Source organism: Lotus japonicus, chromosome 2 (assembly GCF_012489685.1).
Source record: "Lotus japonicus ecotype B-129 chromosome 2, LjGifu_v1.2".
Lineage (NCBI taxonomy): Eukaryota > Viridiplantae > Streptophyta > Magnoliopsida > Fabales > Fabaceae > Lotus > Lotus japonicus.
The window spans coordinates 89,769,890-89,830,837 of record NC_080042.1 but is presented as its reverse complement, the minus strand read 5'-3'; the positions used below and the strand labels follow the sequence as shown (position 1 = coordinate 89,830,837).

Genomic DNA, 60,948 nt, shown 5'->3' with positions numbered 1-60,948 from the left:
AAAAAAACTTGAGATAATTTTTATTTGTGGGATTTTCTGGGTTTTGAATGAAGATGATGAAGATTGTTGAAGATGATGAAAACTCTATGAATTTTTTGGGTTTTTAATTTTTTTTACCCAGAAAACGTTAGTTTCTCACGGAAGTGTAACGGAAAACCAATTTTGCAACCGGGTGTAAACTTTAGGGATAGTTTTTGCTAATTTTGATGTTTGGGGACGATTTTCGCAAGAAGGCTAAAGTTGGGGGACCAAAAGTGCAATTAAGCCTAGAACAAATGAATCATGAATTCCTTTTAAGATGGAAGAAACCGTTGGTATGAAAAATATCCAATCTAGTAGGTGTGTTATGTGTGTGAATTTTTTTAACTTGTTTTTTCTATTACTTAAATATTTATTTTATTGTTCTTCATTTTCCTCCTTATGTTTATCATTAGTTAGTCTTGATTATAATTTCATACTACTATTTGTCTGTTCCATAAGAAAATGAGAGTTTAGAATATGAGATGATTGCCTATCAAACTATCTCCAAACATTCACGAAATATATATCTGGATGTATATTGTTTGTGTAGATATATAGACATTATTCTGGTTGCTAATGCACACGGTTGCTTAAACACGGAAATGCTTAAATTAGTAGTTAAATTGTGATAAAGTTCAAAACAAATCATGTGAATACGTTTGCAGCTTACATACATACTAAATATAGAGTCAGTCTTATGCTTGCTTTGTCCGCATATTATTTTTTAATAATAATTGCTGGGCGGTCAGAAGAGCCAGAAATGTCAAAAGCTAAGAAAATGAAGAAACCAAATGAGGTGACCAACCGACGAAAGACGACAAATCACATAACTTAGAATAATAAAAAGAGTTTAATTTTGATGCACCGACGGTACACCGTCAACCAATCAGATTTCAAAAATGTGACAAGTCAATTAATGAAATTAAATGAAAAGAGATATTTTCTCACATCCTTGAAATCTGATTGGTTGACCGTGTAAAAAAATTTTACACCGTCGGTGCATCAAACTTTTTCTCTAATATTAAAAATTCCTCCGATAACCATGAACAGAAGCAAGTGAGAGAAAATGGAAAGAGTTAGGTGAAACCAAAGAAAAAGCCCTCGCACCCACTTCTTCCTCCTGCTTCTCACACTCCCCGTTCCCATTCCTTATCCAATCCAATTCTATGATATCATAATCTCCTCAGCCTTATCATTTTTGTTATTTTAATAATACAAACGTCTAGCCAAATCTAATTATTATTATTATTCTTTTGTTTCTTTGCCATTTTCTCAGAAAAGGTACAAATACACACACGCGTCCATCCGTTAGAAAAGGGAAGAAAAAGTAAAGGCTTAATTGCAGTTTTCGTCCCTGATGTATAGCGCTTGTGCAATTTTGGTCCCTTTTGTTTAAAACGTGCAATTTTGATCCACCTAAGTTCTGGACGTGACAATTAGGTCCTTCTGTCAAATTGGTAACAGAAGTTGCCTATGTGGACTTAACTAATGACCTGGAACTGATAATGTGTGACACTGAAATGCCATGTCGTATTTCCTTTTAAAAAAATAATTAATTTTCTTTTCATTTTAATTTACTTCTAAATTGTATTTTTAATAACCCTCCTTCATCTCTAGAGATACAGCACCACCGCCCCACCGGTCACCACCGCCAGTCGCTTCTTCTCCTTTCTCCATCGCCCCACCACCACTCAAGCATCTCCTCCTCCTCCTCCTCCTCTTCTCAACACCAAAAACACTCACCCCATCGATCCCTCTTTCCTTCACCTTCTTCTTTTAACACACAGGAACCCACAGAGGAGGAGCGAAAATAGGAGCCAAGCTTTCATTGTCACGACCAGAGAATCGAATTCCACTCGATTTGAATTTTCAAACTCTACCCAAATCCAAAAAAGTTCAGAAAAACAACAAATTGGTTGTTGAGGACGGTGTGGGGATCGTCGATGAAGCGAACCATCTCGTAAAGCACCCTCTCGACGGCGGGATGAGGTCGATACTGTTGACCTTGTCAGTGTTGATGAGGTCGCAGAGGTGGAGATTGGTGGCCCAATCGAGTTCGTCGAGGGCTTCGGAGGTAGCGTCCTCGACGAGCTTGTCGACCTGGGTGATTGAGGAGGAGGGTTTATGGGTGAAGGGGTGAGGGTTTGGGTTGATGAGCGTAGGAGGGAGAAGGTGAAGGGGTTTGGGTTTGGGTATGATGAGCTGAGTGTGGGAGGGAGAAGGGGAGGGGTTTGAGGTTGATGTTGCTGGGTTTTGGGTGGGGGTGTTTTGATTATGGGTTTCTTCAGATTGAAAGATGAAGGTGAGATGATGAAGAACTGAAGATGATGAAAGGGAAGATGAAGAAGGGGCGGTGGTTTTTTCTTTCTTTATGAGTTTTTATAAATTAATTTAATTAATATTATTTTTATTTATTTAATTAGGTGGCATCCCAGTGGCGCACAAAGTCACATCCATGTCATTAATGAGCTCCACATAGGCAAACGGCGTTAACGATTTGACGGAAAACTAACGGAAGGACCTAATTGTCACGTCTAGAACTTAGGTGGATCAAAATTGCACGTTTTAAACAAAAGGGACCAAAATTGCACAAGCGCTATACATCAGGGACGAAAACTGCAATTAAGCCAAAAGTAAAACGCACTTAGAATAAAAGGAAAATGTACAAGGAAAAGATGAAGCTTCCCTCTAGAAAATTTTCACATGAAACAACATTATTATTATTTTTCCATGAGGAAAGAAAAAGCCAACGATGACCCATACAAAAAGCGTGTTTGTGTGCAACATTTTCCAAATTCTGGCCTTAAAAAATCAAAGTGAAGAAGTGGCATGAATGGGTACGTGTGGATGCGGTTATCGTTCGGTCCAAAGTAACTTTAGAATTCTTTAGTGCTTCTCAAAATTTCTAGAACCCACACGTCACTTTGGACTAAGTTCCCTTCCGCAGTTATATAAAGAAGAATCCAGAACCAGAATTTTGTGTTAACTCTCAAGTCACAACACTTGTATGGAGAATTATGGTATTTGTCAGTGTCATCACCCAAATTGATTTCCAAAATCGCGTTACTACTACTCATGGATTCTGATCGTCCTAGAAAGCACTTAGTTCACTCTCGCTTCTTCCTCTCTGGCTTCTATTGCTGGGATTGGGAATTCTTAACCGCTCTTCTCCTCTTTAGTTGTTCTTCCTAAATCGCTCAATCCTTTTCAATTTCTTTTTTCATCTTACATCAAATTAGGTAGTTAGAACACACAAAAAAATCAAGAAAAACAGATTTGTCATTTGTGAGGTAGGTGAAGGGTAATTTGGGAAGAAAAAATGTCACAGCGATCGGTGCCGGCGCCGTTCTTGACGAAAACGTATGAGATGGTGGACGATCCGGCGACGGAGGATGTGATTTCATGGAGCGAGAGCGGCAACACCTTCGTCGTGTGGAAGCATGCGGATTTTGCTAAGGATTTGCTTCCCAGTTACTTCAAGCATAACAATTTCTCCAGCTTTGTGCGTCAGCTCAATACCTATGTATGTTCATTCTTGCCTTTGATTTGTTAATCGAGATTGAGTTCTACGTTTTCCGATTTGCTAATTGAATTGGGCGTTTTTTTGTTTGTTTGAATATTTAGGGTTTCAGGAAGATCGTACCAGACAAATGGGAATTCGCGAATGAGAATTTCAAGCGAGGGAAGAGAGAGCTACTCTCCGAGATCAAACGGCGCAAGACGGTGGTGGCGCAACCGTCAGCGCAGGCTCCGGAGGTTGGTAAATCCGGAAACTCGACTTCGAATTCCGGCGGTGATGAAGTGGGGTCCAGCTCGACGTCGACGTCTTCGCCGGGTTCAAAGAACCCGGGATCGGTGGAGACAACGACCGCTCCTCCTAATACTCTTCCTCCGGCAACCCTTCAGTGCGCGAATTTATCGAGTGAGAACGAGAAATTGAAGAAGGAGAATGAAACTTTGGGGTGGGAGCTGGCACGTGCGAAGAAGCAGTGTGAAGAGTTGGTGGGTTTTCTGAGGGAGCGTTTGAAGGTGGGACCCGATCAGATCGAGCGTATAATGCGGAAAGGGAGTTATGGATCTGATGAAAATAACGCGGTAGGTGAGGGAAAATGTGAAGGTGAAGGAGAGTGTTTGAAACTGTTTGGGGTTTGGTTGAAAGAAAAGAGTTTTTGTGAAAAAAGAAACAATAAGAGAGAGCGTGAAGACCAAATGGGCTTTGGTGGGCCTCCAATACCTGCTAAGGTTTCAAAGACTACTACTGTTGTTGATTTTGGTGCTGTGAATGTGAAAGCAGTGATGAATAGTAGTAGCAAGGTTTGCAGCTGAACAAAACAAAACACCTTGGATCGCCACACATACTCAATCCATAATCAGAAAATAGTTTTTTCTGGTTTATTTTGTTTAGGAAAAAAAGAAGCAAATAAAGAAATAAGAGGAGAAGCCCAAAGCTGCTCCAAACATGTTGAGTTGTATATTTGTGCTGTAACATGATATAGGTTTATGATAGTGCAAAGATTAATCATGGTTGATAATAGGGTTTATTACTATAGTTTAATTAAAAAATGTCTTTTTCCCTTTTTAATATGCTTGTTATTTCTTACAAAATTAAATAATTGGTGGAGAGATACAAGATCCCTAAGGGGTTCTGAATTTATACTTTACCTTTGTGTTTGGTTTGCTTTGAGAGGAAACTTCAGAAAAGAAAATTGTGTGTGTAAAAATAGTGATATAATTTTTCCTTCATTTGGATGATCAATGATTTATACATGTGGAAATGTGTAGATGAGCAAAAATTGTGGGCACCATATGGTTGAGCTTTCATGCCTCCAAATCTCCAATGATGTGAGCAAGGTGTCAAAATTGTGTGGTCCACTTCAACAAATATCTATTTTTTAGACAAAACGAATATCCGTTTTTTCAGTCCATAAACAAATATACTTTTTAGCCCCCTCTTGATTTTGGCACATGAAACAAAGTAGGGGTTGTACCCTTTCAATGAATCTGTATTGACCCATGTTAGTAAAACTTACACTTTATCAAGTTTGTTCGGGTCTAACTTTCAAAAAAAAAAAAAAGTTTGTTCGGGTCTATGTATAAATTTGGGTTTAAAAAATTGGCCCAACTAATATCTAAGGTTGGGAACAAGTCAAGCACGACTTGTCCAACTAGTCACCGACTAATCCTAATATCAATTGATATTTTTTGCTTTATGTAATATTTTTTTTGGTACATTGCCTTAAGAAAACAAAAACTACGGTCTCACAAAAGAGACACCACACGCATCAGCTAACAAGAGCACTGCTTTATGTAATATGCATAAAGATGTGCAATATTTCTCTCTTCCATAATTTTTTTAATTTAATTTTTCTTTTTTTTTCTTTTTCTTTTTTTTTGGTATATTGATGATAAGATCATGAGTTCTTAAATTAACTTTTTTATTTTTGAACTCCAGTTCTTAAATTAACTCTAAACCTAATAACATTTTAGGCTACAATATTTTTTCACATTTTTTTTTTGAAAAGAGGATACAATATGTTTTCACAAATTTATTTTCGCTCAATGAAGCATTAGTATTTAGTAGTATAAAATAGACATTTAGTTATTATAATCTAATAATAGATTATTTCAAATATCAAATATAATTTTTTCTTTAAGATTTTCAACACCTTTCGTGTCAATTTGGTCTTATCTTATATTGGTCCGATCCTAACATTATTGGGTTGGTTCGAGTTTAGGGACGGGTTATGATCTATAGATTGACCCACCAATACTCGGGTATGGAACAACTGAAACTGGTCTTATCTTGTTCCTTGTACACCCCTAAAACAAAGCTCAACATGGAGGCCTAATGTATGATTTTTTGGTTACATAAGGAAAGCGACAAATAAGTAGTGAAAAAAACATCAACAAAAACCACTGAAAATATATAAAAGAAGAAAATAATTAATATTTCTCTATCTCTTGAAATCACGAGTAGTGATGAGTTTTTTTTCCAGCAATCCACCTTCCTTTTGGGGACTTCTTTTAAAAACTTGATAAAATTGTAATGATTCTTTCTCTCATAGAAAGATTCATTCTTCTTCGCATTAGATTTTCTTTTTACAGTAGATGGATTTCCTACTATAATAGTTGATTTTATTGCTTAAACAAATAAGCTAACTTTTTTAAGCTTCTTATGCCATCTTTCCAGCAATCGCCACAATCCCAATCATGTGATCACTTCTATTATCGTTTTTGGAGCTTCTACATTCACCATTTCTCATCACCATATCCCTCTTTGGTTTTCTTCAACCGTTTTATGGGCTGTACACAAGTTGTCCTCTTGTTTTTATGTGTTCTCACTATTATCTTTTTGACCTTTTTGTAGCACCCTTTAAGCCGCAATATTGGTTTTTCGGTGTATGTACATATTGCAATTCTTGCAGAGCCGGATGAGGTCTAAAATTTGGAGCATTGATTCAAAATTTGGAGTCTTATTTTAATTAGTTAACAGTGTAAAATGTCTTTTTTTTTTACATCGAAAAAATATATTGCACATTTTAGGAATTAATGTCTGGACCTAGGGATGACAACATAATCCAAACTCGTAGGGGCCGCTCGAAACCAATCCGATGTTACGGGCAAAACCCGACATGATCGGGTTTGAGTTTGATATTAGTTTTTTTATAGGTAAATGTTAGTTGTTAGTAAATTAGTCTTCCTCAGGATTCGAACCCTTCACCCTTCATCTCACAACAATGATATATCCACACCTCATCTTTTATACACTTTATTTTTACCTATTTTTATTTATATCTCTCTCTTCTTAAGTTCTTATCATCTATCACATTTTATACTTTCTCCCTCTTACTTTTTCTTTTCTTCATATCTCCCTCATCCTCCACCTATTTGCACCTCATATTTGAGGTGTGAACAAACAATTATTCGTCATCTCACACAACCCTTATGTCCCTAGCTCTTACAACTTAAGCTATCCTTCGGGGATGAGTTTGGTATTAGTGAAACCCGAACCCGAACCCGAACAATATATATAAAATTACAAAATTACTCTTATATATACCATGTTAACAACTTGATTTGTTAACAATTCAACAAGATACTATATTTGTTTGCAAAGAAGGTATAAAATGTTTTTTTCATAACAAAATCATATAAGTTACATTTTATTTTGCAAAAAACTCTATACATCAAGTTAGGTTAGGACGTGAGTTTGAGGCCATAACGGGTTTGCTATAAAAGTTTGGGTTTGGAAAAGGCAAAATCCGAGCCTGACTCGACCCGTTGCCATCCTACCTGAACCATCCCTACCCAACCCATATGTCCTCAAGCTCTTAAGAGCTATCATTCGGGGACTTAAAATGTCTTTATAATACCACTATATATAATAATTTCTTAAAAAAATTATATAAAAAAAAGATTATATACTTGCGCACTACAGCAGAATTTGTTTTTTGTCAATTATTACAGCAGAATTTAAGAAGTTGTAAAACATGAATGAAAATTTCATTGGGCCATTAATTTTGTTTGGAAGCGATACCTTGCTGGGCCAATGTTTTTGTACTGACAGGTAAATCATATATATGGCCCATTTTTTTTGCGAAAGAATCAAATCTTAGTTTAGTGGGTCTTGTCTTAACGCGTTTCATCTGACAAAAAAAAACTTAACGCGCTTCATCAACTGCTCGAAATATCGAAAGTTCGAACAAAGATTCTGAGACCTTGATTCAATCCCGGTGGTGTTGGTGCCCTAGCTCAATCGAAGATGGTACAATCTCTTTGCTATAACCTATCTAGTACTTCACTCACTTAGTTTTCAAGCTTCTTCTCTGTCAAATTCCTAACCTAATCTAATGTCTCACCACACCAATTTGTTCCTTTTCCTGTTGCGATCTTTCGAAAATTGAACCAGTAGATCATTAATCATTATTGAAGGAATGGTATTGGGTTCCCTTCATTCAATTGATGCATCAACTCTATCAAATTTTAGGTTTAGGAAAAATAAACATAAAATAACTATCTTTGTAATTACCTTTTCAGTCATCTCTGTATAGAGGGGAATCCAGGAGGTACAACAATAATAAACCAAGAGGACGTCACAATTTGCCCACGCAGAAGAAGCAGGAGATTAGGGAAGCTTTTGAGTTATTTGATACTGATGGCTCAGGTTTTATATTTAGACTTTAGCATCAAAATTTACACTATAGTCAAACTGTTTTCCTCCTTGCTTATATTTTGATGATTTCTTAGGTACTATTGATGCCAAGGAGCTTAATGTTGCCATGAGGTATGGTTGTGAATTTGTGATTCATAAGCTTAACTTAACATGTTTCTGGTATATTATTTGGATTCCGTAACCGACACATCTTTGTCTTGACAGGGCACTTGGATTTGAGATGACAGAAGAGGTATCATCTATATCCCAGTACATTCAATCAATTTTCCTATGTTTGAATGGAGTTTTGCAAGTTAAAATGATTTCTTCTATGTGGCTGTTGTTAAATTTATGAGGATTGGAGCGAATTATCTTTCTATGATAGTTGAAGCTAAATTCCCACGATTGCCCCTCTTTTGTTGTTTTAAGTTTTAACGTTTAGCAGTGGTTGTCCCTATCCTCACTCAGATAGGGAGTCAGTTGCTTTTGATGAAATCTGAATTCAGGGTAGCAGTCATTGGTTATGTACAAAATTGTCTAGATTTCCTGATGCCATTCTCTTTGTTAGATTTCTATTTGCATCTCTAATAAATAATCCACTGGTTAATTTCAGCAAATTGAGCAAATGATAGCAGATGTGGACAAGGATGGAAGTGGAGCAATTGATTATGATGAATTCGAGCACATGATGACCGCCAAAATAGGAGAAAGAGACACTAAAGAGGAGCTCATGAAAGCTTTTCATATTATCGATCAAGATAAAAATGTGAATTTCTTCACTGCTATACATGATTTATGATTCGTCTTGGTTCTAATTGTTTGTGGTCAATGCAGGGAAAGATATCTGCAGCAGACATCAAGCGCATTGCAAAAGAGTTAGGTCAAAATTTCACTGACAGAGAGATTCAGGAGATGGTTGATGAAGCAGACCAAAATAGTAAGTTATCCTAATCATCCTTGCAAATTTTCAAATTTTACAGCTAAACTTCTCATACATCATACTATGGTGAACTGGGTAGGGAGCATGTTCAAATTTCACTAACATAGAGTTGCTTTTATATGAAAAAAATATTATCATTACTTTGAACTACAAATTAGTGGTTTTCTGCATTAGAATTTCCTACTACTGGTCCTATTTTAGTACGCATATATGCTTGAGGCTGCCTTATCATAATTGTTACTTTGGTGAGCAAAGCGTTTGTGTAGTAATTAGGAAATATTGATTTTCTTTGCGTTCATGTTCTTGATTAATAGGAAAATGTCTTTGTATTGGCTTCCTTCCCCATTTTATTAATAGCAGTTCAGGATAATGTCCTTGATCTGAAACCCGCCATCAACAGGTGCATACATGTGAGCAGTGTAAGAGAAAATTAGAGGGAGAAAACAAAAGTTGAAAATATTGAAAAGAAAAGAAAAAAGGTTTACAATTTTTTTTTAATACAAAATAGTATATAAGTACGCATATTTTCAATGAGAATATTTCCTTAATGAACATTTAAGTAGTAGATTATTCTATGTAGGTTTTGAAATAGAGGGAGTGTTTTCATTGGTCTAATTATTCTCAAGTGTGGTCTATGCATTTGGATGACAAATTCCGTACAAATGTTGAAGGAGCAATAGAATATAGCCATTCTTTTTAACTGCAGATTTAGTAATTAATTCTGGCTTGCTCGATTATTAGATGAGCATAGTATACGTGTATGAGCATAGTATACATGTATTTGTCATATCATCATCTGGATCTACAAACTAATTTAATTTACTTCAGTAATTTTTTTGTCTCTCTCACATATTGTAAACATGATTGGTTGACAGTGCATACGTCTTACTCAGTCATTATAAACTTTTTTCTTACTCTCTTTGCCATAAGTCTTGGGAAATTTCTTCTTATTTTTTGACATGTTTGTTGCTTATATGCTTTTTGGCTTTGTAATATGCAGAAGATCGAGAGGTTGATCCAGAGGAATTCTTCATGATGATGAAAAGAACTAACTTTCATCACTAGTCATATCTATGTGAAGTAACTTATCTTTGTTTGGCTAGTCATATCTATGTGTGCAAATTGTATTAATGATGAGTATAATGTTATGATTGTATATTTATTGCCTATGAACACATGTTTCACATTTGTACCTAAAGCCTAAAGGGAACAGCCTGCGCAGAGCATTTTCTAATCAAGTTAAAAGTTACACTATAATAGACGCTAGCTTATCAAAATGCTTTGTACCAAAAAAAAAAGCTTATCAAAATGATGATTGACTATTCAACAAGTTTAAAAATGAAATGAGTCAGGTTAAATAAACAATGGTTATTTGGTGTTATAATGACAGTTTATGTGTAGAGTGTTGTTATAACTTTTTTCTTTTTCCGAATAGTAATATTGTTATAACTTCACATGATATACATAGCATCTGAATCAGTTAGTTCCAACAATTGATTGGGAAACAGGACAAAATGCACATAAGCCACTATATTAAAGTTTTGTCCATAATTATATTCATCAACTTTGATTCTGATTAACGCCATCCCTAAAATTCAACCAGGTTAAGAATTTTTACATTCGACAAATGCCAAAACTGAGGTATCTATACAATTATACATTCTCACGATTGAAAAGTAATTTCTATAGGTATGTTGACAAAGATCAAGAGGGCAGGTGCTACAAGAGCTTTGCTAAGCTGAAGAAGAGTGCAGCTTAGGCATGACTTCATGTGCAATTTTCGAATTCTATTACAATTTTCCTTCAATTAGTACACCTTGGTTGTTATATGGGTTTTATGTATCATTGAGGACTCCCTATGAAGTTTATTTTGAGATCTTTCATGTTAGTGGATTGATGTTAGTTTTTCCAAAAAAAATATTCATAGTTGATTACACTACACAAGTTAGGTGTCATAGCTTCATTTTAAAATTGATTGCCGTAAAGAGGTTGGGGAATTCCTTAAAATAAAAAAAAATAAAAAAAGAGTTGGGGGAATAAGAAAAAGGGGCACACGGTGGTTGGAGTGAGGAGGATGGGAATAATGGACACCATCGACGCTTCGTCTCCACCGTCTCAGAGCGGGTCATTCTCCTCCCTTCCCTTCCTCATTCCTTCCATTCATTTTCACTGTCTCTTCTCTAACCTTTTGTTTTTCATGAATCTATCTTCAGTCACTCACGCCATTTCTACCTCGCAGTAGACAGGCTTCAAGTCAAAATGGTACTCTTCTTATTCAATTCTTCAATTCGTGAATCTAAAACTGTGTTTGCTGAAAACGGTTGCGTAATTGCATTGCAGCAAACTCTGGTTGATCTTCTCGATTTGGTGGGTCGACGATCATGCTTGCCAATCGTTATCTGTTGCAGCACCCGCGACGACCTTGATTCTCTCTTCTCATCTCTTTCTGCTCTCCCCTTCATTTCCTCTTCTGCATTGGTTCGTCCCCTTCTCCTCGGGATTCTTCGCAATTTTCTACTCAATTTTGCTGATTCATCTTTGTTTTCCCCATCTCAGTACAGTGACCTTGCTGAAGGTGAACGCGCTTCAATTTTAGACAAATTCCGGCAAGTCACAGCAAAGTGGAACCAGATTAATCATGCTGGAGCAGGGAATGAGGATGATGATGATGAGGCAGGGAAAGTTGACAGGTCTCACATGATTATTGTAACAGATGCTTGCCTTCCCTTTCTTGCTTCTGGAGAGCCTCCCTTGAATGGTCATCTTCTCATTAACTACGAGTTGCCGGCAAAGAAGGTCTGGTTCTTCCTTTTTATCTCTAGTTGGTACTTGGTATTTACTACAATTTTCTGCATTCATGTCTGCAAATGTCCTCTGTAATCTGTAGCATTTAGTTTTGCAAAATTGATTTTCATTGTTTTCGTCGTATAATACTAATTGTGGTGACAATCTGCGACTGCGAATCTAGTGTTGCTTGTGCAAAAGATCCTTGGTCAATTAACTATTCTAAATGACAAATGACCATGTATACAGGACAGTAAAAAAAGTGAGTGAGATTAAGTGGCTGTTTCCTTTGTTCTTGAGATTGTACAAGTTGGCTTTTGTGATCATAGTGCGTGTTTGGATCATCGTTGTAAGGATTGAATAATGTTAAAGTGAAATTGATGTGATTTATGTTCGGATACTGTAAGGTATTGCTGTGAAATATGTGTGTGAACTCTCACAATGGATCATGTCCACCACAAAAGTTAGGATTTGTAGCTTCATCCATTAGATTTTGGAGCTAGAATTAATTGTGAAGGGAAATTTCCAAACACACAGTACTAGGAACTTGTTGCTGGCCATTTTCGTTCATTAGGTTAGTTCAGTCTTACTACATAAAGTAACTTTTGCTGGCCGTTACCACTCGCAATTGTGAAGGGAACTTGTTCCCCGTTTATCATTGATATTTGGTTCTCCTGTTCTCCGATTAGACTTGTTTCTCAAGAATCATGCGCCTCTTTTTGAATCATACATAGATGCATTTTACCTTCAGAATTGATGAAAGAATGTTGGCCTATTGTTTTTTGCATTGTGAAAGTGGTGTTTGTGTCTATCCATATTATCTCTTCTTCCTACCCTAATGATTCTATATATTTTTCTCATCATTTTTGTCTTTCGTGCAGGAAACATATGGAAGGCGTTTGGCAGCTTGTTTAACCGCTGGTCCTTTTTCTGCTACCCAGTTCTATAGTTTGTCATGTGACAGTTATGTTTTTTTCCTTTTTGCTGAGATTCCTCTCTAATGTGCAGATGGAATAGTCATCAATATGGTTGTTGGTGGGGAAGTAGTGACTCTAAAAAGTATTGAAGAAAGCACTGGTATTCTCATGCCAGAAATGCCAATGCAAGTAAGTTTGCTTACTTACTCTGATATGATGTGCTTTTGATTATATGTGGATCTCATGAAATTCATCTTTCCTTGAATTGTTTGAAGTTTATTCATATATGTAAGTATCTTTGTAGACCAAGAACTCGATTTTATGTATTATCAGGAGAAGAAGCACTCTCTTAGTTTTGTTTTTTATTAATATTGATCCTCTTTCTTTTCAGTTAGTATAATTGATCTCATAGAAATGTATACTAAACATATTGCAGATTCTTGACATTTTATGAAGTTGCTTTAGTCTTTGCCGCTGCCTGAAGAAAACAAAGAATTTGATTGCTTGCCCTCATCAATGGTTGAAGACTTGAAGCTCTCACATTGCCTTGAATATTCTGTCAGTACTCGGTAGTCACTACTACAAAGAAAATATACCGAAAAATATTATGATTAGAATATTTTCACCCTTTCATAGTGAAATGTGAAGTTTGAAACAACTTTTTTTAACTTATTTTATTGTAGCATTGAACACTTTAATATGAGTTTGATTAAACTCGTGAAAATAGCTTACAAACCTACGTGTAAAATATTTTGAGTTTATTTTTATAAGTTTCAAAAAAAAAATCTTATCAGTAAGTATTTGTATCCAACTTATAAGATCTGTTGAGCTTATTTGAATAAGTTTTTGGCTAAGTAAATAAGCATTTGAGGAGTGCTAGCATCACACTCTTTTAATAATTGATAAGGGTGTATTAACATAAGCCATAGGTGATTCACTTGCATAACAAATTAAGTGACATGAGAATACACTGTTTTACAAAAGAATCCAATGGGGAATCGTCGCAACATGCATTTCAAATTTTCAACATAAAACATACAGAAAATGTTTTATCCCACCACATTAAAGTGAATCTCACTGAATCCCAGCCACAAAATTTATTCGAATTTCACCAAAACAAGTTTTTAATCAATCCATTGTTGTATCATATAGCTGTGCATTTATGTATCAAAATTCAAAATGTCAAAAACAGCTTATGTCGAGTTTCAGTTCCCTCAAGTTTCATGGTTGCATCTTAGCTGATGCTAAGGCATACAGACGACTCAATTCATCCTGTAGTAGAGCATTCTCAATTATTAACTTCTTCATCTCCAATGATGCTTGACCACAGACGGTTAGGCGCCCACCACAATGATTGCATCTTGCATTTTCCATGGTCTCCTTCAACATATAATTCTCAGCCTGAAGCTTCTCATTTTCCTGTCTAAAAAGCGTGTTCCCATAACGTTCCCGTTGCATCTGATTCAAGGGAAAAATCCATTTAATACATCAACAAACAAGTTCATGAATACTAATACAAATACTAATGTAGTTCAATTTACCTTCAACTGAGTTCTTCTATTTTGAAACCAGTAAGTTACATGATTTTTCTCCAAGCCAATCCTTTTACTAAGATCCAATTTTTGCTTGTCATTGGGATAAAGAGTCTCCATGGACAACCTAAAACAGTTATGAGCAAAAACCAAAATGAAAATCATCCTACAAAACATGTGAATCGCACTTATAGATAAAAATGAAGAATTTCACAAAGCCATACGCTTCAAGCTCCCAAAGTTGTTGAGGAGTGTATCTCTGTTTCTTATTCTTCTGCTGAAGTTGGTCACCACCTGCATCTTGATTGCCACCAGATGCACCTTCAAAATTGTCACTCTCAAGCCCGCTTTGATGCTCATCGTTCCTTGTTTCACTATGGTCACCCATTTTCCTTTGCTGTAGTGCAGAATAGTCCCATCAACGTCAACAAAAAGGATGAATAGTAACATGAAAAAAAAAATCAAATTCTAAGTCACAAAGAAGTAACTATAAAAAAAGTTCAAACACACTGCGAAGGGCATAAAACTAGAGAGTATATGGAGCATAAAGTGGATAAAAGTTAAAATATACATGTACCCTTTCTCAGTTTCTCTTCCTATCTCCTAGATTTTGTTTGTTTGTAATTCTTTTCTGAAGGTGTCAATTTATATATTGATATCAAAGCCCCCTTTATCAGTTTTAGATTATTCATTTGCTTGACTTTTAAATTAGTTTGAGTCAAAAAGATAGAAAAAATATATTATTGTAAGTTATTACACATGTAAAGGAAAAAAATGTGTTTTTCATTCTATAATAATAATAATAAATAATGCTCACATAGAATACTGGACTTGAAGCCAATTAAGATAGTCAAGGGCATAAAAGGATAGAAAATAATATTTGTTTCTGTTTTTGAGTTTTGAATTCTCTTTACTTGACTTTTGAACCATATATTGAGTCAAATATTATACATTATCTATATATATAGTGAAAATTAGTTTCAGCTTTATATTAATAATAATAGAAATTTTATAAAATATACTTTATATTATTAATTATATAAATATTAATTTTAAATATTTAAATATAAGTATAAAAATATTATATAACAATTGATAATAATGTAGTTTTAATTATATTAATTGTTCATAGTAATATTTTTAATAATATTATTAAAATATTAAATATGGAATCAGTTACAATTTTAATTATTATTCACAATTTAGGAAAACTTTAAATATAGTCAAATAACACTAACTAATATTGTTTTTAAATATGATGCAAAAAATATTGTTTTTAAATATAGTAGAGATATTTAAAAGTAAAATTGTTTTGTTTAAAAAATAATTGAATTTTTTTTGGTTACTAAAAAAACTGAATATGGCACTACGTCATGTTTTCACTACAAGAATTATGTCTTTTAGTGACAAAACATATGGAAGGATATGATATGATAGTAATCATATTTTGTTGTTATCTGGTGTTTGTTGCGTCAGCAAGATAGGATAACACTATTTTGTCTCTTATCCTATCATGTCCATTATGTGTAAAAGTTATCCTAATGGGGGAGATATGATATAACTTATCCTGACAGGATATGATAACAATTATATATTTTCTTTCGGTTTCGAAACACCAAATTAATTTATTTCAATATATAATGATATTAATTAATTGATATAAAAAATTTATTTTTATTTAAAGTAAAAATAAATAAATAATTATTCATTAAATGGTAAAATAGACTACTCACTTATAAACATTAATTTATTAACAGTAATAGACTAAATTTTTATTATCATCAATTACTAAAATCATTTATCTACTTATATAATAATATACATATAAATTACTTTGGAGAAATTAATATTTTTAATAATATTTATTTAATTTAGCTAACCTCTATGTACTTTGGAGAAATTAATATTTTTGATAAAAATTATTTAATTTATTTAACCTCTATTTTTAATTTTTTATCACTTGTCAAAATTAAGTTAAAAACAATTGATTGATTACATAATTTTAATTATAATAAGCTCCCTTAAAAAACAAGCTAATCAATAAAATTAATTTACTGATATTATTTTAAAACATATATATGCTCATTTACAAAAATGTAAAAAAATTAAATTAATATAATTATCCCTTTTTAAAATGATAATTTAAAGAATCAGTTTTTAAATGTATTTTTTATTCAAAGAAAAATTTGATACATTTTTATAATTATATATCATATCCTGCCCTGTTATTATCCTGTGCACCCCAAACACAAGAGATGATAAGAGTCTATCATGCTCTTATCATAGCTTGTCCTTATCCAACTCTTTATCATATCATATTCTGACCACAAAACTGGCCCTAAATACATTTCATTCCTTCAGGGCCGGCCCAACACTAAATGAAATCTAAAGCAAGTTTAAAGTGAGAGTTTTTACCTAGAAAATATTTCTTTATTAAAAAATTTTACATAAAATAATTTTTTATTCAAGCATAATTTTTTACTCTGAACACTAATACGAGATAACTTTTTTTCTTTTGATGGAGATTGGACTTGGTTTTTTGAACTGAGACCTTGACTTTTATTTGAGGTTTTCTTTACAAAAATGTCTTTGGACTTATCAACTGAATGGGATGCCTTTTTTACTTAATAAATTTGAGTAAAATACACTCACCCCCCTCAAGGTTTGTGAGAATAACACTTAACTCCATTTTTATCCAAAATATACACTCCACCCCAATAATAATCTCATAATTACACTTAGCTCAATTCTTCTCCGAAATCTTCACTCCACCCCACCCCTTTAACACCATCCAAAAGATGCTAACGGAATATTCCTTTAACTCAAATTAATTAATTAAAATATAAATGATAAATAAATTACATTATCCTCTAACCAAATAATAATTGTACTATAATTTTGTAAATATTCTAAATATTTATAAAATATTTTAAATACCTCCAAATAACAAATAATAATTAAACTTGATGTTTATTATGGTCAAAATATTTCTCTCTCTAATATAACTCAAATTTAAATAGGGAGTGTTTCAGTCAAAATATTTATCAAATGATGAGTTCTTAATACCTGTGTATAACCTTAAACAACTTATATTTTAAAACTTAAAATGCCATGTGCTTAAGTGCTCATACAACCTAATAACTAAGGTAATCACATATCGTCATAACACAATTATATTTTGAAAGTTTAGTAAACTTATTGACAATTTTTTTTAGTAAACTTAGTGGTAAAGTTTTTGAGTTTTGATGGTTCAGACATTGAGTTAAGTTTTGCTAAATTTGTGATGGAAAATGTTGTTGCCTTGAAGAGGATGATTTCAAACTTAGCTGGAAGCTACGTAACTCAGATATGGAAGAAGTAAAACAGAAGTTGTTCTCGTTTAAGAAATGTTCTAGTTCTATGAATTTGGAATTATACCAAGAAGGCCAGAACATGCTTTATTGTAAATCATTTGTGCTACCCTCCAAATAACAAGAATTTATTTACTTGAATGAGCACTGATTATCTCGTGCTACTTTTTTTTTTAAAAGTATATTTATTATTTAGTTAGAAGATAATGTAATGTATTTATATTTAAATTAATTAATTTTGAGTTAAAAGAATATTCCGTTAGCATCTTTTGGATGGTGTTAAAGGGGGTGGGGTGGAGTGTAGAATTTAGAGAAGAATTGAGTTAAGTGTAATTGTGAGATTATTATTGGGGTGGAGTGCATATTTTGGATAAGAATGGAGCTAAGTGTTATTCTCACAAATCTTGAGGGGGGTGAGTGTATTTTACTCAATAAATTTTTTTGGTCTAAAATTGCTCGGACAAAATGACCCTGGGGCCGGCCCAGCATTCCTGGGTCACACAATGTTAATAAATTTTTTTGGCCTAAAACTGCTCGGACAAAATGACCATTGGGCCGGCCCAACATTCCTGGGCCACACAATGTTAATAAATTTCATTCAGAAAGGAATCATATCGTCTGGTTTCCTAATAAATGAAACAATTCTAACAAGATGAGACACCAATTCAACCAAATAGTGACAAAATTAGAAAATAAATACCATTGCAAAAATAAGAAGAAAAAAGTAGGGTGTCATTCTCAACACTATCGTTCAAATTGAGACTAAACGACTTATTTTTATTTGAAACAAAACTGCTAATATTAAAAAGGGTTAAATATTTTTTTCCACTAAAATAGTGAATTATTAATTTTAGTCCCCATTTAATTTTTCATTGATTTTAGTCTCCTTAAAATAGTAAATTATTGACTCTGGTCTCTCTATTCATTTTTGTGTCATTATGTGGCTAACACATTTTATGGTGTTTTTTGTGCATTAGTGACGGTTTATAAACCGCCACAAAACGGAATGAGGGACCATAATCAATAATTCAATATTTTAGTGGATTAAAATAAAAAAACAAGTTAAAGGAGGACCAAATTCAATAGTTCACTATTTCATGGGGACAAAAACATATTTAACCCTTTTAAAATACTTGAAATTAGTTTGATTAAATGCAGCAAGGTACCAGCTTTATAAGTATAACCAATGGCATTAATCTGTTTGCATTCCAAGCGCTCGCCCGGGCTCGCATAACCACCGCTAGAGCATCTCATTCTTTCCCTCAAAACAAAGATATTACTAATTACTCTTCCCACCTCAAAAATGAGGTGTAAAGATATAATTATTATAGTTATTCCTCCGCAATGATAGCTGGTAGTAATGCAAACAAGTTCAGTAATCTCCCTTTGTTCTTGTAGAATTTGATCAGTAAGCCATGGAGCTTATTTTGATAAATTCCTCATATTATTTTAGGAATATGTATTTCTACTCATTTATAAACTATTTTGAGCTTATTAAATTCTATTCAAACAATAATAAAAACTGTACGCATGATAAAACTGTACTAGTAAGTTTTAATTTGTGTTATTTTTTTTTATTGAGATGAGAATATTTCTTTGATGGGATTGACAATGAGACAATATTTAAGATTAGTAGGTATTGAAGGGATTGGGCAAGGCAGTGAGCATATTGAATAATTCAAGTGACATGAGAATAGGATTCAATCATTCAAGCACTTCTCTGTAAGTGGGGCGTGGTGGTGAATACACGGTTTTACAAAAGAGAACCCAAAGGAGAATCGTCCCAATTCATGCACACAGAACATGTTTTAAAGTGAACCTAGATCAATCCCAGCCACCAAAAAAGTTATTCCAATTTCACTAAAACTAGTGTTCTTAAAAACGTCTAGAACTTAGGTTTAAACTTTATTCAGATTCTACAACTTTAATTTTCCTCCATAAACCATATCCTGAGCTTTGAGGGAATCATCCAAAGGAGGATACTTTTCTATATAAGCAAACCATAATCTATTAGAATTCATAGTTGTATCAAATAGTTGTGTTTCTTTGCATCAAAGTCTCAAAATTAACAGAGCATGTCGAGATTGAGTTTCCTCAAGTTTCAAGGTAGCTTCTCAGGGAAGCCAACCTCTCCACGCAAAAATCAACCCAGGAAGAACAGCTTCAACTCAAGACAAACATCAACAGCAGGACTGAATTTCTGCCCAAACAAAGATGAAATGAAATGGGTGTTCGGGAAATTCGACTCCAACAAAGATGGCAAGATTAGCCTCCAAGAGTACAAGGAAGCAGCGAGGGCCTTGGACAGGGGTGTTGGGGAAACAGAGGCAGCAAAGACATTCAAAGTCATGGACTCGGACGGAGATGGGTTCATTGACTTCATTGAGTTCATGGAAATGTTCAATGGAGATCAGGGAAGTAGGATCAAAGAAGAGGAGATTAAGAGTGCTTTTCAAGTGTTTGATTTCAACGGTGATGGCAAAATCAGTGCTGAGGAATTATTGAGAGTTCTCAAAAGCCTGGGAGAGAGTTGCAGCCTCAGTGCTTGTAAGAAAATGGTTAAGGGGGTGGATGGGAATGGGGATGGTTTTATAGACTTGAATGAGTTTATGAGGATGATGATGAGTGGCAAGAAACTCGCTTAAATGATTCAGAGCAATATACACATATAAATTTGTCACTTTAAGAATATAGGCTCTATTTCTTCCGAATTTTCAAAACACTTTTTTGTTTTTAAAAATTGAAAACATGTTTGATATGATTATTGTGTAGCTTCTTCCCACAAATTAGTTTTGTTTTATCCATCAAATATAACATGATCGTTTTTTTAGAAATCCAAAAATAATATTAATTAAAAAATAAGCATGAGAACAAAGCTCTCCCAAAGAGTTAATTAACAAGGTCTCCACCGGGAGAAAGACAAGTCAACCAAATACACTCACTATGCAGTGAGTGAACTTGAACCAGATGCTTGACCACACAAACAATGTTAATATGTTACTTAGTTGAGTTAGTTCCATATAGCAGACCCAAAGCTTTTATCAACAGACTACGAGCACCATAGGTAGTGGAGAAACATTCCAGATTTCCAACAACCAAAGCATGAGCCAAGCATGAAGCGAATATACGATATCTATCTTCATAGCGGACTTATAAGCTATAAAGAATTAGACGCGGAGTTCAACCACTACAAGATTTAAAAGTAGGCTATATTTTGAAACAAAACAAGCAGAAAGCAAGCAAAGGGAGTGAAATTTTGACACAAGAAAGTAATTTTCCATCTTTCTTTCAGTATGACTGGCACCAAGAAACCAATATTACTTTCTTTTCATACTAAAATGCCTAAAAACCAATATATTGCAGATTGAGAAAAGGTAAAATAAAGAATCCGTGAGTGAATTTGTCACACTTCCTGAATTAGAAAAAAATCTAGACGCAAAGGGCATTTCAAATTAAAAAATTTCTAGAAGCAGATTTTGACAAGGTAACTTCTCTATGATTTTTTCACTATAAAGAAACAGTGAATTGCTGACGGTCCCAAAACCGTGGAAAAATATCACTATTAGTCGTCGGCAACATGTTTTTGAAAAAAGCAAAAAAAATGGTTCTTTATATTGAGGTGGTTTTCGGGCTTTATTGGTGGAGAACAAAGCTGCTATGTTGAAGCATATCTGGGTTCTAGCATCCAATCCACAAATGTTTGGATTTTTTTTAGTCTTCTGGTGAAGCGGCCCACCACTACACTTCATAGAAGCACTAGCGAAAAAGAAAAAAAAAATGGCAGGATTAGTTATCGTCAAATTATTGACAATTTTATCAACTGAAAATATCATCGATGATTTCAAACACCAATAATTTGGCGGGCAATTAAAAAACATCAACAAGTTGTCTACCGTTAAATTGATGGACTTTAAAAAAATTCGAAAATTAGTTACCACTTACCAGCATAAAGCTATTGGTAATTAAAAATTTGAAATTTTGGCCTACCGCGGACTTTAAAGAAATTATGAAGTTGATTTCTAAGAGATTTACATACAACCAAAACCGTCAGTGAGTAATAAATAGGTGTTTGCAGACCACCTAACTAACTCTTCATCCTCCTTTTACAATGAAGAATGATAAATCGTATTTACCAAAACACGATTACCATTAGTTTCACTATTTTTACGTATAATTTGTAACAACCCAAAGGTAAAATTGTCATAAGCTGTTGTAACAACCCAAATGTAAAATTGTCATAAGCTGCTGTTAATAGTAATTTGTGGTGTTAGTAACATAATTTATGACCATTTTAAGCCGTCACAAAATTATGAGCATAAATAAAAATCAATGAATATTGTAAGTAACTTTTAGATATACTAAACAAGTTTATGACACATTTTTAGGACACAAGTTAAACTACAAATTCAGTTAATAGAAATTATTCTCAATATACATTTATATATAGTTACGTGTAATTACACTATCATGACAAAACTTTTCTTATAGAAGGTTAGAATGTACCTGTGTAGTGGTTAGTTCACTAATTTTCTTAATCATGAAATTGAAGATTTGATCATGAATAAAACGTATTTTGTGATTACTCATTTACCGCTTAATACAAGCACGTACTCATAATACAGATTAATCTTTATTGTAGGTAGTAGATAGTTGCTAAAAAATGTGTTAGAATGTGGGGCGTCCAACTGGCGCAAGCCTAAAAAAAGTCACGATAATCAATGATATACTCAGTAAGCGTGACTTGCCCCATTTTGAACTTATATCGCAGTTCAAGTACAGCCACAAAGAAAGGCCCTTCACTGCATATCGGAAGGTGTCCTTTAAAATGTAGGTCATGCTTGTCTCCACATTATTTACTTTTTTAAAAAATAAAAATAAAACTTCCTAGAAGGATCATTCTCTTCAGCATTTGTTTTATCTTACCCCCAAGCCTTCTAAACAGTTACGAATTTCAAAGATGATAATGAAACAGTATATATATACTTTAGTCCAATTTGTATTTTTTTATAAGCATATAGTCCAATTTGCATAAATGAACATTTATAGTACAATCAAGGGAATTAATTTCACCATGGCCGTGCATTTCCGTACCCTAGTCATTGGTTATATACTTATATTGCACCCGAAACCAAGGAAATTATCAAGACTAATTAAACAAGGAGACACCCTAAAAAAAAAAATTATTTATCTTTAATATTTTTTACATAAAAATAGTTTCTTATAGTAATATAGATTTGAAACTAAAAAGTTACCTTTAAGTTTCTTCCATTAATTATTTTAGTTTCAATTTCTATTTCCATTCAAGTAGCAGAAGAGCATGCAAGCTTTACATCCTCAGACAACAAAATAGAGATCCCTGGGGGAGGCATCTCCAACCAGAAAGTCTTTTGGATACTAAAAGCTAGATGGGCTAAAAAGTCAGCTACTCTATTACAGGATCTTCTAACATGGAAAACAGAAAAAGAGTTAAAACTAGATGCCCCGCTCTTACATTCCCTAATTACATTCTCTATTACAGGATCTTCTTCCATTATTGATTACGACTCGAGATGTAATTGTAGAATAATTTTTAAACATGCATCTAATATTTGTATTTCATCGATCGAATTCAACATGAATCTACGTTTATTGACATTAGCTCACTCTCAAGAATTTTGTTATCCTTTTCTTAAATTAGTCTTAAATTGTCACAATGCCTAGACAATAAACATTGATGTTTTGACCGACACAAAAGAGTACTAGTACACCAATATTGTCTTAGACGGTCCAAGGATCCACAAACAAAAAATGAGTATCTCATCTCCTATACTAATTGTAAGGTTGCCTACAAATAATCATCATCTCAAAATTGTTTTCACATGTAACCCAAAAAAATTCACCATCTCAAAAGTCATATAAAAGGATATCACCAAAGTTAAATGTCTTGGGTATTTCTCTTACCACAGATATCACCAAGGCTCAATGTCTTGGTTATGCCTCTCAGCATACATATAAATATATGTTTGATCGCAATATACATAAGTATTGTCCTATGACTCTGAGTCTCGCTCTTTTTGCTTTTATACTGAATATGTCCTTACAGTAAAAAAAAAAAAAAAAAGAATATTGACTTAAGTAACAACTTGTTTTTAGATAGGTATATATCAACGTTACACCATTGTGCTCGGAGATTCTCCGTGATCGCTTAAGATCAAGAGCACTAACTCGATGGAAATTTGGAGGATCAACTACTACTTCTAGGTCATTCTTTCTCCTGATCTGACATTGGGAAATGAGCACCCCCATTAAATACTGAGCCAAAATTAATGAAAATTACTTAGGTTTAGATATTATCACAGCCAATAAGATGCAGCTAGTTGCTAACAGGATGGGAGACCAGAATAGGGATCAGGCCAAATCCAACAGTCCAAGAATTTGCTGAACGTGTTTGACCACTCCATGTTCCAACCCTTTCACTAGTGCCATGTGGCGTTACCCCATTAGCCCAATCACTTCAAAAGGCTTGAAGCACGTGAGTGACAACCATTAAGTTCAAAATTTATCACTAATCTTTTAATTTCATCCATGTTACCAGGGTCTGATTAATTCTACTTCTAAACACTGATCCAAGAGTTATCAAGACTAAGAAATTATATATTAGTAACAATATGCAATGATTATGTCTGTTGATTTATGGAGGCTGTGTTTGTTTTCTACTAAAAGATGTGAAACAATTGTAAGAGTCGGTGATTGGTGAAGACAGCTGCAAGAGGGTCTAATAGAAAGTGAAGGGATCATCATGTCACGTGATTGTTTTCAGTACATAGAATGAGGAAGCAAATTCAAATGTCTTATTATGGCTAGTTAATGCGAGCAACTCATTTTGGACATGGACAATGTACGTACATACACTTTGAAATTGAATCCCCTTTATGGCTCAAATCCATTAGTAGTAACTAGTAGAGCAATTGCTCCATCTTCACAGTCACAGTTTTTCTTTATCAGTAAATTCAGTGCTAAGTGCTAACTGCTAACATTGAATGTTTCAATTTGAGTTTGATGTGTTTTGTGTTTAAATTGAATTTGATTTTGTGTAATTCAAACTCAAAGGCAATCACGTGGTGAGTTTGATCCGTCAGTGTCGACAGCTCATTGTTCATTTTGGAGTCAAAGCTTGGTCAATTGGCAGAGCTGTGCATGCATGCTGGTAAGCTGTAACTCTGCAACTGTGACACTTTGGTGGGAGCCTTAAATGAAAAAAGTTGAAAGCATTTAACTTTTTCTAAACCCAATTCCTGAATGTCACTGCTGTTACTTTCTGTGCCACAAATGGAGTAATTGTCACTTTGACCAAATAAAAAAAATGAAGTAAGAAGACCAAAGACTGGACATAATAAGTAAGATGTAGAACTCATTGTTTATGCTTTGATCAATGATCACTTCTAAAAGAGCATGCATTTATATTTTGGTTGAACTCAACCTTGATTCATTTTGAAATTAATATGTTAAAATCTTGGATCAAGATCCATTCAATTGTAAAAAAAAACTTGGCAACCGTTAAAGAAACGATATTATGTTATGACGAGTTTAATGGAAATTCAAACACACACTAATATACATATTTCTCCATTTGTGTTGAGTTAATGAAATTTTTTTGGATTATGTTTCAATATTCATTAACACTCTTCATATGTATTAAGATAAGAGTTCGTTAGTGTTGTGCTTAAGGCAATGAAATTGAATTATCCATGTTGTGAAAAGGGAATAAAAGGAATGGTCAATGCATGGTTGGTTACTAAACATTGGAGGTTGAGATGACATGGTTAGAAGTGCTAGTTCCTGGAATCTACCCAAAACTTTCCTTACAACATGAAAAACAAGGGATTGGCCTAAAAAGGAGAGCTTTGCATCAGTTACTACTAGTAGACACAGGGTACCAGTAAAATGTAAGAAAGATAATAAATAAATTAAATTAAATTAAATATTACTCTGTTGGCATCTCCTTCACATGCGTCCAAGGAGAGCAGTATAACTGGAGACAGTACATATCTTGAAGATTGACCGTCATTGAATGCCAAATTAACATGTCAGGACAAAACATCTTGTCAGGGCATGCCATGCATTACACTTCAAAATATTAAATACAGTTACATTTTCTTTTTAGAAGATAGTTTTATTAGATTTTGAATTTTCATTTAACTGAACAAGCTTATCTGAATTAGAGTTAAATTATAACTTTTTCTTTGATGTATTGAGATAGGTAAAATTATGTTAATATTGATTATAACGTCAAATCAAACATATATTAATTAAATTGATAGATTAATTCATACTTACTCATGTGAAATGTCTTAAAATTCATTTAATAGTTTAAATAAGCATTTTTAACCACACTTACTATTTTTATAAGAAGCCATAACAATATTAAGTGTATATTTGAAATTGGTAAAAAACTAAAAATCACTATAAACAATTCAAAAGTTTAAAAAAGTTACTTCAATCAACTATAATTTTTAGTCACCGTAATTTTTCACACCTTTAATGTATTTCTTTGCAAAGACAAGATGAAAAATAGAAACAAAGATCCCTGCTGTGACATATATAAATACAAACATCTGGTGTGAGTGGGGTTGTAACACTGTGAGGAAGAGAGGGGGTCCCAAGCAGAATTTATTGTTTCCACTTCTCAGCATCCATTTTGTTTTCTTTAAAATTTAGATGCTATTCTGAAATCTCATGGCATGCTTAGACATGTACAATTCAGAGCACAAGCAGGGTCATCATCATCCCATGAGTCCCAGGATCTCATTCTCAAATGATTTTGTGGATGTCCAACAAGCCCTGAAGCAAGAAAGGAACTCCAGATCAGACACTTCTCTGCCAGTAGTGTCCTCTGACTTTGAATTTTCAACCACAAACTATTCCATGATGAGTGCTGATGAGCTTTTCTCTAAGGGAAGGTTGTTGCCTTACAAGGATAGTTGCAACAACCACAACCAGATGCAGAGAGCCACCACCACTCTCAAGGAAGAGCTCCTGAATAATGATGATGAGTATAATTTTTCACGGAGGCCACCCAAGGGAAGGTGGAAGGGGCTTCTTGGTCTAAAGAAGTACCACATTGGCTCCAAGAAGGTTGAGAAGAGTGAAGGTTCTTCAGACAGAGGAGCTGAAACAAGAAGGCTTGCATCTCCACATAATATAACTTCTCAGGTCAGAAATCAGTCTTTTTTTCCTCATTTTTCTTTTCCTTTGTTCTTTGTTTCTTCTCTGTTCCTTCTCTGTTTCTTCTCTGTTTTTTTTGTTTTTTTTTTCTGTAATCAGATCAGTACTAGGTTCATGTCTGATTATTGGTTCTTTGTTTTGTTGTGTGATACAGGAGATGTTAAATGAAGGAAGCTCAATATGCAGAGATTTGGAGCTTGGCCTATAAGTTGTGGATGAAGGAAGTGTTGAATTTGTAGAGGAATGGACCATTTTTTTTCCTTTGTTTTTTTGGTTTACCTTGCCTTGCTGACAAGGTGGAAAAAAAGAAAGGTCATTTTCTTTGCCTTTTTTCCTCTCCTCTTTATTGGATTGGTATAAGTTAAGTAAGTGAATTTGTGTTAGGATTTTGCTTGTCAACTTCAATTCTTCTTTTCTTCTCTTCTAGTTTCTCTTGATCACATAGGAATTAGGATCTGTCTATTAGTTGTACAAATTATTTGCTTCTAGTATTTGACAAATTGATGCCAAAAAGAACAAAAATATCCTTTATTCTAAAAAAATTAACTTCAGGCCTTTATGTTTATAACCCCATTGTGCGAAAAAAATAATAAAGAAGATTACATGATATAGACTAAAGGGCACTTATTGGGCTCATCTACTCGAAAAACAATGTATTATGGGCTCTACGAGTTTGCTGAGGCTTCCTTTGTCAATTATCATGGCTGTTTCACTAATCACTTGTCTTTCACTTCAAGGAAAATGCAGATTATATGAAAACACATTTTGTAACAGTTTATGAATGAGGTTGTGTGCTAATATTTTAACTCATTTCAAGTTTTGACAACCTGTGTATTGTCTAAATACCTAGGCTCTTGGGTTAAATTTGTATGATTGTCTTGGGTGATAATTAACACCACCAGGGTTCTTTCGTGAATATTTCACAAGTAGGTTACATAAGACAATTAAGCAGGAAAATGATAATTGTCATAGATAGCCTGCTCGTGAAAGACTCATCGGATAACCCTACAAAATAAGCCAAATAAAAAGCACACTCTTGTGCCTGATACAAACAAAGCAAGTTGATTAAAACACATATAATTCAAGAAACACATGTATAATGCAGACAAGTAAATAATAACCTTCCATGTCAAGCTTAATGACACTGTATTTTATTTAGTCACCTGGTTACTCGTAGCCTCGCCGCTGGTATCACCACGAATTTGCAAACATAAACCGAAGAGTAAGAAACACAACGCCGACCAACTATATAGTAGTTAATTAGGGTGTAGGGTTTGGTCAAGCGGCGGCGGTGAATCACATGCACTTTGGCAGTGACGGTGCCCACTCCACCTTCATCCAATCACGTTACGTGGTTTCTATTTCTGCAATAGAAATTTTTCTAGCACTGTTTTTTGCGTTTCGAAGGCTATTTTGCCAGCAAACCTGTTACCTTGTCTTCACGATGGAAAAGGGAAAGAAGAAAATCCTTGCGGGGTCTGAAGCCAAGGTTCTGAACCTGGGTCCGTTGAAGGTTAGTCCCCGGCTGGGGAAGGACGTGTGGTTGGTGGGGAAGCTGCTGTGCCGGGATTCCTTCGCTGACCACACCTTCCGGAATGTTTTCCATGATCTGTGGAAGACTCGTAACGGCGTGGAAATTCGCCAGGTGGAAGAAAATCTCTACACATTCAGATTTGCTTCCAAGCATGACAGAGATATGGTGCTGCAATCGGGACCCTGGGTTTTCAACAGATTTGCTGTGGTGCTCGAAGCTCTGGATATTAACGTCCATCCCTCAAAGGTGCCTCTTACCCGACTTCCCTTTTGGGTTCGTGTGTTCGACTTACCATACAGTTGCTGGTCTGAGCAAGTCGCTAGGGCGCTGGGAGGTGCTTTTGCAGGTTATATTACAAGCGATCGGCGGGGTAACAATCGCCTTGGTGCTTACTTCCGGTTTAAGGTCTGGATAGACGTTACTGTCCCGCTGCGTAGGGGACAGGTCTTAGCACTTGATGATGGAGGACAATTAGAAGTGTTCTTTCAGTACGAAAAGCTGCACAACCATTGCTATATTTGTGGCTTTCTTGATCATGTGGCAAAACACTGTGACAAGGGTCCGCTCGCACCAGAGGAGGAGGCTCCGTATGGAGGGCTCCGTGCAGAGGAGTATGACAGAGACCGTGGGTTTTCAAACAAGAGTAGCAAACTAAACAGGTCTTCTGGCAGCGGTGTGGAACAGACCACAGGGCACAAGGAGGGGAAACCAATTGCCACCCGAGAGGAAGATGATGTCTATGATGGCTTAGCTGGCGAGTTCGAGGATTATGAGGAAGATGATACTGAGATTAATCCAGAAGCTGTTTTAGAGGGAGGTCCAGATGGTAAAACAGAGCTTGAGAACCCGGGAGATAAACGGAAAACATCACAGAAGCTCTCCACAAGTGGAACCATGAACAGGTCGCATAGTGGCGACGGAGGGCCCTCTAAGAGTTCTACTCCGAGGGGGACAAAGTGGCAAAGGAAACGGTCCGGGAACTCATCTTCTGCTCCGGACCGGTCAGGAACGGGGGCAACACCTCCTCTAAAGAAGATGAACACAGAGAATGGATTGGGATCGGCGGAGACTGCTAGGCAGTCCCGCCCACCTCAATGAAGCTCATAGCTTGGAACTGTCGCGGGCTTGGGAACCCAGGGGCAGTTCAAGCCGTCAAGCGGCTAATTTCTACAGAAGCTCCCGACGTGCTCTTTCTTTCAGAGACACGTAAATCAGCACATGAAATGTTAGCTATGCGTTATTCTTTTGGTTTTGCTAATTTGTTTCCTATAGATTGTGCAGGTAGAGGTAAATCTCGTGCAGGAGGCCTTTGTTTGCTTTGGAATGACGAGACAGAGGTTCAGGTGACACATGGTTCTCTCAATCATATTCTTTGCATGGCAGTTCACCCAGAGACAGTGACTAGAATGCAGATTCTTGCAATTTATGGTTTCCCAGAGTCGCATAATAAACATCGCACTTGGGAATTAATTCAGCGCTTGAAGCCTCCGGATACAACACCTTGGATTTGCTTGGGTGATTTTAATGATGTGTTGGGTCCAGATGACAAATTGGGAGGCGACCCAGTTGACGTGCACCATTTACAGATGATTAGCCAAATAGTGTCAGATTGTGGTCTTACTGATGCGGGTTACTCGAGCTACCGTTTCACTTGGTCCAATAAGCGAAGCATACCTGCATCCATTGAGGAACGTCTTGATTATGCTCTCATTAATGAGAGTTGGAGGGCCCTTTGGCCGTGTGTGGAGGTCTCTCATCTTCCTAGACTGAGTTCAGATCATAATCCCATCCTAGTCTCATGCGGGCATCGCAGAACAGAAGTTAGTCGCTCAGGCTCACGGATGTTCAGATTTGAAGAGGTGTGGCTACAGGATGGTGATGAGTGTGCAGAGATAGTGGCCGCGATATGGTCTGGAGAGCATGGGGACATTACTGGAAAAATTGCTAACATTGGAGAAGCTCTTCAAGCATGGGGGAGAGAAAAGTATGGCGCTATTCCAAAAAAGGTGTCAGCTATGAAAACCCTCCTTCAGAATCTCCAGCATAGTGTTCAGACAGAGGTGGTGGTAGCTGAGATGAGGTCTACAGAGGATGAGCTGGATAATTTGTTAAAACAAGAAGAGATCCTTTGGAGCCAGAGGTCTAGAGCCACTTGGTTGCGCCATGGGGACCGAAACACAAAATTTTTCCATCAGAAAGCGACCCAGCGCAGGAAGAGGAATAAAATTGAAGAATTAGTGGATGACGACGGGAGAAAATGGACGGATATCAATAATATTGCTAGGGTTTTAACTGACTATTTCTCTCAACTTTTCAGCACGTCTAATCCAACGGAGATAGAGGGAGCCACTAGTCTCGTGGCAAACCGTATCACGGAGGGCCATTTGGCCGTTTTGAACTCCCCCTTTACCAGGGAGGAGGTGGAAGAGGCTATCTTCCATATGCATCCGACAAAGGCTCCTGGCCTTGATGGTTTACCGGCGCTTTTCTTTCAGAAATCTTGGCACATACTCGGAGATGATGTCTCTAATTTTTGCCTGGAGGTGTTGCACAACAGAATTTCACCAGGTTCGATTAATAAAACTCTTATTGTTTTGATTCCTAAAATTAAAAAATCTGTTCATGCAACCCAGTTTAGACCTATTAGCTTATGTAACGTTATTTTTAAAATTATTACAAAAACTATTGCTAATAGGTTAAAGATTGTCTTATCTGATATTATTGTTGGGCCTCAAAGTGCTTTTGTTCCAGGACGTTTAATTACGGATAATGCACTTGTGGCATATGAGTGTTTTCACTTGATGAAAAAGAAAATGTATGGCCGTAATGGCATGATGGCTTTAAAGTTGGATATGTCCAAGGCCTACGATAGGGTCGAATGGCCGTTTCTTCAGAGTGTGCTTCATCAGATGGGTTTCCCTTCTGCATGGGTGTCACTAATTATGGCCTGTGTGACGACAGTTCAGTTTCAGGTGATGCTTAATGGCAATCCACAGGTTCCATTTGATCCAGGCAGAGGGTTGAGACAAGGGGATCCCCTCTCCCCTTATTTATTTATACTTTGTGGGGAAGTTTTCTCTGCTCTGATTCAAAAAGAGATTGTTGCTTCATCTCTTCATGGCATTAAGATTGCCTGTTCGCCATCTGCTCCTATGATCTCACATCTTCTTTTTGCAAATGACAGTGTAGTTTTTGCTAGAGCCACTATGGAGGAAGCTCACACTATTCGTAATGTCCTTGCTTCCTATGAGCAAGTTTCTGGCCAGGTCATTAATTTTGACAAATCTATGCTATCCTGTAGCCGCAATGTTCCTAGTCCCCGCTTCAATGAGCTGAAAATGCTGTTGGGTGTGAAGGCTGTGGATAGTTATGACAAATATTTGGGTTTACCCACCATTATTGGTAAGTCAAAAACCCAAATTTTTAATTTTGTCAAAGAAAGAGTTTGGAAGAAGCTCAAAGGGTGGAAGGAACGCTCCCTCTCTAGAGCAGGACGAGAGGTTCTTATTAAAGCGGTAGCTCAAGCTATCCCTTCTTATATTATGTCGTGCTTTATCTTACCTGATGGTTTATGTGCAGACATTGAGAGAATGATTAGCCGGTTTTACTGGAGTGGGGATGCTTCCCGACGTGGGATCCATTGGCTCAAATGGAACTCCTTATGCAGGTCCAAGCTCGATGGTGGGATTGGCTTCCGTGATTTCAAAGCTTTCAACACAGCTTTAGTAGCCAAGACTTGGTGGCGTATTCAGATGCAGCCAGAGTCTCTTTTGGGCCAAGTTTTTAAGGCCGTGTATTTTCCCCGGACCACCCTGAGTGCTGCTAAGAAACATGCGCGGCCAAGCTATGCTTGGACTAGCATTTCACGCACAGCATGGGTGTTTATGGAGGGAGCTCGATGGAATGTTGGTGATGGCAAAGAGATTGATATTTGGAGGGATAATTGGCTTCCAAGTGGAAATCCCCTGATTTATCGCAATGATTTAGCCCAAACGGGTAATCTAACTCATGTTTGTCATTTGATGGTTCATGATATGCAGGTCTGGGATAGGGATCTCATCGAGCTAGTCTTTTGGCCACCCACAGCGAAGGAGATTCTAGACATCCCGTTACCTTGGAAGCCATCACCTGATGCACTATTTTGGCCTTGGACAATAGATGGGGTATACACAACCAAGACGGGCTACACTTTTATTCGTCAACGACGCTTGCATGATGAGGCCTCCACCTCGTCCAACAGGGGTCAAAATCAGCAAGCTAGTTTCTGGAAAGCTGTTTGGAAAGCTCATGCTCTACCTCGGGTTAAGGATGTAGTGTGGCGAGCTGTTGTGGGTATTTTGCCGGTCCGCCATGCCTTACGGAAGCACGGGATTGAGATTGAAGATGTGTGCCCCTTCTGCCAGGACAGCGCGGAAACAAGTGCCCATGTGCTCTTCCAGTGCCCGATAGTGGCACGTTGGTGGTATGCAGCTCCCTTGAGCGTGCGGTTTCAACCAGCAGAGGAACCAGCAGAGTTTGTTAAGCAGATTATGGCCACTAAGGATGATGAGGTAATTGCTATGGGTTTCACTCTTATTTATGTTATATGGGAGCATAGAAACAAGTCAGTTCATGACTATGTTCAGCCCTCCTTGGATGCGGTTCTGCAACGTTTGGCTGCTCTGCTGTGCTATGATGATGCGGCGGTTCTTCCTCACATGGCAACCAGCACCGCTGATCAACAACCAATGGTGTGGAGAAGACCGGTAGGACAGTTTATTAAGCTGAACTTTGATGCTTCTTGGACTTTGGCCACAGGTGCAGGTATGGGTATGGTTGCGAGAAACTCACATGGTGAGGTCATGGCTGCAGCTACTAATGGTCCTGTAGGCGCTCTTTCATCTCTTGTTGCAGAGGCTATGGCTTTCAGATGGTGTATTTCTTTGGCTCGAGATCTTGGTTTTTTCCGGGTGGTGCTCGAAACGGATTGCTTGCAACTGTTTGAGGCTTGGCAGCAGAACAAGCGTGGTGCTTCTTATTTGTTTTCTGTTTTAAATGACTGTAGGGCAATGGTCTCATTTTTTATTAGCTTTCATTTATCTTTTGTTCGCCGCTCTGGCAACGCAGTAGCTGATTCTTTGGCTAAGAGCTCCTCAAAATTTTCCAACGTTGTTTGGATTGAGGAAGTCCCGCCAGAGCTTGACCTTTTGGTGTCTTCAGATGTTTTAGCCTCTATGGCGCTTTAAGTTTTAATATATTATCCACTTTCAAAAAAAAAAAAAGAAACACAACAAGAGTTAAGAAATGGACATGTTAGGAAGTAGCGCAACCATGAAGCTTGAGTTAGAGGAAGCAGAACAGAGCAAGAGATTTTTTTCTAACACAAAAACCAACCCTAGTATGAATGTACTCCCTCCGTTCCAAAAAGTTTGTTGTTTTGGATCATCTTTCAATATCCCAAAATATTTGTTGATTTAGAAAATCAATACATTTTTTGCTAATTTTTTCCACATATATACTCATTTAATATATTTTACTAGTAGTTGCACATCATACTAGTAAAATTAAATAAGGCAATCTAGTCAAATTATACTATCAATAATTGGTTTCTTACTTTTTGTGCCACAACTTTAAACTACAAACTTTCTGAAATGAAGGAAGTATACACTCTCAGAACATCAAAGAGTAAAAACCAAGAGACACACGCCGCACAATAAAAATGGAGAGATCTAAACATTGAAATTCACAAAAGTTGCAATACGTGTCCCCGAAGGATAGCTCAAGTAATAAGAGTTAGAAACATAAGGGTGAGATGAGATGAAGGGTAAAAGGTCCCGGGTTCGAACCCGGAGGAGAGATTAATTTACTAACATTTCTAACAACTAAAACATTTGCCTATAAAAAAAAACAAACAAAAGTTGCAATACGTTAATTGGAAACAAAGAGAACTTTTTTTTAACAAAACCTTATCTAACAAGGTTGGGCCTTTCAGCCCAGTTCCTAAATCACTCTCTTTTGTTTTTTATTTTATAATTTAATTAATAAACATAGTAGAGGAGTGTACTTATTTAATCTAAGAAAAAAACTACCAAAAAAAGCTAACAAAAGAAAATAAAGGTGAAGCTAATCAATCTACCTAAGAGTTTCACCATTAGTGCATACAAATTAAATTCAACTGCATAAACCCTTAGCAACACCTCTGCACTTCTAGTTTTTCTTATTTTATTATGATGTTTAATAAAAAAATATTAATTAAAAATAATAAGAAAATAAAACAAACCTAATCTACCTAAACAAGGCTTCTTCTCTCTGTTATCCTTTTTTTTAATTTTGATCCCCTGTTCCAGGGTTGCTGTGTGTGTTTTTTTCCATGGGAAAACGGAAGACAGTAGTGGGAACAACTGTGAACAAGAGGAGCTTCATCCACATACATTTTATGTTTCTTATTCAAATTGTATTTTACTTGTTAGATATCAGGTTCAACAAGTTTGACAGCTAATTATTTTTAACAAGCATACATCAACATTATAATCAGCATTCATAAAAATTTCTTTAAATTTTCATACTTCGCGAATAATGCTAAATAGCTTATTTTAACCAATTAATTCAGTTTCGGTAAATTAGAAAGTTGCTTAACTTTTTTCATGTCAACTGTTTTAAAATATCTTTACCTTAATATTAAAATAATTTCTAAAAAAACGGCCCATATCCACCATAAAAGCTGTTAGATAGGCTTCGGCTCAAGTTTTCCACACAAATCCAGGGCCCATTAAGGGTTCCTTGATTTCCAACTCAACCGGGGTTCTGTAGTCCCAATGGCCATCTCTTCAAAAGCAAGACAAGACAACATAGTTCAAATTCTTGTGATTGACTTTGACCAAAAAAAAAATATTCTTGTGATTGACAAAAAAAAGATAAAGTTCAAATTCTTGTGTAGTTTTTTTCCCTGTAATGTTCACCAGTCTGGGCCTCTGGTTTCAAGCCCAGTTATCAATGAATTACCACTCTTTGACAAATAAAAAACATAGTTCAAATTCAGCTGGAAGAGGTTGGGTATTTTGGAATTCAAACTGGTAAAAGTTCTAAAATGCAACCACCACACTTTGAAGTTTGGACACTCTCAGCAGTCCAAATGCGCAAACTAGATTTATCTATTTTAAAAAAAAGTGTAAGAAGAGCTAAGATAGGGGGAATAAATCCTCTTAGAATGGATATAAAGATAATTTGTATATCATGAAAGAATGAAACAGATTTTTATACAGTTAAAAAAATTGTGCTTTACGCTTACAAAAAGAATTTTTTGTGGCGGTTATAACCACCACAAAGTAATTACCGAGACGTACAACATTGCTACTACCCCAAGCTACAAGAACTTGGGGAATAAGCATAAGATCGAAGCGACAGCTGCAAAACCCGTTGCTCACAGATACGAGATGACATCAAGCCATTCTTGACACACTTGAATCATTCGCTTAAGCAGATGAGCGCCTTTGGCAGGACCACTACACCATCAAAATGCCCCCCCAATGTAGACGCCACCCTTTGCGTGATCACTTAAACCCTTAGAAGGTCAAAGGGGCCGCAGTGAAAGGCTTTGCAAGGGAGTCAGAGTGTGGCCATGTCGTTTCCTTATCTATACGTACATCGTCCTATTAAAAGAGGCCAAGAAGATAATGAAAGGTATGTTCTCTAGATTTCACGCTTATAGAGTTAAAGTGAAAAGTACGTTCACGTTTTCACTTTGGAGCCAAAGAGTTCTCACATGTACTATTGGCGGGAAGGTATTAATCACTCACCTCTAGTATTAAGAGTTGCAGAACCAAAGTCCAACACATCGAACATTTATTGTTCCTAACTTAGTACGTGTGTGAGTATTTCATTGGATTTAGTCTGATCGGATTCCAAACTTGCGAGTTTTAAAATGATTCTCTAATATTAATATCAATTTTTGGATGTTTGATCTTTCCTTTTATAATTGATTATGGTTCCAAAATCAATCCAAGAATGAAGTTACAAACTCTACTTTTTGTAATGGACATAATTAATTGTGAAATTTTACAATTGAGTTTCATTATATTTCCTTACATAATTCAGTTTTCTCATTAATCATTCGTCTTTTAACTCAATTTAAACCTTACTTAATTATATACACAGTCACTGTGGCAATACTAGTTCATGCCATACTAATTGATAATAATTCAATCCAAATATTCTCACATTAGTTACATCATATTGATATAATATATATGTTTTGATACTCATTGATGCCAATTAAAAATGAAAAGTGAATAATTTTTTCTTTTTGATTAATGTGTTAATTCAATTTGTTTCCATACAAACACTAGTGCCTATTTGTATTGTCGTTATGAGACGGCCAATACATGTTTTGACTTTTGAGAGAAACTTATATGTAGTTCATAAAAAAATGCGTGTTGGGGACATGTCACCGGTCACCCCTCACCCAAACGAAGCCTCAGTAATCCCTATAAAATCATTTCTAATTTTTTCTCACACCATTTTCTCCCGCCCCTTATTCATCACAACTTTATTTTATCCTTTTCTCTGTTTCTTTTATCCTTTTCTCCTCGTATTTCACTACTCACTATACCACTTTTCCACCAAAAATGAGCTTTGGAGAAAATAGAGAAAAAAGAAAAAAACTTTTGGGTAGTATAGTAGATAAGAAAATAAAGATGAATACGGCTTGACAGGGTGGATGGGAATTAGGGAATATGCATTTTGGAGAAACTCTTTGGTAGTAAGTCAATATTCCACGTGGGTAAGAAGGGATCAAAAGTGGCATCAAAAGAAGTGAGAAGTGAAGGCACGAGATCCAAGAAGAATGGTACCGTACCTAAGTGACGCCATTCTATTCTGCATTGTAGAAGTTTGAGCCCATAGCTAGGCCAATGAACCCTTCTTTAATACACCTACACCATTGTATATATGTAAATGATCACTAGTAAGTAGTAACACACAATTCAACTACCACAATATATATGCTTCCATTTCTTCATCATCTTCTTCAACTTCTTCTCCTTCACTCACTTTCCTTTTTCTTTCAAGTCTATAACCGCCCCCACCCAAAGTAGATGCTGCTCCTATTCTTTATCTAACCTTGCTCACTGACACCCATTACACCATTTTAGAAAAACTTCACTATCAACCGTTGTTGATATATATCAAATCAGCGCACAATTGATTGTCCTCCGGGCCCACCACCACCCCTCTCTCTCTTCTTTTACGGCTACATTTTTTCCTTTTCTGGAGGTGGCTTATTCACATGCTCCTCTTGTACCTCCAATCTTCGTTTTAGCTCACACATTGCAATTTTAGATCGTACTTTCCATTTTCCCTTCTACTACCCGTCAATTTAATTTTTTTTTAATGCGTGTGCTATTTAACACAACATTTATGTTACATCACTTAGGTTTTAATTAAATTTTGTGTTGTTTCGATCAATTCAACTCAAAACATGATGTTAACCCATATGGTATTGTCTGCTGTGTCTTTAAGGATAGGATAAGGATCCTATGAAACCCCTCTCAACCTTTTTCATTAATGATGTCAATATCTTAGTCTTGTCCGCGGCTGACCACTACATTAAGCCCACAAAAGAGAAATTGAAGTGACCAAAACAATACAAAATAATTGCTATGAAGCCTCCAAAAGAAAATCAAAATAGTTAAGAGTTGTGATGTTTAATTAATAGGCATAGTTAAATTTTTGGTCCACTTAACTATGAGTGATTTTAGTCCCCTTAATATTTTTTTCCAGCAAATTTAGTCTCTTTAAGATTTTCAATTGTTGCAAATCAAATCTCTCTATCATTATTATTCTACTTAAAACTCTCGATTCTCATATTCTAATAAAAATCTTTGCAAATTGAATTAATTCAGTCATTGAAAACATTATTCTTATCAAACCCCACTAATCATAATATTAAATTTCAATAAAAAATTAAGAAGTTCCAATTTCTCACCTATTTAAACCATAATCTCATATCCTACAAAATCCTTACAAAATTTCACTAGATTTTAACTTAAAAGCTATAAGATTGCACCATGCATCAAAATTTCACTAGATTTTAACTTAAAAGCTATAAGATTGCACCATGCATCAAGTTTATCATAAGCTCTTAAGTGTTTAAAAAGAAAATGAAGATTTAGTCATGTTATGCATATAAAAATTGAAATTGGGCCAAATTTGCCTGATTTTTATAGTAGAGATATTTAATTAGCTTGAAAAAAATCATGTGACCAAAATCAAACATAGTGTAAACTAAGAGGGATAAAAATGCAATTAAACCTAGTTATTATTTAACATGGAGTAGGGGAGGCCCAGGGGACAAATAAGCGGTGTTGTTGTGTGTGCAAATAGTATGATTTTGTGAATTACATTTTTGCATCATTAACTTGTCGTCACGTGTATACATAAAAGAATACCCGGGTCCGGGCCCCTACTTGATAATTAGGAGAAAAGAACTATCTTTCATTAAATTGAATTGAGATTCTTGTTTTCTTGTCTTGGCCACTCCTAGTTAGTGACAATGGTTTCCCTGTTCAAATTTATATATGTGGGAATAATTTTGTTCTGAAACACATGCACGGTCACACAACTGATGAGAAAAAAAAATGATCATGATGATATAAAAAAATGCGCCCCACATAGTATATATCTCTACATCCCACTGAATTTTCAACATGCTTTATATACATTGGCCTCTAATTAAAGATGAGTTGTATATGTTTCCTGTCTTTCTTTTTTAGGGAGGATGAGAAAAGCCTTATCTAAATGTGTGTATGTCAGTAGTGGTAAAAAGGGAGGTAATAAACGTCCTTCAAAATTGAAAAAGTTTCCAAGAATCATTCAGGATCCTCTCTCTCCCTGCGATCCATATCATATCTCTGATAATTCCCACCCGAATCGTAATGATTATAGCATAACGGAAAGGAGCAGTTGCTCAGGACACACATCATCATGAAATCCTCACTCTGCTCAGAGAATCTCAATCCTCACACCATGTGCTACCAGTAGCTGCACTAAAACGCTGCCTTAATTTGCCTCCTAGGTAGCAGCTAGCCTATATAGATATAGTACAACGTCACCAACACGTTGCTACATGGCAAATTACCAATTAAAAATTCCAGCGTCTTCTCAGTTTCTTTCCTATTAGCTCATCCATCAAATGCATTTGAATTTTGGTAAAGATGAAACACATTTTCACTTATAGGTATAGATCAAGCGAGAAAGAGGTATGTATATGCAGAAAATAACAATTAACAATCTTCCAAATTTTCACTCTGTTACCAATTTTGTTGTACTTGTGAAAAGTGCAGTGGATTTGGTTCCAAGATTGGAAGAGTACTACTACTACTACTCTTCTTTCTCTTATCACATGGGAGGATAATAAGATCAGCTTTTGCCACCCCTCTCTCAAACTCATACCCCGTAACTTACACGGCATGATGCCTGTCCCTACAAGTACCTCTCCCAAGCCCCACAATTAAACGAAAAACTAGCTGCGATTCCAGAAGAATGGTTAATTACTCTCCTTCTCCTTCCTTGTTTTCTTCTGTTTTGAATTTCTTTAAAATACTTGTGAAATTTCAAAAAAGTTAAGAAAAAGGAAAGTGAGAAAGAAAAGAAAAAGAAGATGCAATCATACAAACACAGACTTTGATGGATCACAGTTAAAACAAATTGAATAAAGGACACGAAATTTTAGGGGAGGTTAGAGAGAAAACGAGAGTCGATGCAGATTGCAGAAACGCTTTTTCTAGGGATCAATCGAATCGTTTTGTTCTTCAGGGAGAGAACTTACAGAAATTCAGCACAATTAGCTACAGCTGTAAGGCTTAAGCTATAGCTTCTTCTGCGTTAAATCAGTACAAAGAACAAACGAAGCTGAAAGCTAGCTTGTTCATCACCTCAACCACCACAACACAGAAAAATCTAAAAGCTGTACACCAAAATAACATAGTTCTGGTAAAATTAAAACTAAAATGTCTAAACTAAAGGTAAGAACTAAGAATAATAACAATGTCAGCAAAGTTGCAGGTTCAAATCGATCACTGCCTAGCTTCTTTCTTCTACGGTGGCTGGTGAGAACTAAAGGGACGCAAATCGTTCATGGCTTAAACTGAACCCACTCGTAGCGTCCTTCCAATGGCACATCCTTCACGATATCAAAATTATACCTACAAGATCAATTTGAAGAGGAACGATGATCATGAATGAAGCTTTGTACATATGGTAAGGTGATTATGATGTGAAATCAGAAAAGGAAAAAGAAGAGAGAGAGTGAGAGAGGAGTGAAATTGAGTGTTGATTGAACTTACTTGTCTTGAAAACGCTGCTGAATGTCTTTCTCATGGGCGGAGAAGAATTCATCGAGCTCCAATTCCGTTGGCTTTCTGATCGCTGCTGTTGATGTAGGACGGTGAGAATTGGCCTCCATTGACTCCATCTCCTGAGAATTTCCTCCGTTCTTGCTCGAGTGGCTCATCTCTCTCCTGATGACACAGAATTACAAATGGAATGAATGTGCGTGTATATATAGAGAATGGCTCAGGATTTTGTTTTGAACTGAAAGATTTTATGACTGTTGTGAGTGAGGTACCGTTGATTCGAAGCGTTTTCGAACGAACTCAAACGACATGAAACTGCTGGAAGCGATTTCAAATTTTGAAAAATTAAAAACGGTAAAATCAATTAATTTCAAAATTAAATTAAACCTGTGAGTTTCTTCTTCTTCTTCTTCTTGTTGTTCACCGCAATTGCGCGTCGACGTTTCAACTTGCGCGCTCTCAACCTGAGGAAGAAACGTTTGAAACTGCATTAATTAATTTCGCTGTAAATGCAATTGAACCAGTGAAAGTGAAAGAGCCATTTCATTTCAATGAGTAGTAGTAGTAGTAACTAGTAGAGTAATTAATTAAAGAGAGAGAGAGCTACAAAACGCAGGTTCAGTAATTGTTCATCAGTTCAGAGAATTAACACAGGAAATTAATTCCTCTTACCTCCAGATCGTTCGTTTTCTCATCGTTCCCGACGGATCCGTTGCTGGAACAGCAAGAGGCAGCCGGTAAGTCATCGGAGGTAGGCCGTTCCGCCGTCGGAGTCTGAGCCTTGTGGTGAGGGAATTCTCGTTCTGGTTTGGTGGTGGTGTTGTTGTTGATCTTCCTTCTCTTTGGTGTTTGTGTTTGTGCAGGTGAACTGGTAGCTTCTTCTTCTTCTTCTTCCATGGCTAATGCGGCTTGAGCTCGTGTCCTGACACCGTTCTGTGCCATCTCCATTGACGACTACTACGCAATCAGTGAATTGAATTGAATCTCTCTCTGCAAGTACGTGCTCCTTCGAATTCCACACCTCACTCCTCGCTCGCTTTTCAGGTGTTGTAGGTGCTCTCTCTCTCTTTCTCGCTGATGCTGTGCGTTTTTGTGAATGTAAGAGAGAGAGAGAGAGAGTGCGCGCGTGTAGTACGGAGACGACGAAAAATGTGATAATGACGAGAGGGTTCAACGGTTGGGATTGGGTGATAGCATTTTCATAGTGTGTGAGTGAGTGTGGTGGTGGTGGTCCAGTCTCCGTTAACAGTGACGGGGGAATCTCAAAACGGGGAAATTGACGGCGCCGTTATGCGGATCAAGTGGGGTTCAAGCCAGCGCCGAAACTTGGCCGAAGGATTGACTGACACGTCATGGAAGCTGACGGAAACCGTAAACGGAGAAATTAATGGAAGAGGATCAAGGTGCAAGGTGCAGGGATGAGATAACAGTGCAGATTTTGGCAGTGGAAACGAGAAGAAGGAGGAGAAGAAGAAAGAATCATCTCTTCATGATCATGTATTTGCGTTGCGTTCGATAATTCCGTTTGGTGGAGAACCGGTCTTAAGCAAAATAATTGTGTTCAATATTTCAATTACGGATATGTCCCTTCCGCAATTGCTTAAACGCGAATTTGCCATTCACTGAATTCTACCCTTCTACTAATCACCACCATCGTTTCTCTTCTTTCTGTGACGTGGACGCCACAACAAGCACACGAGGATTTGTCGTTTATCGCAGTCACACTTTTAATGCTGCATTGTGGTAGAGGGTTGCATTCTCAATGGGCTTCTATAGCTTCATCATTTATGGGCCTCAAGTTACTATGCCAATTATAATTAGTTATTATTATTTCTATGTTTATTTCTAGTTTATTATTTAGATCATGTTCTAGAATATTCTACTTTCTATGATGGTGCCACATGTAAGGTCATCTTTCATCCCTTAGAGTGGATAGTTAGTATAAGTTGTATGGATTCCATTATGAAAGATTAACAAGAAAATTGACAAAGTTTTATTTTATCTTCTTTTCTTAGTTTTCTTTTGATTTTCTTCCTTTGATTTTACTTGGTAGAGTTTCTCTCTACCAATTTGGTGCTTTCATCATTGATCTCTTCCTTCCATTGCATCATGGTGCTCAACTATGATGTATTATCATCCATCCTTTCCGCACAACGTGATCCCCGATCCATCTTCTACAGTCCCCCATCTCAGCCCAATACATCACCTTATTACTGTCACAATGTCCCATCTTATTACCCACAAACACATTCAAGTCTGCAGCTCTCGGAGTTCAATGGAGAGAACCCTGAATACTGGTTGTTCATGGCAGATTGCTATTTCCTTCAAAATCCCTACCCATGGGAAACACGGTTCCAGCTCTTGGCAATACATCTGGGTGGCAAGGCCCTGACATGGTTCCGATTGAGCCACCAACAGATCCATAGCTGGGAGGAATTCAAAGTTGTGTTCCGATTGTACTTTGTCTACAACAGACCCAACGGATTTTCTACAACCACAGTCAAATATGGGTTTGAGAAATCTTCATTGGTTGAGATTCAGAGAAGCTCTGAACAAGTTTCTCCTCATAGGGTTGTTTTCAGTGAAACAACACTGGAGGATGGAGCTCAGCTCCCGTTTGAGGCTTCTTCAGACGTGCATCTCCTACCTGAGGTGGTTTCTAGGGTGGAATTGGGTAGTGCAGAAACAGAGATTGAATCCCACGAGTCATCTACATCCGAGGACTCCTCTCTCATCACTACCCCAGTTGATTCAACCCCATATGCAACAAGGTCAGATGCTATTACTCCTGATGTAAACAAAACATTTGTTTTGAAAACAACTGACTTAGTTCTTAGGAACCCCCGCCAAGTGTTTGGAAATTTGCTTGAGGGTAAGTTTGTGCAGAAAAATAATGAGGCTCAATTTGAAAAGCATTTTGACAAGTTGCTTATGCAATTTCACAATTCAAGCACTACTGTTGATGTACAAAAAATTGGGGTTCCATGTCCTAAGGTGTTTGAGAAAATGCTTGTGACAAGGAATACGAGGATATGTGTTGATAATACTTTTGAAAAGCTATTAGAAACATACATCAACCTATTACTTGACTGGCAGAGGATGAGACCAATGAATTTGACATCAGAGATTGCACTTTCATCATTATCTGGACCTGGTATGAAACTATTTGATCCTGGCATTGTTCAAGTGGTTGCTATGTTAACTCTGGTATTTGATCAACCTAACTATGCTGCTATCTCAAGACATGCTACAAGAGATTCAGTTTTGCACTACTCTGCCTTTGGAGGTCAGCCCAATGCTTATCCTATACAAGCCACACCTATGAGATTTTCATTGTGGAAAAGCTATGGTCACACGGATTTTGATTGGGCATCCATAGCTGAACTTATTCTCAGCTCTATGTCTATCTCTATGGCAACGTCATGCGTTCTATCTAGCCAAGAGGGCAACATACCTACAAGGTCACCTGGTACAATCCTTGAATTGAACTCTGACTCACTTCTCATTCCAAGAGACATAACTCATCGAATCCCGCACCATATGTTTGATAAAATGCATGAGAAGAAACTTTTGAAGATACTTGCTAATACTACTCATTTTGAAAATCATGTTGATACCGCATTACATGAAATGATTATCACACTGTTTGATCCTGGAATTCATGTTGTTGTTTCCATTTTAGCCAATGGTAACTTGGCTATATGTGCTACTGATAATTTGAAGTTGATTTACCTTCATCCTGCTACATTGACCTATGTTACTCAGACATCTACAGCTAATATTTTTGACTGGCCTGCTAGGCATTTTCATCCTGCTTGGTTAAGCTCTTGTGATATATCTACTGCTACCAAGGTTGATGGTGAACTTGAGGCAAGAACCTCTGCTCTGGGACAACTTGCTATATTCCTTTTAGACTCCTATCTAGCAATTGGGACTACATTTTGGATCAGTTCTTCCTCACTAGCAGGAGAAGCTATCTTCAGCTCCAAAGCACATATAACACAGTATAAATTGACAAGAGGCTTACTGTATTTTGAGGAGGGTTTGCTCAAACCTTTTCTCCATGATTCAATGCACTCTACGACAACATATCAAAGCACTTGTACGCAGTGTGATTGTGCTCCATTGGTTGTTATCCACTTACTTTTCCCTGTTCCAAGCTCCATAGGGACACATTGTCAAAGACCACGGGATGCTAGGCATGAAGAGTTGAATTCCCATTTTCTTTCACACATGGGGTTCGTGCATCCCACTTGGTACATGGAATGGGAAATTCTTTTACCCACGGGCCCTACCTCGGTAGCATATAATTCATTTGGCAATGTGGAAACAAATTGGAACAAGGTGTCTTTTATTAGGCCATGCACACATGTTCTTTTGCTGCAAACAGCATTGCTCTCTTATTGCAACTACCATGATGAAATGCTTCATAGCCAAATATGTGGAATCTGTTTTTGGATGGGCCCAATTCCAAATGATTTTCCCATGTTGAGCCTACTAGCATTTTCCATTCCTCCCACAACAACCTTCCTTATTTCTTTCTGCGTCCTGGAGCAAAGGTTGGGGCTCACTCATGGACTTGGCCCAAGTCTCGGTACGCTCCTCACATGGATCCTTCTCGTTGCTTGGCGGGCTCATTTTCTCATCTTTGAGGACTTGCAAACACAAACTGTGTCTGCGTACTCTTTGTCATTAAATGTGGCAGCACCTAAGCTCTTCGATTGGTCCAGCTTTGCTGCACAAACCGTGTGGCTTGAGCACCAGAGAATTAAACTCTTACAGTCACTGCTTGCTTCAGTGCTTCACAATGTCACATATTGTTCTCTTCTTACTTGGATTCTCATCCTTGCATGGCTACCCCACTTGTTCACAAGGGGTCAAACGAAGCTTGCTCACCATGCTCAACACTCTTTCAATTGGGTCTTTCTTATATTGGGCTGGTCTTACAAGACTTCCCTATGTCCACCACTTGAATTGTCTTTCCAACAAAGCTTAATAGCGTGGCTAGGCTTCCCCATTGGCCATGAAATTAAATGGCGTGAACTTCTTGCTTCATGGGACAGCACACAAGGCATTTTTTGTTACTACACACCACATCAAGTCACTCTATTGGCCCTTCATGCTACCTTGGTGCTTTCATTTAACATGACAGTTACTTCTTTTCCTGGACTTGGCCTCATTGACATTACTCTCCTAGCATGGATCTTTCTTGTTGCATGGCTAGCTCACTTTTCCATCCTTGAGGACAAGGATGTTTTCAAGGGGATGGTAATGGTAGAGGGTTGCATTCTCAATGGGCTTCTATAGCTACATCATTTATGGGCCTCAAGTTACTATGCCAATTATAATTAGTTATTATTATTTCTATGTTTATTTCTAGTTTATTATTTAGATCATGTTCTAGAATATTCTACTTTCTATGATGGTGCCACATGTAAGGTCACCTTTCATCCCTTAGAGTGGATAGTTAGTATAAGTTGTATGGATTCCATTATGAAAGATTAACAAGAAAATTGACAAAGTTTTATTTTATCTTCTTTTCTTAGTTTTCTTTTGATTTTCTTCCTTTGATTTTACTTGGTAGAGTTTCTCTCTACCACATTGGATCTTCAATTTTATTTTATATATCACACTATTCATAGTTGTGAAAATAAAAATAAGAGAATGAATGGAACGAGTTTTGATTAATGAGTTTTTTTTTCTCTCTATATTATCAAAATTTTATTTCAAAGTAGAGGTATAAGAATCTACACCATCATTTTCATATTTGGTTAGACAATCTCTTCTTAGATTTAATTTATGATCGTCCTAAGATCGTAAGTTGTAGAAACAATTATTCAACGAGGCATCAATCCTAAATTTTCCTAATTCGGATTTCAAATTAAAAATTTATTCACGACATGATTCAAAATCTTTTTTTTTTTGGAGAGAAACCTCAGCATATATAGACATGATTTATATGTAAAAACATATGAAATCGTTTTGAAATAAAAATTTTAAAATTACATGATTTATAAAAAAAATTGATTTATAAAAATTTATTCACGACATGATTTCAAATTCTTACATATGAAATAAAAAAACATTATGCAAATGTAACAAAAAAATATATGGATTTTCCTACAGTGATATATATATGTTCTCATTTTGGTTAATTAGGGGGGCCGGTGGTAGGTTTTTTATTTTTCACCGCTTGTATTTCCTTTCTTGTGCTTTATTATGCATAATGGAACACAATGAATTTATGAAATGGTGAAATAGAATGGAATGGAAGTGTAGTAGTAAAAGAGCTAGCACTGGGGAACATGGCACATGGTCATTTAATTTAGAACCATAACACTATATGAGTGAGGTAAGTGTAGGAATTAAATGTAGAATACGATCAAATACGGTTTGAGATACGCATGTCGCAGTGGGCATTAACGTACTTGTGGGTCACATAGCTCAATTGCCAGGAAGACATGTCTACTACTTCCTATTATCATTCATGATCAATCCGCCATGCAAACTTTTTATTTACATTTTCTAGGATCATTTTTATACTTCCCTCTTTACAAAAAAGAAATCGGCTTAAAACTTTTTAATGTGAGGAGAAAATATTTAGTAATTTTAACTATATATTTACAAGAGAATATATAATGCTACGGACTCCTTGGCTCGCAAAGCATCTCGAGATGGTTCTCCTTGTTGCATTGGAAGCAGTACGCCATTGAATGTTCTTACTGCGTTGTGTGCTCTTAGTCCGTTATATTTCCTTTCTAACAATCAAAACTAATTTTGATGTGATTTTCAAACGGTCACCGCCATCACACTACAATTACTACCGCCACCACCTACTAACGGCGTTGCCAAACACTACAACCACCATCCTATCCTTCACCATTTTTGTTGTAACCACCACAACCATGCATCACCATTACCGCCACCGCCACAACCAACACCACCCCTCATTATCGCATCCACCACCACCATCGCCACTACTACCACCGCAACCATTATCGTCGCAACTATCCTCCAACGCCGCCACTACAACCACTACCATCACCACTACTTTCCAGTACTACCACTTCCCTTCACCAAACATATAATTATAACAATTTGAAAGATATGGTATATTATATTGTGTATAGTTAAACGTAATATAGTATTAAGTTTTTATCAGGTCTTTTCATATTAGATCTAATATTATTAAGCTTAATACTATCATGTTTAATATTATACAACATAATGAGTTAATAGTACTCTTTCCCTTCATGTCTTATTTTGGTGAGTTCTTGTTTTTTATGCATTAAGAGCACCCCACTCACTAAATCTTCTATATATCTATATATATATGTAAAGCTCACTTGAGCTAAAAGTATTAAATGCAATAAAGAAAGAAAGTTAAAGAAATTTCTATTCAACTTCCAATATACATCCACTTATTAGTAATTATTAATTAGTAATTGTTAAACTTTTCAATTTCTCATATTTTAAATTAAATATTAATATTATTTTAATTATTAATTACTACATGAGGGAAATTTAACTGAAATTGACTAACTTTACATTAACAAAAATATTAAATTTTATTTCTGCTTCCTAAAAAAAATATTAGATAGTTAATAGTAATTTTTATACTTCTTTTTAATTTTAAGACTTTATAATTTGTTATATATTAAAATTAAAAATAATTTTATAATAATTATCCATCATAAGTTGAGGAATTTTAAAAAAATAACAAATAAAACTTATTATTATTTTTTACACTACCTACTAAAATGTAAAAGTTACTTTTAATTAACCTTTGTATTAACATTTTCCTTTGTAGTAAAAAAATCAAATTAAAATATAAAAAATGAATCAATTTTTCTAAGTCATTAGCTATTCAACTACCTACAAAAATGTATAACTCAATTGAAATTTTGTTATAAATACACCAAAAAACATAAAAAAAATTATTTGTATTATATACATTAAACTAAACTAAAAATTGATCAATAAATTTTTTAGATCAATTATTTATTCAACTACCAACTAAATTTACATGTTTGTTGTATAAGTTAGAATAGAACATGACAAAAGACTCCTGAAATATAACACTTTAGTTCTTCAAAAAAGAGCGGAAAAAAAAATGAAACAAGACACTCTAATATACAAAAACTACGCATTAATATAATCATTTAATAAAATATTTAATTAGATAAAAAAATATTTTTTAACAAATATATTAGCCATAGTAATTTATTTTTTAATTTAATTATCATTAAATTTTAATTAAATATATTAAGCTGTAAAATCTTCCTACTTTTGCATTAAAATAAAGGAAGCAATTTCTTTGTAATTAATATATTAAATAATAAAATAAAAAAGTGAAAAATTGTATTGTCAAAAGTAATTTAACAACCTAAATTGAATAATAATATTCATAAACATAAAAATTGACTTGAATTTTGCATCAGGGAAAAATAACGAAAATTAAACTTGATTATTGATAAAATAATGTTATCAATAAATAATTTAAATTAAATTGTTTAAATTGAAAAATGATACTATAATGTATTTACTATTAACTATAATATATGTGTGTTTTATTTGACGAACAAATCTCAATATAGTTTTATGATCTTATAATATATTAGTAAAAACAATTTTGAACAAGGTTAATAGATATATTACGACCAAAGTTAAATAAATATAAATTTACAACGTACATAATACTTAATCTATTTAATTTATATCTTATTATAGTTGAAAAATATGATATTACTTTATTTTTCTCAATTTTAATATGTGTAAATTTGTTTGGGAAATTGTGATTGCCCTTCCCAAAAAATGACTTTCTGAGTAAAAAGTACAAAAAATGGTAAAACAACGTTTTTGATGGCATTTAAAACTTATTGCTTATTTTTTTTCAAATGGACTGTATTATATTTCACATTATTAAATAAATAAATAAATATCTTATATTTTTAAAATGATCCAATGCTGATTATTAAATATTAATTTTTAAATTTGAGTAATATTAATTTATTTACAAAGAGAACTCTAATAATATTTATTGAAAAGTCTTTTTTTTTGAAATGATTGAAATGTTGAACTCTATTAATATTTATTGAAAAATATTTTAATATTTATGTAATAATTTAAACTATAATCATTATTATTTAATGTTAAGAATGTTGTAAAGAAACCCGTGCAACGCACGGGTATATATAACACACATTTATTGAAGGAACCAATTGAGCAGGCCTCATCTTCAAAGGCCCCTCAACACAAAGTCTCCGAGCCATCCTCTCTTGGGTCGTCAGATTTTGTCCAAACCACAGAATCAGATGATGATGACTTCTGCTAAGTTTGTCGTCTTGTAATCATTTTATTCTGTAATAATTCAATTTTTGTACTGTAGCAACAGTAAAATTGACTTTTTACTGTAGCAAATAGTGCCAGTCAAATAGTACCGTCTACCGGAACTATTCAACCGGAACTATTCAAACAGTGTCCAATCTTTTCTTTAAATAGGCTCATTCTGAACCTTGTTAAGGAGAGTTTTGGTAGAGCTTAGATAGAGAGTTTAGAGAGAGAAACACTGAGAGAATTCCTTCTGTAAGTTCTCCTTCAGTTTTCCTTTCTTTCAATCTTTTCTGTTTTTAAGTTTCAGCTTTTCAGTTTTTAAGTTTCAGTTTTGTAATCTATGTTTATGTAATATATATCTTGTTCAAGTTTTATTTTTCTGTTTATGGAAGGCTGAGCCTCCTGTTTTAATTCCTGTCTTTTAATTTCTGCAATTTAAATTTCTGCAAGAAGCCCCTCCGTGGTGGCGTCCTACTTCTCTTAATCCTCTTCTCATCCCCCTCCTTCTGCTTCCGACCCCCTCTTGGTATCAAAGCCTGATGGGGAAGTAGGAACATGCTAAATATGTTAGATATAAGTTATTTCTCTGTTCTGTTCTTATATAATTAAGCACTATGGTCGGGATCTGGACTGGTAGTACACTTTGAACTAAACTAAAATGAAAGCTCTTTTGAAAACCTTCTAGGATTATTACTATTCAGACTTATGATCATCTCTGCAGCGGAGGCGTTGAAGGCAGTAAGTCCCTGTGTGGCAGTAAGTCTATATTGGCCATACTACAGACATGTTATTAAGTTCTGAATATTTTTAATGTCCTTGTTTAGTTTCTTTTTGTGGTGGCTTAAGTCTGATCCAGATCTATACTGCTCAACTATTAAGAACAACGCAGAACCTAACTTATATTTCTAATTTATTTATCTGTTTCTATAGAACCAGGTGATGGTGATGATACTTACGGGTAAGGAAGATCTTTCTTTCATGATGCTTCGCTCTTTCTCTTCTAAGCTTTCTTTCAGATCTTCCCAACTCTCTTCTTCTTCTATCGATCATCCTCATCAATCCAATCAATTATCCAAATCTGTCTTCAAAGAAGAAATTCATTTTGAAGATATCAATCAATATCTTGACAACAGGGAAATTCCAAAAATCTCTCATGCTGAGATCTACAAACCAAACGGATCCTTTTTCAAACGATCAGATTTCATTATCAAAACCGTTGAGCAAACCTATAAGCTCAGATCTGATGATGAAGAAATCCATCTGCTTTCCGAGAAAAGCATCAAAGAACATATCAGCAAGAACTTCAACTATCTTCATATAGGTAGTGTTCAAGTTGGTCTTAAACCCCTAACCAGGAAATCTCTTGACATCGCTGTACTCCTTTGCCTTAGGGATGTTAGACATAATCAATTCCATGACTCCCTCTTAGGAACGGTTGAAACCAGCCTGAGTAATGGACCAATCTTTTTCAATTGCTTCCTAGATCTAACTGTTAGTCTGGAAGATAAAAACATCCTTGATGTCCTCTTCCTAAATATCAAGCTTCACGGCCTTGATATGAAAGAAGATTCCATTCCAATCTCTTTGATCTACAGGGTTCAATACAAGGTAATGAACTCTATCAAATCTTATTTCTTGCGAACCAATTGTGAGAAATCTGGAGAAACTACCCTCTTCCTCACAGATTATGATAAGGCCAATGTTATTGTGCCCAAAACCATCCAATGGAGTGATATCACCCTTCCAGAAAAATGGTCTTTGGAAAAAGCTACTCCAGCCCAACCTGTTGAAACTCCTGAGTTTCGTGAAATCATCCAACACCAATCTGGCCAAGTAGATCTCATCTTTGATAGGAGAAATTCCTTCTCTATCCCTAGATCTATCAGGACATCCTCAAATGATTTCCAATCCGCCATGTCTAGAAGATCTTTTTCTATGACTAGAAGGAACCAGCCTGAGTCTAGTGCTCGACCTTCCCTCTCTCATGACGGATCTACTATCCATTTAGCTGGATATGTCAATACTACTCCTGTCAAAACTACCTATGACAAGAGTAATGAAGATCATCAATCCACCTTATCTCCAACGTATTCTTCTCTAGAAACCCCTGGAGAGACTTCTGATTTCATTGGAGCAATTACTTCCGAATTTGTCATTGACAAAGAAGGTATCTGTGCTGATTTCTACTCTGACCGATGGACTCAGCAAAGAAAATGGTTCTTTGCAAAGTATCAGGGTGAAAAGAGAAAGAAGATCCAAGAAAAATTCTATGGGTTCCTTGAGAAAACCCAGCAAAACATCTTCTTTTTTGAATGGTTTCAAGATTATGCCAACAAGAATTGGAAATCTTACCCCTTCCAAATTGGCATGGTTAAATGGCAGCATAAGGATGGAAAAGAAACCCTTTCTAACCTGCCACCTAAAACTCCTTTCCTTCTTAAAGAAGCTCAATCTACATTTGTCCTAGCTTCTCCCTTCAAGACTAGGAAAGAAGAAGGTGATGTCACTGGTAAAGACATCAAAGACCTCATGGAACAATCCAATTATACCAATAAGTATCTTCAAATTCTTGGAGAATCCCAAGTGCAGGATTGCTCTTCCAGGAAAGGAAAAGAAAAGGTCAAGATTGAACCTTCCTCTTCTAATCTTGATATCCCTAAAGGATGCCAACTTGAAAAACCTCTTTTCAAACCTTTTCAAATCAGTAGTCGCTCCAGACACTCGGCTCAAACTCTTCGGGCTAAAAAGGAATCTGACAATGAGCTCCTCCAAAAGGTGGTTGAGCAACTTCAGCTTCTCAAACAAGTTGTCCCGGAAACGCCAACACCAACCCCGGAACCAACTTCTGAAACTATTTCCGATCCTACTGTTTCGGCTCCTGCTCCTCCTAAAGAGACTTTAATCCGCCGAACTTCTACTCGTAATACCTCTACTTCTTTAAACAATATTGAAGATGGTAAGGTTGAGTCTGATTCTGATATTCAATCTGATGATCAAACTGTCAAAAGTGTTCCTATCAACACTGTCATTCACAATTCTAAGAATCAGTGGAGAAAAGAAACCAAGCTCTATTATCCTAGAGCTACTGCTCCTGATCTTCTTTTAGAAGAATCTTCAAACTTCAAAAGCTTCAGTGCCAACAATGTCTATGAATGGAACATTGATGGTGAAAATGAGTATGGTATCACCAAGATCCTCCAAAATATGACTATGGTAGCCACTGCCTATGTTACCGCCAACAATTGTCCTGAATCTCTTATAGTTGAAGTTTTGGTTGCTGGTTTCTGTGGCCAGCTCAAAGGTTGGTGGGATAATTATCTCACTCAAGACGAAAAGGATCAGATCTTGACTGCTGTCAAGACCGATGAAGAAGGTAATCCTATCATGGAAGATGGCAAATTCATCTCTGATGCTGTCAACTCCTTAATCTTTACCATAGCCCAACATTTTGTTGGAGATCCTTCCCTCATCAAGGACAGATCTGGTGATCTTTTGTCCAATATGAAGTGCAAATCTTTGGGTGATTTCAGATGGTATAAGGATACCTTCCTGACCAGGGTTTACACCCGTGAAGACAGCCAACAAGCCTTCTGGAAAGAGAAATTCCTGGCCGGTCTTCCTAAATCTTTTGGCGACAAAGTTCGTGAGAAACTTAGAAGCCAAAATCCGGGGGGAGAAATCCCATATCACACCCTTAGTTATGGACAGCTCATAGCTATCATTCAAAGAGTTGCTCTCAAAATCTGTCAGGATGACAAAATCCAACAGCAACTCACTAAGGAGAAGTCTCAGAATCGCAGGGATTTGGGTACTTTCTGCGAACAATTCGGAATTCAAGGTTGTCCCAAGAAACCTAAACCCAGAAAGCAAGATCCTCCTCCCAAACAACAATGGAGAAAGAGATCTAGCAGGAATGATCATAGGAAACCCAAGCCTAGATCAAAACCCCAATCTTCGCAAATTCCAAAGAACCCTCCTGAGACTAGACCCTCTCAAGGAAAAGATGTTACCTGCTACAACTGCGGCAAGCCGGGCCATATTAGCAGGTATTGCAGACTCAAAAGGAGAATCTCTGAGCTTCATCTTGAACCTGAGATCGAGGACAAGATCAACAATCTCCTCATTCAAACTTCTGATGAAGAAGAATCTAATCCTTCGGATTCTGAGGTCTCTGAAGACCTAAATCAAATTCAGAATGATGATTCTCAATCATCATCTTCCGTCAATACCTTGTCCATCAACACTTTGACCGATGAACAAGACCTTCTCTTCAGGGCCATTAATTCTATCCCTGATCCTGAGGAAAAGAAAATCTATTTGGAACGCCTCAGATCTACTCTTGAAGATAGGCCTCCCAAAAGTCCTATAACCACCAATAAGTTCAATCTTAGAGATACTTTCAAGCGTCTTGAGAAATCTACGGTCAAACCCGTCACTATTCAAGACCTTCAATCTGAAGTCAATTCCCTCAAGACTGAGGTTAAAAGTCTCAAACAAATCCAAAATAGTCAGCAGCTTATCTTAGAAAAACTGACTAGAAATTATGAGGAAGATGATTCTTCTGTACCTGATTCCAATCCTGCTCCTAACAACAATTGCGAAGACTTTCTGGAGAATATTAACCAGGTCACCATTCAGAAATTCTTCATCCATGTCAAAATCCTCATAGGAGATTTTATTCTCGAAATCCCTGCCCTCTTTGACACAGGGGCAGATTCCAGTTGTATCTCGGAGGGACTCATTCCCACCAGATATTTTGAGAAAACTACTGAGAAGCTCAGCGCTGCTGAAGGATCTAGACTAAAGATCAAGTATAAAATCCCCTCAGCTATCATCAAAAATGGTAGTCTTGAAATCGAAACTCCATTTCTGTTAGTCAGAAATTTGAGTCAAAAAATCATTATAGGGACCCCTTTCATTAAGAAGCTCTTCCCCTATAATACTGACGAAAACGGCATCACTGTTCAGCATCTTGGACAGCCTATCTTGTTCAAATTCTCTGAACCTCCCATAGATAAGACTTTGAACGTCATATCCTACAAGGAGAAGCAGATCAACTTCCTCAGGGAAGAAATCTCTTACAGGACCATTGAGGATCAATTGCAACAACCTTCTGTTAAATCAAGGATTGAGAATATTTTGGAAAATATTCAATCCAGCATCTGTTCTGATCTACCCAACGCTTTTTGGGAAAGAAGGAGCCATATGGTGGAACTTCCTTATGAAAAAGATTTTTCAGACAAACAGATTCCAACCAAGGCTAGGCCTATTCAAATGAATGAAGAACTTCTTCATTTCTGCCAAAAGGAAATCAATGATCTCCTTGAAAAGAAACTTATTCGCAGGAGTAAGAGCCCTTGGTCCTGTGCAGCCTTCTATGTCAACAAACAAGCTGAGATAGAACGGGGAACCCCTAGGCTGGTTATTAACTACAAACCTCTCAATCAAGCCCTTTGTTGGATTAGATATCCTATCCCCAACAAGAAAGATCTCTTAGCCAGACTGCATGATGCTAAGGTCTTTTCAAAATTCGACATGAAATCTGGATTCTGGCAAATCCAATTGCAAGAGAAGGATAGGTATAAAACTGCTTTTACTGTTCCTTTTGGGCAGTATGAGTGGAACGTTATGCCTTTTGGGCTAAAGAACGCCCCATCTGAATTCCAAAGGATTATGAACGAAATCTTCAATCCTTATTCCAAATTCACTATTGTCTACATTGACGATGTTCTAATCTTTTCCCAAACTTTAGATCAACATTTCAAACATCTCAATACGTTCATCTCTGTAATCAAAAGGAATGGCTTGGCTGTATCCAAGACAAAGGTCAGTTTGTTCCAAACCAAAATCAGATTTCTTGGTCACAACATCCACCAAGGAACCATCATTCCTATCAATAGAGCCATCGAGTTCACGGATAAATTCCCTGATCAAATCATTGACAAAACTCAACTACAAAGATTCCTGGGTTGTCTCAATTATGTTGCGGACTTCTGTCCTCAACTCAGTACCATAATCAAACCCCTTCATGATAGACTCAAGAAGGATCCTCCACCTTGGTCCGATATTCATACCAATGTGGTCAAACAAATCAAACTTCGTGTCAAGAATCTCCCTTGTCTTTATCTCCCTAATCCTCAAGCTTTCAAAATTATTGAAACTGATGCCTCTGATATTGGCTTTGGTGGTATTTTGAAACAAAAGGTTTTTGACAAGGAACAAATTATTGCTTTTACTTCAAAACATTGGAATCCTGCTCAACAGAATTATTCTACTGTCAAAAAAGAAGTTTTAGCAATCGTTTTATCTATTTCAAAATTTCAATCTGATTTGATTAATCAAAAATTCTTAGTCCGTGTAGACTGCAAATCTGCGAAAGAAATCTTACAAAAAGATGTAAAAAACTTAGCTTCAAAACATATCTTTGCCAGATGGCAAGCTATTTTAAGCGTTTTTTACTTCGATATTGAATATATAAAAGGATCTAACAATTCTCTCCCTGATTTTCTTACTCGTGAATATTTGCAGGGAAGAACCTAACATGGCCTCCAGAGGCCCCTCCTCCTCCTCACGAGGAAGAGGCAAAAGCAGAGAAAGGAATAAAGGTATTGTAATCTCTGATCCTTTAATCTTATCTGAGCCCACTGCTCACCAATCTGGACCCACTGTCCAAAAAATTGAGCCCACTGCTCAGACCCAATCTTCCCAACCAAAACAAACTAAAGCAGATTATGCTTTATCCATCCCAACACTCCTTGCCTTCAAACAAGCAGGCTTAGATGAAATACCTCAAGGCCTCACCAAACTTCCAAATAAATCTTGGGCCAGCATCGCCGACAAAGATGATGACCAAGAAATTCAATCCCTCCAAGCTTTTATTGATAGAACCAGAAGCTTAGCAACTTATGATGGGAAAAAACCTGTTGTTGTTGCCCAACCTAGCCCAGTTGGCCGACCTAGCCCAAATTCAGGTTACTTGGCTAAAGCAGATATGAAATTCCAAACCTTCATCGAACCAGAATGGTGGGACAATTCTGGAGGAGTTAACCTGGCTAATAAAATTGGTACCAAGCTCTTCCCAAGTCATCTTGATCCCACTCACCCAATCAAAAACCAAAGATTCTATGAGTTCATTTTGGTTGACACAAACAGTGTGGAAATCAAACATTTTAGGGATAAAAATGATAATTCTCTAATTACCCATTCTACACTACAAATCCTCCGTGTCCTTCGTCCCAAGGACTTTGGACCAAATCCAAACAGTTACAAAAAGTTCTCCCAGAATTTCGACCCAGTTGGTTTTAATTATTGGGACTATATCAGGGCTTGGGATAATATAATCCTTGGTCTGCAAAACAAAAGTTTCAAACATTCTTGGCTCATTTATTTTAAATGGACCAACAAATATTCTTTTCCAAATTGGTTTCATTCATGGTGGAGCTTCTTTGGACCTACAGCTGAAATTTTCCCCTCTGAAGTTCTTGAGGGATACAATCACTTCATTAAACACTGGAACAAAGAGTTGAACAATTATCCAGATTGTTTAAACTTTTTTACAATCTTTTCCCTCTCTTGGGTGTTCTCTTGGCGTTATGGTCTTAAGACCAAAACCCAACCAATCCTTTACAAACAGGCTCTCATCAAATGGTGGAAAATCTTTGATGCGACAAAAGCCCACAAAGAAAATGTGAGCCAATGGTTCAAAACCAATCAGAAATATCTCAAGCATGCAAGTCCGCAAACCAGCCTCTTGCTAAATCAAAAGGCCTACATCACAGCGGCCCTAGCAGAAGCTTCAACAGAAGAAGACTTGCTAAGAAATCTTCAATCTGCTCTTCATTTATTGAAGGAACCAATTGAGCAGGCCTCATCTTCAAAGGCCCCTCAACACAAAGTCTCCGAGCCATCCTCTCTTGGGTCGTCAGATTTTGTCCAAACCACAGAATCAGATGATGATGACTTCTGCTAAGTTTGTCGTCTTGTAATCATTTTATTCTGTAATAATTCAATTTTTGTACTGTAGCAACAGTAAATTTGACTTTTTACTGTAGCAAATAGTGCCAGTCAAATAGTACCGTCTACCGGAACTATTCAACCGGAACTATTCAAACAGTGTCCAATCTTTTCTTTAAATAGGCTCATTCTGAACCTTGTTAAGGAGAGTTTTGGTAGAGCTTAGATAGAGAGTTTAGAGAGAGAAACACTGAGAGAATTCCTTCTGTAAGTTCTCCTTCAGTTTTCCTTTCTTTCAATCTTTTCTGTTTTTAAGTTTCAGCTTTTCAGTTTTTAAGTTTCAGTTTTGTAATCTATGTTTATGTAATATATATCTTGTTCAAGTTTTATTTTTCTGTTTATGGAAGGCTGAGCCTCCTGTTTTAATTCCTGTCTTTTAATTTCTGCAATTTAAATTTCTGCAAGAAGCCCCTCCGTGGTGGCGTCCTACTTCTCTTAATCCTCTTCTCATCCCCCTCCTTCTGCTTCCGACCCCCTCTTGGTATCAGAGCCTGATGGGGAAGTAGGAACATGCTAAATATGTTAGATATAAGTTATTTCTCTGTTCTGTTCTTATATAATTAAGCACTATGGTCGGGATCTGGACTGGTAGTACACTTTGAACTAAACTAAAATGAAAGCTCTTTTGAAAACCTTCTAGGATTAAAAATATTCAGAACTTAATAACATGTCTGTAGTATGGCCAATATAGACTTACTGTCACACAGGGACTTACTGCCTTCAACGCCTCCGCTGCAGAGATGATCATAAGTCTGAATAGTAATAATCCTAGAAGGTTTTCAAAAGAGCTTTCATTTTAGTTTAGTTCAAAGTGTACTACCAGTCCAGATCCCGACCATAGTGCTTACTTATATAAGAACAGAACAGAGAAATAACTTATATCTAAAACTTATATTGAGAGCAACTCTTTGAATGATAGCTATGAGCTGTCCATAACTAAGGGTGTGATATGGGATTTCTCCCCCCGGATTTTGGCTTCTAAGTTTCTCACGAACTTTGTCGCCAAAAGATTTAGGAAGACCGGCCAGGAATTTCTCTTTCCAGAAGGCTTGTTGGCTGTCTTCACGGGTGTAAACCCTGGTCAGGAAGGTATCCTTATACCATCTGAAATCACCCAAAGATTTGCACTTCAGATTGGACAAAAGATCACCAGATCTGTCCTTGATGAGGGAAGGATCTCCAACAAAATGTTGGGCTATGGTAAAGATTAAGGAGTTGACAGCATCAGAGATGAATTTGCCATCTTCCATGATAGGATTACCTTCTTCATCAGTCTTGACAGCAGTCAAGATCTGATCCTTTTCGTCTTGAGTGAGATAATTATCCCACCAACCTTTGAGCTGGCCACAGAAACCAGCAACCAAAACTTCAACTATAAGAGATTCAGGACAATTGTTGGCGGTAACATAGGCAGTGGCTACCATAGTCATATTTTGGAGGATCTTGGTGATACCATACTCATTTTCACCATCAATGTTCCATTCATAGACATTGTTGGCACTGAAGCTTTTGAAGTTTGAAGATTCTTCTAAAAGAAGATCAGGAGCAGTAGCTCTAGGATAATAGAGCTTGGTTGGGTGTGATATGGGATTTCTCCCCCCGGATTTTGGCTTCTAAGTTTCTCACGAACTTTGTCGCCAAAAGATTTAGGAAGACCGGCCAGGAATTTCTCTTTCCAGAAGGCTTGTTGGCTGTCTTCACGGGTGTAAACCCTGGTCAGGAAGGTATCCTTATACCATCTGAAATCACCCAAAGATTTGCACTTCAGATTGGACAAAAGATCACCAGATCTGTCCTTGATGAGGGAAGGATCTCCAACAAAATGTTGGGCTATGGTAAAGATTAAGGAGTTGACAGCATCAGAGATGAATTTGCCATCTTCCATGATAGGATTACCTTCTTCATCAGTCTTGACAGCAGTCAAGATCTGATCCTTTTCGTCTTGAGTGAGATAATCATCCCACCAACCTTTGAGCTGGCCACAGAAACCAGCAACCAAAACTTCAACTATAAGAGATTCAGGACAATTGTTGGCGGTAACATAGGCAGTGGCTACCATAGTCATATTTTGGAGGATCTTGGTGATACCATACTCATTTTCACCATCAATGTTCCATTCATAGACATTATTGGCACTGAAGCTTTTGAAGTTTGAAGATTCTTCTAAAAGAAGATCAGGAGCAGTAGCTCTAGGATAATAGAGCTTGGTTTCTTTTCTCCACTGATTCTTAGAATTGTGAATGACAGTGTTGATAGGAACACTTTTGACAGTTTGATCATCAGATTGAATATCAGAATCAGACTCAACCTTACCATCTTCAATATTGTTTAAAGAAGTAGAGGTATTACGAGTAGAAGTTCGGCGGATTAAAGTCTCTTTAGGAGGAGCAGGAGCCGAAACAGTAGGATCGGAAATAGTTTCAAAAGTTGGTTCCGGGGTTGGTGTTGGCGTTTCCGGGACAACTTGTTTGAGAAGCTGAAGTTGCTCAACCACCTTTTGGAGGAGCTCATTGTCAGATTCCTTTTTAGCCCGAAGAGTTTGAGCCGAGTGTCTGGAGCGACTACTGATTTGAAAAGGTTTGAAAAGAGGTTTTTCAAGTTGGCATCCTTTAGGGATATCAAGATTAGAAGAGGAAGAATCAATCTTGACCTTTTCTTTTCCTTTCCTGGAAGAGCAATCCTGCACTTGGGATTCTCCAAGAATTTGAAGATACTTATTGGTATAATTGGATTGTTCCATGAGGTCTTTGATGTCTTTACCAGTGACATCACCTTCTTCTTTCCTAGTCTTGAAGGGAGAAGCTAGGACAGGTGTAAATTGAGCTCCTTTAAGAAGGAA

The 60,948-nt window shown here is 36.3% G+C and overlaps 7 protein-coding genes across 8 annotated transcripts; 6 read left to right on the top strand and 1 right to left on the bottom strand.

The window, feature by feature from the left end:
* The first annotated feature begins 2,982 nt into the window (after positions 1–2,982).
* LOC130740824 (heat stress transcription factor B-1) lies at positions 2,983–4,603 on the top strand. Its single transcript, XM_057593534.1, has 2 exons — positions 2,983–3,544; positions 3,646–4,603. Exons 1-2 carry the CDS (start codon positions 3,341–3,343, stop codon positions 4,345–4,347), a joined length of 906 nt encoding a protein of 301 aa, XP_057449517.1. The 5' UTR covers positions 2,983–3,340; the 3' UTR covers positions 4,348–4,603.
* Positions 4,604–7,627: 3,024 nt separating this feature from the next.
* Positions 7,628–10,370, top strand: LOC130740823 (probable calcium-binding protein CML20). Of its 2 annotated transcripts, none has more exons than XM_057593532.1 (7): positions 7,628–7,786; positions 8,059–8,185; positions 8,269–8,305; positions 8,399–8,426; positions 8,787–8,939; positions 9,008–9,110; positions 10,114–10,370. In XM_057593532.1, exons 1-7 carry the CDS (start codon positions 7,784–7,786, stop codon positions 10,176–10,178), a joined length of 516 nt encoding a protein of 171 aa, XP_057449515.1. In that variant the 5' UTR covers positions 7,628–7,783; the 3' UTR covers positions 10,179–10,370. The 2 variants fall into 2 exon arrangements, with proteins under 2 accessions (XP_057449515.1, XP_057449516.1); XM_057593533.1 differs by having other exon boundaries at positions 7,675–7,958.
* A 682-nt stretch (positions 10,371–11,052) lies between these two features.
* On the top strand, positions 11,053–13,562 carry LOC130740822 (ATP-dependent RNA helicase eIF4A). Its single transcript, XM_057593531.1, has 7 exons — positions 11,053–11,237; positions 11,327–11,375; positions 11,454–11,591; positions 11,670–11,909; positions 12,779–12,818; positions 12,906–13,003; positions 13,251–13,562. Exons 1-7 carry the CDS (start codon positions 11,188–11,190, stop codon positions 13,266–13,268), a joined length of 633 nt encoding a protein of 210 aa, XP_057449514.1. The 5' UTR covers positions 11,053–11,187; the 3' UTR covers positions 13,269–13,562.
* Positions 13,563–19,691: 6,129 nt separating this feature from the next.
* On the top strand, positions 19,692–20,454 carry LOC130740821 (calmodulin-like protein 30). Its single transcript, XM_057593529.1, has one exon. It carries the CDS (start codon positions 19,772–19,774, stop codon positions 20,339–20,341), a length of 570 nt encoding a protein of 189 aa, XP_057449512.1. The 5' UTR covers positions 19,692–19,771; the 3' UTR covers positions 20,342–20,454.
* A 5,853-nt stretch (positions 20,455–26,307) lies between these two features.
* Positions 26,308–27,283, top strand: LOC130735848 (uncharacterized). The gene is made up of 2 exons (XM_057587728.1): positions 26,308–26,888; positions 27,055–27,283. Exons 1-2 carry the CDS (start codon positions 26,412–26,414, stop codon positions 27,106–27,108), a joined length of 531 nt encoding a protein of 176 aa, XP_057443711.1. The 5' UTR covers positions 26,308–26,411; the 3' UTR covers positions 27,109–27,283.
* Positions 27,284–28,344: 1,061 nt separating this feature from the next.
* LOC130737249 (uncharacterized) lies at positions 28,345–29,532 on the top strand. The gene has a single exon (XM_057589004.1). It carries the CDS (start codon positions 28,345–28,347, stop codon positions 29,530–29,532), a length of 1,188 nt encoding a protein of 395 aa, XP_057444987.1.
* Positions 29,533–40,175: 10,643 nt separating this feature from the next.
* Positions 40,176–42,291, bottom strand: LOC130740820 (cyclin-dependent kinase inhibitor 3-like). Its single transcript, XM_057593528.1, has 4 exons — positions 41,436–42,291; positions 41,151–41,227; positions 40,755–40,928; positions 40,176–40,613 (listed from the first exon to the last, which is right to left on the bottom strand). Exons 1-4 carry the CDS (start codon positions 41,709–41,711, stop codon positions 40,544–40,546), a joined length of 597 nt encoding a protein of 198 aa, XP_057449511.1. The 5' UTR covers positions 41,712–42,291; the 3' UTR covers positions 40,176–40,543.
* Positions 42,292–60,948: the final 18,657 nt, after the last annotated feature.

What these genes read in the sequence shown, in the direction of transcription:
- LOC130740824 (XM_057593534.1), top strand. Translation starts at nt 3,341, where the DNA reads ATGTCACAGCGATCGGTGCCGGCGCCGTTCTTGACGAAAACGTATGAG. An exon ending in TGCGTCAGCTCAATACCTAT is followed by an intron (nt 3,545 to 3,645) that starts GTATGTTCATTC and finishes TTGAATATTTAG; the next exon opens with GGTTTCAGGAAGATCGTACC.
- LOC130740820 (XM_057593528.1), bottom strand. Translation starts at nt 41,711, where the DNA reads ATGGAGATGGCACAGAACGGTGTCAGGACACGAGCTCAAGCCGCATTA. An exon ending in AGAAAACGAACGATCTGGAG is followed by an intron (nt 41,228 to 41,435) that starts GTAAGAGGAATT and finishes TTTCTTCCTCAG; the next exon opens with GTTGAGAGCGCGCAAGTTGA. An exon ending in CAGCAGCGTTTTCAAGACAA is followed by an intron (nt 40,614 to 40,754) that starts GTAAGTTCAATC and finishes TTGATCTTGTAG; the next exon opens with GTATAATTTTGATATCGTGA.
- LOC130740822 (XM_057593531.1), top strand. Translation starts at nt 11,188, where the DNA reads ATGGGAATAATGGACACCATCGACGCTTCGTCTCCACCGTCTCAGAGC. An exon ending in TCATTTCCTCTTCTGCATTG is followed by an intron (nt 11,592 to 11,669) that starts GTTCGTCCCCTT and finishes TCCCCATCTCAG; the next exon opens with TACAGTGACCTTGCTGAAGG. An exon ending in ACGAGTTGCCGGCAAAGAAG is followed by an intron (nt 11,910 to 12,778) that starts GTCTGGTTCTTC and finishes TCTTTCGTGCAG; the next exon opens with GAAACATATGGAAGGCGTTT.
- LOC130737249 (XM_057589004.1), top strand. Translation starts at nt 28,345, where the DNA reads ATGGAAAAGGGAAAGAAGAAAATCCTTGCGGGGTCTGAAGCCAAGGTT.
- LOC130735848 (XM_057587728.1), top strand. Translation starts at nt 26,412, where the DNA reads ATGGCATGCTTAGACATGTACAATTCAGAGCACAAGCAGGGTCATCAT. An exon ending in CACATAATATAACTTCTCAG is followed by an intron (nt 26,889 to 27,054) that starts GTCAGAAATCAG and finishes TGTGTGATACAG; the next exon opens with GAGATGTTAAATGAAGGAAG.
- LOC130740823 (XM_057593532.1), top strand. An exon ending in GAGCTTAATGTTGCCATGAG is followed by an intron (nt 8,306 to 8,398) that starts GTATGGTTGTGA and finishes TTGTCTTGACAG; the next exon opens with GGCACTTGGATTTGAGATGA. An exon ending in GATTTGAGATGACAGAAGAG is followed by an intron (nt 8,427 to 8,786) that starts GTATCATCTATA and finishes GGTTAATTTCAG; the next exon opens with CAAATTGAGCAAATGATAGC.
- LOC130740821 (XM_057593529.1), top strand. Translation starts at nt 19,772, where the DNA reads ATGTCGAGATTGAGTTTCCTCAAGTTTCAAGGTAGCTTCTCAGGGAAG.